The sequence below is a fragment of the Taurulus bubalis genome (genome assembly GCF_910589615.1).
Source record: "Taurulus bubalis genome assembly, chromosome: 18".
Classification (NCBI taxonomy): Eukaryota; Metazoa; Chordata; class Actinopteri; order Perciformes; family Cottidae; genus Taurulus; species Taurulus bubalis.
The window spans coordinates 11,335,547-11,407,635 of NC_136606.1; the positions used below are offsets into that span (position 1 = coordinate 11,335,547).

Below are 72,089 nucleotides of genomic sequence, written 5' to 3' on the forward strand. Positions count from 1 at the left end.
GTTGTTATTTATAGGCCCGGTCGCTGTAAACTCCTCTCTTTTTTTTTTCAAACTCTTCCTTTCCAAACTCTGGTGAGCAGAGGAGCTGCTCTCTCATCCATCACCCTGGCATCTCCTCTGCTCCTCCCATGCTTTCTCTGCATTGTCTGTCCGAGTCAGAGCAACCCGAACACCTTCTCCTACTCATACACATGCAGCGCTACCGTTATCTCCCCCTCCTTTCCCATGAATAAATTGAATGCATCAATGTGTTTGAGGACGCGGCGAAAGGTCTCGTCAGACAAGGGGGATGACAAGGTGATTCTGGGGAGCGACAGGAGTTTAACTCCTGTTGGGACACAGGATGTTTGGACTGTGAAAGGCATGTCGGGGGAAGCTTGCACACGTCGGGTGTTGGTGCTGCTTCGAACATGGCTGCGGGCCAGTCTCAGATGGGGAGAGCCGTATAGAGTAATTGCATTGATTCTTCATTGGCAGAAGGTCTCGACCTCCCCGCAGCTCTTTGACAGTTTGTGTGTGTTCTTCCTGTGCTGCTCCTTGTGTGTCTCCTTACACTCTCAGCAAAGCTTCACATGTTGCAACAGCAAAAAACACACACTGCGACTTTAGTAGGGATCTAACTAGTTGATAATACAGTATTTATATTGTTTTCTGAACTGATATGAGCAGCAGATTTTTTCAGTCATATTTTACCACTCACAATTGACACAGACACAATTTGCCACAAACATCACACTACTTTTTCTGACATAAGAAATCAAAACACACAGACATCAAACACATTCCCCAGATTTCAACTGATCGGGAAGAACAAGTTCCCAACCACATAATACATAAATATTTAAATCTCGAAAGTGCCTTCACAATAATAAATAGATGCATCCTCAATAATAATGAAAATATTCCTCTTTGCTAATAAGGAAGTTTATAAGAAGAGGGTTTCAATGAAAATAAACCAGATAAAGCCTGCAGGCACAATGTTATCATGCGGCAAGCACACACTTTTGGCAAATAGCAATAATGTCTGCCCTGATGCAGGTAACCTAGAGCAAAATAGGTGTTCTTTAATAACCTCGGTTGAAGACCAACATATCTGGCTGGTAAATGAGGTTTGCTTTAAGTCAAGGAAGGATCCGAATGCCCTGAAGAAAAAGGTGTCCCCACACCCTGATTGTCCAAGAGGGGAAATGCGCCAAACTGCTCTCAATTCTTAATTCTTAATTAGCAGCCGGTCCCCACACCCTGCACAACAGGTGATCTCAATAAACCTCCAATCAGCGCACCCCATATCAAGGAAAGAGGCGGTGGTTTGACAGTAGAAGGCTTTAAAAGAGACGCTGAAGAAGAGTGAGTTTTAAGAAAAAGGTTTACTGGAGCAAAGTGGAACCTGAGAAATTCAATAAACTTGCATTAAACTGAAGCAAAAAACGAATGAAAGCTGCAGCCTCACAGCAAGGCGCCAACCAGTGAAGGGCATTTTCTTAGCTACCCAGGTAAGAATAACGAGAGCAAAACAGAGTAAGCATCTAAAATCACACAACACAGTTTAAAAAATGTTTTCTCTATTTAACATTTGTTTTTCCTGGATAGTCCCAAGGGAGTCCTGGCCAAGCCGGCAGCATAAAAGTAACAAACATAAAAGTGCAAATAACAGACTTCCACGTGAAAGAACACGTAGCAGACGGCTAACGGAAAAAACAGCTAATTGTATCACCCAATGAATTCGCAGTGTCCTTCAGTAATAAGATCACATTCATATATATATAATCTCAATGAGCACACCATCAATAATAAAATGCTATTTACTGCAGCAGTACCGTACCTTTCTTCCTCCACATTAACAGGGCCCAGCCCTCCCTGCCAAGACAACATAATTAGACAAACCTGTTTGCACGATCACTGATTGAGCTGCTGAGCAGCTAATCTACCACGACATCCCAGGCAGCAACCACAAACGCATCACAGACCTAAACAATAGGGTGAACTCAACTTTATTAAATAAACTGAAACATTTGACTCAAATTGATAATCAAGCAGACACAACAACTCTGCTAAAGCTGCTTCAGGGCTGGCATAAATACACACAAAATACACAAAACTGATATTTTTGTACAGATAGTAACTTTGCTTCACACCCTTGGTCTGTAGACACATGTAGATATCTAGCATACAGGATATAGTTGCAAATCTCTTCGAGTAAATGCAACTTAAATAAACGCCTCAGGTGGAAATAAAATCTGTGATATAAGTAATGTGTATATGCTTCAACAGGAATCCAGATAATATATACATCAATCTATTTTTCTATAATAGTGAGGATACAAGCAATAATGATGTGGTTGCAAATAGAGGTAAGAAAGCAGGAATTTAGACCATAATGGCTGGCTGCCTTTGCTCCTTGGATGTATCACTGCGTGTGTGATGAATATCCAATCAGCACAGTCAATTTGCTGAGTCATGCTCGGGTTGCTTTCAAATACCCTGCGGGTCTGGGGGAATAATTAAGGAACACGTTTTTTTTGCCTTGATTAACGGGGGACCTGGCAGCAAAGAACAGTACTGTAACTTTATTTCGATATATTTCACATCTGCTTTTCATTTGTCTGGAAAAGTTTCCAAAACACATCCCGAAAGCCTTGTTTGCCATAATTGAAAGTAATAATTGTCAAGTGTGTTTTGTTTAAAAGAAGCTAAGGGATATGGAGTGGGGAAAAATAATACTGAGCCTTGCTCGTGTTGCTATATGGAACAAAATCACCCCACAGTATTCACCTTGTTCAGTAAAACCAAAGGTAGCTGTGTTAATTCCCAGAAACTACGCATAATACAATGTATACTTGCTACTGCGTCCCACCTCTACACTCCTAAAGTTATTCCCTCTTTTGCATTTCAGGGATACTGCTGTGCTCTGAGTTTGCTGATGCATAGAAATAAGTGCACTTTAAAGTTTTCGAGTCGAAAAAGCAGGGCGCAACGCCTGTCGGAAGTGGTTCAATTACCAATATTGGAATGGAACTGGAACAAGAACGCCTGTCTTTCTTCCTGGATTCATTTTTACAAAATCTATTGCCTTCACTCTCTCTCCGTATTTCCTTGTGCACCACAGTTTAGTGCTGTATCATTAGCAATTCTAATGGGATGGAGCGCTTTTCTGAGTTTGATCGGCCGGGAGTGATACGAGGGGATTTTACAGAGAGGGAGCAAGTATCAAAGGCACAGGGACAAGATGATAAGAGAACAGGAAGATAACACTATCTTATCTGCAACAGGCGACAAGGAATATAGTAGACGGAGATGCAAAAAGTGAATCCCATGAAAAATTCATTGCAGCCAGGTAAAACTGAGTTCAACTCTTTCTCGGCGGATGTTTGGAAAGTTTTAAATCTCCGTCATCAGCTTGCATTATTTTAAACTACAATCTTGTGGCTGATTTACCACACAAATGGCACATAGCTCGATGTCAGCGGCCTCGCATAATCCAGAGTTCGTGGTAATCACGCAGCCTCCTGTCTCTCTCTCTCTCTCTGGTTACAGCTGTTACTAGGATGCCATCTGGGTTATCGCACTGTGAGGAAGGAAGGTGCAGACAGGTGTGTGTGTGTGTGTGTGTGTGTGTGTGTGTGTGTGCGTGTATGTATGCGTGTGTTTGTGTGCACAAGCATTCATGAATGGCTGCTTGTGTGTCCGGGTCCACCATTGTATCAGCTAGTGTGTGTGTGTGTGTGTGAGAGAGAGTGCCCTCCTTGCGTGTCCTGTCTGCTCAGGCCCAGCAGCTGCCACCCCAGGCCAGATAGGATGACATGACCTTCCGTGATAATGAAAAGGCAATGACAAATCACTGTCTGCTTCTCATAGGGATGGAGAGGAGGAGGGATGTTGACACCATCCCCTCTCTGTGTTTTTATAACTTTTTTTTTTTGTGAGCGAGTGAGTCAACATTTGCGTCTCCAGTCCAAGAGCGTGGCTCTTGCCGGTGGTCTGGCATCACACAACAAACCCTGCTGTTTTCCACCGAGGAGATGATGAGATCTGCTTCGCCCTCTCTGTCTGCACTGGGCTCCCTGCCTTTTTTTTTTGCCAGCCCCAAATTGGCCTTGGTTGGGGAGAGGGATTGTCTTGGCAAAGATGTGAAAAGGATATGCCTGGTTGCGCACCAGACGTTTCAGCAATCTATTATAGTACAATGTGGAGAGGAGAGGAAGTGTCCTCCTTTTCTTAAACCTGCAGTGTTCTGTTTGTCTTTTCTTTTTTAGAACATGGACTGAGCTGCATTTAAAACCATAACCCATTTTCCTTAATGGAAGGGAAGACTAGTGGACAGAGGTGTGTGTGTGTGTGTGTGTGTGTGTGTGTGTGTGTGTGTGTGTGTGTGTGTGTGTGTGTGTGTGTGTGTGTTATGGCTGGTGCTGTTGTGGTCTCATCCTCACACCCACACCAGCACTTCTGTGCTTCCTTCGGCAAGCTGTTCCCTTAACACGCACAGGAAAAAGCCTTTTCTGTGTTTCTCGTTGTCTTTCGTGCATTGTTTCTATTCACGCACATTTCTGTTAAACTCTCTGTGGCGCTGACACACAGCCACTTGACATTGCTTGCCAGGATGACTGGGTCATGTTTTATATTCCACGCCGTGGTGAGCTGGCAGTGCGTTTCACTGTCTGAGCCTGATTCCCTGTGGTGGCAGCGAGACTGGTTGGTGATGCTGACTACACACATGCAGATAAAGATTGTTTGTGTGTGTGTAGATGTGTGTTTGCTGTATTATGAATGATTTGCACAGCTTAAAATCATATTTGTTAATAAGCACTTCAGCAACACAAGCAGAACAGGAAATGATCTCCTTGTCGATTTTGTTAATGCGGCCTTGAAAGAAGACGGCTTATAGAAGACAAAGTCACATTTTAATTTGTTAATCAAATTTCAATTAACCTCTGGAAGTAAATTGATTTGAAGTGTATTGACCTGCAGCAACTTGTCTAAGCCAGCCGTATGAGTACCATATATGCTATACGTTGATAACAGTGCTGTGTTAGGTTTTGTGCCTTTTTTTAAATATTAATCACTGGCCACTTCCTGCTTGTTCGGTGCATGATCAGCAGCCTGCCAGCCACTTTATCCTCAACCTACCTCGCCGTGCACGTCTCCAAACAGCATTCTAATATATTATTAATGGTCTCACAGTTGCACAGAACAGCCCTCCACCCACAAGTATCCATTACTCCCTCTCAGTGCAGTTAACCAATATGAACTGCAGAACAAATTGGTCCAATTAATTTAAATTAAGGTGGAGAGGGAGAGAGCGGGGAAAGAAGGGAAACAGCAGACGGTCTAAAAAGATGAGACGGCATTCGTCAGTCTGAAATTGAAGTTGTTTCTTTGAGGTGAAAGGTTCAAGGTCCATCAAACTATTGCAATTTTAGTTTCTTTTTGTATTTTTGTGATCTGAGAAGCAGCTCCATTTTAAAAGATTGTTTTACGTGCCTGAGTTATTCTTGTAATCAGCATGGACAGTAGCTAAGCAACAGTTGTACCAAGAAAACAGGCCATAGTGTCTCGAAGGAAGGTCCAGATAAGTGAGACAGATGAACTTGTTTTATTTGGCTCAAAAGAAGTGCTTCATTTCCACTCTCTCTTCACTTATTTTCCACAGGAAGCGGCCTGACAATGACTTTTATCCCTCGAGCGCAGACGTTCCCCAGCTTTCTGTCTGACGAACAGGAGGAGAGCCGGCACCAGGAACAGGCACCATCGCCCTCTAGTGGCCCTGAATCCAGTTGCAGCCTGAGACCCCTTCAATGACAAAGAGCGGATCCACCAAAACCGGACACTTTCCCCACTGTAGAGAGGATGTAGAAATATGTATAGTGACATGTGTAATATATTATTTCCTGGTGATACTTAAACAATAGTGTCAACTGTAGAGCGAGTGACACATGACATGGATCCTGAAAAGGATCTGTTGGGGTGTGGTGTGCGACAGCAGCAGTAGCTTCAAAGATTGCACCAAAAATGTGTAGTTTGAATGTGTTTTATGTTGTCATTATGCTGTTAAAGCCAGCATAACCTCCTTTTCTTTGAATCACTGCTTTACCTTAAGAGGTAAGAGGTACAAACACACTAGGGCCCATTGTAAGACAGTGTAAAAAAAATTGATGAAAATCACACAATTGATAATCACACAACTCATTCCAACAATGTGGAGCCTCAGCAACCATTTTAAGAGAAACTCCACCATTTTTGACACATAATCTTCCCAAGCTCACTGTACTCATTCCCTCTCTAGAATGTGAAAGTGATCAATGTCTGACATAGAAACAGCTCGACTTAGATGGCAGTGATGAATCAGCTAACGCCCTTAATCAGTTACAACCAGCAAAGGGAAAAAGTCATTCAGAAATGTAACGATATAGGAGCAGACTGTCATGCCAGGAATGGTAGAAAGCACCTTCACAGCTTCTACTTTAAACTGCCAACCAGACATTTATTCGAGCTCTTTTCCAGCCTCATATACCGATAACGCATTGGCAAAAGGAGAGAATGTTTGTGACCGTATGGGGAGTTAAACAAAGCTGTAGTACATCATGACACAGGACTCGCATGTGGATCGTGGCAACAAAAACCCAACTGGTATATTCATAGAATATTCAAATTTAGAAAAGATCTTTTCACTGAGAAAATCTGTGCGCATTAAAATACACAAAGTAGGGAAACGTCACGAAAGGATTTGTTTGACATTTTGGGAGATTTGCTTGTTGAGAATTAGATACCTTCTATCTTGTCATCTATAAAAGGTTTTCCCCAGATTGTCCAACATATATCATTTAGTTTTTTATCATTTCATAAGCAGCTGTATAGAAAGTAGAAATAAATGCTATTAGTGGTGGTTGTCACTGAAATAGCCAAAATCCACAGAAAACCTATCAAATATTTTGAGTAAATTCTTTCTGTTGCATTGAAGTGACATTTATCACAGTGTGTGTGACGATAACATTCTCTGCATTGTCCTCGAGTAAGAAGTGCCTTCCGACACAGACCGCAGTGTGAGAGCTAACCAAGGCAACGGCTTTGGGCTTTGAGTTTACAATTGTGGACAGAGTCGCCTACCTTCAACACATTTAAAAAAGTCTTAAGTTCCTCTTAAATACTGTCTAGCCAGCTGTGAAGTGCCATCTAACCCCGAAAACATTTAGCAAAACCGAACCAGAGCTCTTTTAGAAGGTTGAGAAGGACACTTGTTGCCTGTTGGTCGCCGTCAGCAGACACTTGTTCATCTTGTTTAATATTTGTGGTAAAAGTGGTCTTTCTTTTTGTTACGTTACGTCAAAGACGGGCAAGGATCCAGAAATTCCAGCAGCAACTGTTAAGTTAAAAATGATCCAATGACAATCAGTTTGAGGCAGCAAAGCAGTCATTTAATGTCAAATATATTTTAATGTGTTTTGTTGTTGCGAAAAGATTCCTGTAGAACTGGAGATACAAGTACAAGCACTTACTTTGGGTTGAAGTTAAGTTTTGCAGTCAGTCACTTTATTTTGTATATTGTAATTGAAATAACTCAACCTTCATATTAATTTGAGCCTCGAACAAAGTGCCCATATATACATGTGTCTGCGTCACAGAGCATCGTGACAGTATGCAGAAGGACAGCTGTTGACACATCTGGCTACATCTCTGCCCCAGTTGTCCTGAGTCTTTGTGGTACATACATGTATGTAGAATAGTTCCACTACATCCGGAACAGAGAAAAACTGAGAAGACTGGAGAAAGTTCTAGTTGACCGTTTATCATTTGTAAATTTTGTTCTTCATGTAGCATTCACTTGTTTGTAGGTATGATGTGTCCTGATTTCTGTTATTGTTGCTACAGTAAGGTTTATGATTTTGTTTGTGTCCATCAAGTTTTGTGTTCTGGTACCGTCAGATTATATGTTAATAGCACTTTGGAAACATTGAGTGTAGGACTACAGTTTTCACTAAATGTAAATATGTAATGTTTTTGATGACAAAAAGGTAATAAATTGAATGTTCTATCATGTATCGGAATAATTTATCTGCTAATAGTCATGTTGAATGCAAGGTAAGTAGCATGTGTGGAAATGTCCGACATCTTGGGAAATACACTTATTTGCTTTATTGCCAAGAGATAAATAAGAAGATTAAAACGTCTCTTATATAAATTTGAAGCTAGAGCTAAACTGGCAGCAAGGTATGACGATTAGTAGTGTTTCTTAGACCGAATGCGAAAGATTTGTCAATAACAAGAAACCGTCTATCTCTATGAGCCATATAGAGATCATATTTTACAGTGCAGGTTAAGTACAACTGGTTGGATTTCTGCAACTTTTGGATGGCGATAAAAAAAAAGCAACCATTAAAATGACTTTTGCGCCTTTAAATCAATATATTTAATAGATTAAAGGCCCGGTCACACGTGCGGATTAAAGCATCTGACCACTGCCCGTCGAGGTGATATTCAAGATGAAAGATCCCACTGAAAGCAAATGTTTTTGTCTTTCTTTAGCGCCACCCATAGAAAATGCAACCCCATCATAACTTTTACACACAGTAGTGCATACTGTGAATAATAGCCTCTTCTCCAGTGGGTGGAGTTGTGTATTTGTTTATTTTAGTAAAAAGAGCAATACATTGATGATCGTGTGAGCTGATGCACAGGACGCCAACATTCTTGACAGTCTTTGTGTGAAAGGTTTCAATGTGATACAAATTATTTTCCGTTTGGTCCCTTGTGTGTGAAGGCCTTTTAACATTTCTTGGCTGGCCACAGGAACTTCCTGTAGCATCGGCTGTTAGCACGTTAACCTCACTGTGATTACAGGAAGTTACTGCTCCCAGCCAAGACAGTCTGGCAGAAAACCCAAAGCACAAATTGTAATTTTTACACGTACAGATTAAACAAACAAAATATAACAGAACTAGTGAGCTTCTGCCGTGCCGTTAACCTTGTTTACCCTGTTAACCGTGCAGCTTTCCACCCATTTACTGAAGAATTCCAGCGCATAAACAAAAGAAAGATCATTTAGTTTCCTAGAAATATATATTTTTTTTTCTGATTTGTTTCGTCTTGTTCACAGGAAATCAACGAGCTAGTGGCTATGACGTTGTTTTATTTATACCACGAGTCATTTACAGTCACACACATCAGTTTCAGTATTGCTGGTAACACACAGCATTACAAGTATCACAGTCATGTAGAGTTGCAGCTTCTACTGGTTTGCCGGAAACACCAAGATGAGACATTGAAGGTAAAAACGTGAGATTCCAAACTATATTGTCCCTTTAAGTTCCACATTTCTAGTTTGTCCACATTTGTCTTGTTTCCTAGCAGGATAGCCTGCATATCCATTACTGCCTCTGCCACTGCCTCCATTTCTATGGAGATAAATGAATCCCATTACACATAAACAACAAACAGCTTAATAGCACTACAATAAACCTTAAATATTGATTTACAGAAGCCTATAGCTTAGAAATCAAACAAAATAAATACTACTTGGAAGACTTGTGACAGCTTATCATTAAAAAAAAAAGACTGGTTTTCAATTATATTTTCAAAACGCACAGTAAAAAAGGAACCAACATATTCATCAACAAACAGTTGATAGACAAAGTATAAGGAGCTGTAAACTAAAGCACAGGATTATCTAATTAGAGTTTAGCTTTCACAATAAGAGCATGCTGTAACAAGAATGCAGCCATCCTAGACGGAGAGCCCTTTGGGAAAGCGACAGTCTCAAGTGATGGTACAGTGCTGAGTGACTGCCTTTCTTTTCCGTTAGATGATTAGACACCATTGTCAAGCTTTGAATGGAAACCAGGAGGGATGAAAGTAAAAGGAGAGCAATTACACAGGCTTTTGTCAATCGTTTTACTCGGGGGTTGGGGAAGTGAAAAGAATGATTATACAGGCTTTTGTCTGCTTTTTTCTGTGTAACGGTTACTGTCATATTGTTTTGCACAAAACAAGCATTTCCTCAACAGTAATTATGAAGTACATACTGCATTTAATTAGTGGGAGCTGGGACGGACACAAACAAACCCCTCAGCTCTCTGAGACTCACATGAGCACCAGCTTGTTAACTCATGCCAAACCACAGTGTGAAGATTAATCAGTGTGCATCTTATCCCAAAAATATCTCAAATATAATTAGAATTGGCACTTGATAATATATGCTCATTCAGAAAGGCCTTCAGACTCCTTTGCACACTTTATTGTGTTGTAGAAGTGACATGCAGAGTGAGACCTTTCTAAACTATGTCCAATCAATGCAATTAGTCACAGGTGGACTCCAATCAAGCTCTAGACGCTCTCAGGGATAATTAGAGCAAACAGGATGCACCTGGTCACAACTTGGAGCCCAAAGAGTCTGAATACTTATGTAACGTTAAATGACAAATCTCTGTTTTAGATTTTTTTTTTAAACATGTTTTCATGTTTCGATTATGGATTGGTCAGTGTAGATTTATGGGGAAAATAGCACATTTGTACAAGTGTACATGAATCTGCTTTGTTTGTAGAAAGAAAGAAAGAACTACACGTTTACATTACACGATCCATCATATTTATTTATGCTCATCTATCACAAAGCTGACGTTTGGTGTTGTGTGATCGCACAGACTGTAGGTTGGCATAGACCGGGCAATTCTTTATTTGCCTGGACTTCTGTGCCATCCTGGGACACACAGAGATGTTCTCATAGAGGTTTGGCTGTGAATATTAGGTAGATTTTATTAGTATATGAAGTGTTAGACAAGGAAATGTCACAGATGATAGAGCTTCGCAAAAAGTAAAATGTCAGTCTGGGCAGAAATGTGCTTTTTATGATGATATAAAATTACCTTTTTTATTAAGACTTAAGAAATTGTATTAAATTAAGTTATATTAAGTCAAATTAAAAGTCCTATATGGATTACTTTAAAGAAGTTATCATCCGACATCTTGTTGAGCTGCTCTTATACATTATCCAAAAGCGTCACACTGTGAGTTGTTTTAAAGCAGCATTAGTTAAGTCAGCAAGCCTAAAAACAGTGCAGCTAGTTACATGATGACAGAATGTGCTTAATAAAGTGCAACGGTTTTATAATTGAGTGCATGTCTGCAGAGAAGGTAAGGGAGGGCCTTAAACGTGTCCAGCGTGAAGACAAGAGTAGATATGATGACTAATGTGAGGCTCACCTGTCTCTGGGATGGGTGCAGCTTGACTCTGTACTCCTCTCTCCTGTTCTTCTTCCTGTGATGATTATTGGACACAAATAAACAAGTTGCAAGAAAAGAACAAAAACAGGATTATTTTTCAGGAGTTGGACATTTCAAATGTAACCCTTTGATAATGTGTAAAGTTAATAAGTTTTCTTCTGAAAGCACCAATAATCAAAGGAAAGAGTCAAATTGTGTCTGTCAGTCTGTGCGCCGATTTGGTTCGGACTGAAATATCTCAACAACAATTGGATGAATTACAATGAAATGGTAAGGGTGACCTTAACCCTAACCCCCATTCTCCATTCATCAGCCCCAGAGGATGAGAGATCAATCCAAGGACTCATGAGATGAGAAACAGGACAGGAAAACAGAAATCTGCTCAATAATATATCTCTAAACCTCAAAGTTTTGGAACCAGTGCTCTCGCACCACCATAAAGATTACATTTGTTTATTTAGTGAAATGTCTCAACAACTACCGGATTGCTATTCAATTTGATACATATCCTGCACCATTAGAGGGTCAAAGTATCTACTATTTCAACACCTACTTGTTTGATTGGCACGACATTTAGTTCAGATATTCATATGTGCAAGATAATAAATCCTGAACAGATCCCATGACTTTCCCGCCTTGATGCTAGAAGTTGTGGATGAATTGCCATGTGACATATGACACATTACATCTATCAATGAATAGCCCCATATTTACACAATCAATGTTTTGCTTGCTGAAGATACATCTTACCTGTGCTTCAATACGAGTATGATGATGGCAATGAGCAGAAGAAGCCCTGCAGCCCCAACCCCGATGTAAATGTACATCATGTACACAGACAGGCTGAATCCACCTACAAATGAGAGAAAATAATAATGAATAAGATACGAAAGTATTTGTGGTGAGCAACTTTGCTCACAGATCACATCAAAGCATACATGTAGTGTGCAGACACCTCCCTCGTAACAGTATTCAGAGACGCGCCACAGGATGTTATGTTTCAGCAGGTGTGAGTCTGTTGGAGTTCGCTAAATTATAAATAAATCATTTAAACTATGAGAAACGATTCATCACCCAAGCCATGCGACCGTACAGTATATATATATATATATATATATATATATATATATATATATATATATATATATATGTACATGTGTGTGTGTATTTTAACTACTGCATGATGTGTGTCGTTGTACCTGGAGCGGGCACAGTGAGCAGCACAGTGGTGGTCTGCAACCCTGCATCTGTGTTGAAGCTACAGCGGTAGAAACCGCCATCTTCCTGCACCACACCTGTCAGGTGCAGACTGACATCCAGACTGTCTGCACAGCTGATTTTGCCCCTGTCGCTGTAGTCCTCGCTCACCAGGCCCCCCTCCACCTTCTTACACACTCCGATGATGCCCCAGGGCTGGCCGTGCGGCATCTTCTCCAAAATGACTTGGTAAATGGTGCCGTTGTGCTCGTGGTTACAGCTGATGGTCAGGTTGTTGTTTGGCTCTGCCACCAGCTCTGTGTCTGTCTGGATCACCTCTGGACTGGGGGTCTCTGTGCCGTTGACTTCCTCTGGGGGCTCATCTGTAACCACAGGAAGGGGGATGACACACAGGAAATAGCTCGTCAAAGAAAGACAGAAATCTAAATGCCTCAAGGAAATGAAATAATCAATGAAGTTTCATTTTCAACATCCTCCAGCGGGGCATTGTGATTAAAGATTTCCACCTTAATATTTTCTGCCATCTTTTACCTAAGTCTTCCACCTGAATGTTCTTTGTCCAGGGGCCTTGAGGGAAGGTCTGAACAGAGCAGTGGTAGACCCCGATATCCTGGTGCGTTACATTCCTCATGGAAATACTTCCATCCATCGGCGTGGTCCTCAGGAAGTCTATCCTCTCCCGGTATTGGTGAGAAAAGGACACTCCATACTCTGGATGGAAAACAGCTACCGGATCCTTGTCTGGTACTTTGTTCCAGGACACCATGCTGAGGTTTCCGTCCCAGGGGCACAAACAGTTGAGAACCATCCCTTCCTCCAGGCGGACCGTCATGGCCTCCATCTGCGAGACAGCGACTGGATAAAGTGCATTTTTCTGTTAAATCAGAATCTAGACAGAATCATGACTCTGATAAAGCTGCAGAACTATGTAAATTAAACCAGTAAATCACCTACAATAATAACAATTTGTAGGATTATATTATAGTGGATTTATTAAATTTGTATGTTCTAAAAGTAAAACTAAGACATCATGTTTACACCTATGTTACAGAGCAAAAAAAGGCCATGTCCCCCCCCTAAACACCCCTCTCCTTGAAGATTAACAGAGCCATTCATAGCTATGAGGCCACCTCTCGGTTAATGGTAATTAGCTAATTTGAGCCACCACACAGAAACACAACTGACAACAGTCGATGATTCAAGCTTCCCAGTTTTCAAAGCCTTTTATCCGAGCTGAATGACAATTGATTTCAAGTCCACTGATGCCCTTGGGAGAGTTCTGGCAGGTTTAGAATAATAATGTCTTGCAAAACTAACAACAAGCTTTCCCATCTTCGCTGCCAATTTAAAAAACAAAACAAACAATGGAATAAAGGAATGTTTAGTTGTAATTACTGATTTTGAATGAAAGATTAAAAAGGGATGAAACTACATAAAAAAAGCAGTTAGATAAATTACTCACTTTTCAGATTAGCCCACCGAGACAGTGAATGCCAATTTCAACTTTCAATAAAAATGTTTTGACACAGTACTACTCATGAATCTAGTATACACTTTAAAATGTATATATATCAACTCCATACCTTTAGGAAAAGGAAGAAAGATGAGTACCACAAAGTACCAGTAGTCCTTTTGTACAGCTTCCATCTTGCCCCACCGAGGGAGAATGAAAGCTGCATTGATGAGACGAGTAGAGCTGCACTTCCTGCTAGCTCTCTGGCTACAGGGGAACACTTGAGCAACTGGGGCGCTTCATGGGAGCCCACTGTTGGCTCATTCCACACAGAGGGGCACTTTACCACTAGAGCTGGGACTGGGAGGCAGGCTCATGGCATAATGTGGCACGGTGGGATCCATACGGACGTTTTCTCAGTTTTATCGATGTGCCCCCTCAGATAGACCTGGAAATCTACAACAAGATTTTCATCCTACATGAAATCATTTCTATCCTTCAATTTGCTCTTTTGACATTTCATTAAACATGTAATTAAAAAGGGGGGCAAATCTTTTAAGGGAATGATGAACTAAATTGATGCTTAGTTTGTAATGTTTTTAAGATTTCTAAGAAAGACAGTCAGTCACATCTTTTGAAAGCTATTGGATGAATTAAAGGAATGTTCCACTGATGTTCAAAATTTCTTGAAGATAAATTACTTTTTTGTTCACGTTTGTGTATTTTTATTGAAATACCTCCACTACATTGCCACAACATTTGGCAAAGACTGGCCTGGTCCCCAGATAACAATTGGCAATAACTTTCATCCGGCGCCTGTCATGAGGTCAGAATGTCTGCTTCCCCATTGTGGCCTGCAAAACTGATGACGTTCACATAAGCCTCATCTGCACTTTGTGTTAAGTGCTCATTTGCAAATGTTAGCACGCTAACTAGCTAAATTGAGATGGTGAACATGATAAACATTACACCTGCTGAACATCCATATGCTCGCATTTTCTTCAAATATGTTCACATGCTGATATTGGCAATGAGCCTCATGCATCCCGTGATTAAGTACAGCCTCACAGAGCGACCAAGCCTCCTGTCGTTTCCTGTGAACGCGATGTTTTAAGTGTCTGCGGACGCTTCTCTTGGTTATCGCCTGAGGTGGTCGTATGTGAACAGCAACATAACACCCCCCAACCACGACTGTTTTTGAAGCCACAACTTGTGTACTTCCTGAACAAAATCATTGCATTTAAAAAACACCAAAGTATGCTGTTAGTTTTTAGTTTGTCTCAGTGAAAACAGACCATACAAGACAGCAGCTAAAATCTGCCACATGGCACTTTAATATCAGAATCTATTCATATATGATCATTATAAAACATCATACAAAACAATAATATATAAACAACATAAATACAATTAGTTATTTAGCAGCTGGGAGAGGTTTTCAAGGCACTTCAGCAGGTAGGTACTCAAAGGATCCTGCTTGTTCTCTGCATCTGCGGTTCGTAGAAAAAAAACATTGTGAAACAATAGGAAATGCCAAACCTAATGTTCACATTCAGCACAAGGGCAGGTACCCATGTGTCTTCATCAAAGTGAATAAATGCATACCCTTCTTAGACATGGTACGCGCCTCCTCAATTCTCAATCGAACAGAGGGACACTTCAAAGTAGTCTTTGCCTTTGAGGGAAAATTACAAAGACAGATTAGGAAGCAGATGAGCGTTCTTTTTTTCAGTTTATAATCAGGAGATAAAAAACGTTGGTCATTTCCCCTGTATGTGAGAGGACAATGAATATTTCAAGCGGATATATTTTGAGGAGCAGACAGAATGAAGACACGCCACGATATCATTTGACATGCATCACCAACAAACTTCAATACCAGCCAGTGAAATGCACCGGCACTAAAATGGAACTGTGTGTGTGTGTGTGTGTGTGTGTGTGTGTGTGTGTGTGTGTGTGTGCGTGTGCGTGTGCGTGTGCGCGTGTACCCTCTGATTGTTTTGGAGCAACGCCCAAAGTGCAGATGCTCCCATAGAGCGAGTTTCCATCTCTTTGCTGCTCAGACAGCAGAGTAACACCTTCACGGCTTTGTCTGAAATAAATAAATGCAGATAAGCGGCATCCATCAACTGTCGGAAAAACATCAATGTGCTGAAAATATAATTCTTTTAATTCAATATGACAACAGTACTATTGAAAGGGTTCATAGTTATCAAAACAAATCAAATATTAGCATATAGAAAACTGTTGACCAATATAGCACAACATATTTATATCCTACGGTGCAAATAAATGATAAATGATATTCATGTGGATATGTTACAATGGCAATGTGGTCATATCGCGCATTTCCTGCAAAATGATTCATTGATTACAATCATACTACACAATATACACAGGAAATGTCATCACGGAAAACCAAAATACACCCACCTGGAACAACAGCTTGTATTGCACGAGGGGGACACACTCTATCTTTATACTTCCTCTCCTCTGTTCATCCAAGTGTCTGAGAATCATTAATCTTCTTACACCTTCTAGCATTCCTCCTACTAATTTAAATGAATGTGTTTACCGAAATGTTGAACTACTTATTTAATATCCAGTGTTTTGATTCTTTTTTTTTCTCCCTTCAATCTGAGCGATCGCAGAGCAGATTTAATTATCAAGATGATAACAATAACGTTTTGTATATGATAAGACTGCCAACCAGAAACCAACTGGCTTACAACAGAAATATGGCCACACACCTTGGTGCATCTTCGCTCCCACTGTGGTCTGTTCTCACAAAAGCAAAACATGTTCAAATCTCCTCTTTCCCTTTCATAACCCTGACTAAGATCAATACAACCAACCCCTCCTCCCCTTCCATACCATTGGCAATGACATGTGGCTTGTTGGCAGGGCAGAAGCAGACGTTGTGAAGGGTGAGAAGTGCGTTGCGCCGGTGCGGTGCCAGGTTTGCCAGCAGTTCCAGGGCTCCGGTCACCCTAAAGATACTCTGCTGGCCGTCCTCTGCGAATGAGAGGCTGACCAGCAGCCTCAGCCACAGGCCCAGTAATCCCCCACCACCACCACCACCACCACCCATGGATGTGGCCTTCACAGCACCCGCCTTGGGCATTGGCACTGACAGGAAGGCTTGCAGGAAATTATTCTGAGAATGACAAAAAGCAAGCAGGGATTTAGCATCATGTCGACAGATCATTAAAAGCTGCTTCCTGGTTTGGAAAATATTTCACCAGCCAGCAGAGTGTGAGGGAGAGATTTCTGAGAGGCTAAGTGCGAGAGAAGCACATGTTTATTTATAGCAAGTACCCTGCATTTATTTTTACTTTGCAACACGGCATATCACACTTATCTTGTAAATTTGTTACATGAACCTAAAAGCTGTTGAATTGGCTCATCTGAGCAGATATATTCTAAAACAAGTTATCCCTCATTTAGGGAAATAACTGATGCTCTTCATATCTCACTGATTTAAAAAAATATCACTAAGTCAAAGCTTCTGTCACTTTGCAATCAGACACTTACCTCTACATGTTTGTACAATAAATACTGTCCCCCATGTTGTGTGCACTGTGCACCAGGCTTGTACCTTTTGCAGGAGGCATCTACAGTCGCGGGACATGGCGAGGTTAGCCAAGAGGCAGAAGGATAGCTTCTGGACGGGGCTGTTATCTGGGGCGACCCCTGAGGCCAGCTTCATGATGGAGTGCATCAGAGAGTTACTAAGGGAGCCTTTAGATCCTGGGGCAACACTGGGGCCACCGCCACAAACACAACTGCACGCTGGGAGGACAAAAAGAACAAAACAACTTTATTGATTAATCTGATTATTTGTATTTGATCAAAGTTCAAGGTTGCAAAGATAACTCAGATTTTATACATACTGTTGATATATTTGAGTCATTTAACAATCTTCATCTCCCACACACCAACAGACACAACTGCATTCACATGCCATACTCCCGATCCCCGAGGAAGCCAATCAAGAGTACTGCTGATTGACATGTTTGTGCCGACATCCCAAACAGCAACTAAGGGCAATGGTCCCGCCCAGTGCAGTGGATTGTGGGTGCAGAAAATTTGCCTTCCAACCAATAGTCTTAATATTCCTCTGCTAACTCTGTATTATACTGTGCGATTAGCCTACCGTTAGCAGCTATGGTAGCTATTTTTTTTTAAAGTTTAACACTCAGCAAAATGTTGTTGGAACTGGTGGATTCTTACTGTTTATCTTAAAGCTAGCTAGCTGTCCAGCCGGCAGCACCGGCACCCGCAAAAATAAAGACTGACCCGCCGGGCTGCACGGCTGTCTGCTCACTATACCAAAACATCTCTGCATGACTGCATGCACAGCAGGTTTGCTGTAAGCCGTCTAGCCAAATGACAAAAATGATGAAGAGTGGAATTATTGTACGGAGACAGAATTAACTTCACCTTCGTGAGCGCAATGAAGACTAAGCTGCTGAGAGAGACACCAGATAACAGACACTGAATCGAGTTTGGAAGCAATAAAGCCTCACCTGGTCGCTTTGCCTGTGAACGTTTTTTATTTTCTAACTTTCATCTTCAATTATTATGAACGAACTGTGACTGGTGATGAAAGCACATTCCTTTGACTCTGGCAGGGAGGGAACTTAGCCTTATGGCTACAATTTATTTTCAACTTGGCCATTCAGAAATGTAAACACAAATAGGTAACATACCAATATCTCTTTCTGCATCAGTACAACTGACTTGACTAATTGCTGCAGCTGAATCCATACAAAATACAGAAAATAACAAACTCAAGATAAGCTTGACAAGACATAGTCTGACCCTGATTGATGTTGCTTATCGGAGAACATGACAGCTTGTTGGTTATGGTAATCCTGGAATAGTAAGATATAGCAACAGGCGTATGCTGATGTTCGCCCCAGGTTATTTCAATACCTGTCAAAAAAGCTTGTCTATCAATGAATTGACGAGGGAGGTCTGCTTTATAATGGATCTGCCTCACTGATGTGAGTCAAAGGTTTTCCCACTGCTGCTACAAATCTCCATTTTTTTTTAACGATCATTCTATAGAAGATGGGGTTTTTGTTTTGTTTGTGTGAGCTCATTCTGGGGCTGATACAAAAATATCTGTAAAGATATGTGTGGCACAGATGAAAACAACAATCTGACTTGAACTAGCAGTGCAAACAAAGCTTTGGATGAAGGAGGTAGACTGGAGATGAAACATTCCATAGAAATGTAGCAGTCTCAGGAGAAGAAATGGTAGCCTGAGGGTGGATGGTGTAATACTAAGGCTGGCTGCATGCAGCCTGAACACAACCTGCTGTTCAGTTAACCTTTAGGGAAATACTGTGCCCGACTTCACTGATTTCTGGTGCCTCACAGTTTGAGCTTGTGTGGGGTCTAAAGCGGGAGTGTGTAGATCAGAGCACATGCACCCACTGAGGAACTGGTGCCAATCAAACGGAGACAGAGACACACACACTCTCAGAAACGTTCATAAGCGTTGCACATGAAACTTCCTTTCCTTCAATGATGAAACTGATTTCCATTGCACAACTACATCATACACAAACAGATCAAAGGGACCACGAGCCGTTTAATCAAAGTAAAATTTCCCTACTGTTTCCTCCCCACGAATCTTGCCTTTTCTGCAAGTCTTTTGCTATTCTGATTTCCACATATACAGCTCGTACATTTGCATGATGGAATACCAATATCTCCGGCAACACAGAGATGCTTTGTGCTTCCCCTCATCATCTCCCACTGGTCTGAAACCCGTTGGCGTGCATATAGTGAGGCAGCCATGCAGCCTGGTCCCTGGATCCTGACACTGTGCTCATTGTGACTAGCAGGCAAGCAGGCGCTGGTCTTATACAGTGAGAAACAATGTTGTTCAGTGGTCATTGGAGAGGACAATGGGGCTCTTAGTGTAAAGTGTGTGTGACTCAAGTCAGATTGCTAACTGCAAACAGCGGCGATGGGCAGGCACGGGCCAGGCACAGTGCCTACACAAACAAATGAGACACACAGTTGCACACAGACAGACACACAGACCTGTGGTGCAGTTGGCCGTATAGACGCAGAGAAGCTCCAGCACCGCCTCCATGGTGGGGTCATCCAATAGTAGCCAAGGCCAAAGAGCATATAGTGCCAGTGTTAGGCGAGCATCTGTGGCCACCACCTACACACACAAATAGATTTCACACACACACACACACACACACACACACACACACACACACACACACACACACACACACACACACACACACACACACACACACACATATATTAAGACCCACATGCAGGCATGTACATGATTACGGATTTATACAACAGCACAAACACAGATGGCAGGAGCCGTTTCACTATTTTCCTAAATGTACAGGAAAAACACACAGGGAGGAGAGTAAATACTGCAGTAGAGCCTCCCTGGCTATTTAATCCCAGGTAACCACCAATGAAAGGCCACTTAGAAAATGAAAACCAGCTAATATGCTCCGTGAGTAATGCCATTACAGGGTTTAAGAAGCTAAACTTGCTAGGATGCTAGCAGGGCCATGCACATTTAGGTGGATCTCATTTCCAGGCACAGCATTTGTACTCTGAGGTCCCATTAAAAAACCATTAGCAGTGGAGAATATAACGGCAGATAGAGAGGCTCACTTTGCATTCATCGCTGCGGTAAAGAGCATTCCGCAGGATCTCCACAGTCAGCTTGACTTCCTTTAAATAGCCTTCTTCCTGATGATATAGAAAGACAAAACAAAGACCAATATGTTGAAAACACTGCCTCATAACAACAATTGGGCTAACTGCTGCGAAACTGACAGATATTCATAATATTTGTCCAAAAACAAAGATTGTTATTCTATGCAATGGGAAAAACACAGGCAGCACAGACACGATGAGACTAGAAATTTCCAGCCGGTCTCTGCTCACCTTTTTGCGGTGGGAAGCCTTGCCGGGTCGGACGGACTCCAGGTGGAGCTGGGAGTAAATTTGCTTCATTTGCTCAACACAGCTGTCAATTAGACCAGCTAAGAAAAAGAAAAACAAACAGTCAGAGTGGGATGTTGTAGTGTTCATTTCACATTAAATGAAGAGTTATAATTATAATTGATCACTTGAACACTTGATTGAACTTCTGATAATGGTCGTTTTACAAGATAGATTTAGTGTTTTGGAAACTTTTATTGTGTATGAGGAACCAGCAGGCAACAAGCTAATAACACATTTTTTAGTTTTCAGAGTAAATAAGATCCTGAGCATTGGGGAATTACCTTTGGCTGCGTGGTTTTGAGCTGTGGGACTGCAGGCCAACAGTGCCATCAGAGCTCTGGCTGTCAGCTTCTTCAAAGGGTCCTGAAGGGTCCTCTTATCAAAACTCTGGCACCAACAGTCAAGGAGGGAGATAGTGTTCATTCATAAAAACATAATCGCAAACGCTCAAAAAAGATGGCGTCAACATTTTCGAATTCTTGAAACTTTGCCATGAGCACATACATTGTTGTGTATGAAAAGTAATCAAGTTTAGACAATTCTAATTTCTACTGTGTATCAAGGTTTAGACGGACTACCACGAGCCCCACCACCTCCACGTACCTGCAGTAACAGTTCACACAGCTGGCTGGCTGAGGGACCATTTACGATGTCAGACAAAGCCGGAGCATGTTTAGAGTCCGAGGTCGTGACCTCTACTCCCAGACTATTTGTCTCCACTGTGAAAATTGTACTGAGAAACTGCAGAGCCACTGTGTGGAGAAGAGGGTCTGCGAACTTGTCATTCACACACACTGATAATGTTCCTACAGACACACAGGGAAAATAAAAAGGTCTTTCAATGAATGACACTGCAATACACACACACACGCACACAAAATGGCAAATCCATTCTCTAAATCCCCTGACAGATATTTGTCCATGACTGAGGCAGTATGCACCGATGGGGAACACACTGATCATTTGAATGTGTATGCAGACACCAAGCTGCCATAAACAAGTACACACGGACATAAATACAAGCACAAAGGCTCAGCATTCATCTTTTACTGGACTCATCACATTTCCCTGCTGCGCCATTAATCACAGAGGAAGACGAGAAGGAGGAGTAGAGGTAGTATAAGGACAGGATGCAATTATCTTATCCCAGCATCTGTTCAGGGAAGTTAATACACACAGTAATGATGCTTTTTTTTAATACCAGAATTAAAGCTGCACAATGCACAATTTAGTGATTTACTGCAATCAGCATAATTACCCTAATGATGATTATTATTCTTTGTAAATTGGGGAGAAAAATAATTTTACAGCCAGATTTCATGTAATTTATCAAGATCTTGATTCATAAAACTTAGTGGGCTCTCCAAATTAAATGAAACACCTAAATGTTGCCAAAAAGACAATAATCTATTATTATAAATAGTGAAAAATTATCCATACTAAATTATTATAAACTAATTCAGCAGCCTGAACCAGAATATTTAATTTAGTCTCTTTCATTCACTCTCTTTAACATATTTAAACACTCATGCACACACACATACACACACACACACACACACGAGACTCTGTACCTGCAAATGTCCGCCAGCGTCTCCCCAGCGCAGCAGAGACAGATGGGTACGCTGCCGAGCTGTCCCTCCTCACCAGAGTAGCCAGGAGCATAAACACGTCTGCCCAGCACACACAAACCACGTCCCGGGTACCTGCATCTAAAAAAGGGAAAGACTGAGTCAAATTTGATGACAGGAAACAGTCGCACACAAATCTCACTGTAGAACGTACTGCACGGAGAGCTGGATACATGTATGAATAGGAGTTGCATTTGAAGCAGTGTTGATAGTTTTTCGGAGCAATAACTGTGACATACAGAATACTAGATAGGGAACATATTGAAAAGCTTTTGAACTAATAATGAATCCATTTGGATTTAACACACGGCTCTGACCTAATTCTTTGGTATCCAGCATGAGTACTGCCACCAGAGTAGTCAACAGCTGTTTCAGGAAGTCCATCTGGCCAATCAGCTCCTTGCTCACCATGACACATGACCTCAGCAGTTTGGAGAAGCTGGACAGGAATTGAAGTAGGATGGCAAACTAGAAACGCGCAGTCACACAGGAAGACATTTTTACAAATTAACTGAGTATGCAAACAGATTGCACACATTTATTGAGCAGCAACGGTTAGAGGAAATATGAAAATGGATGTATAGTGAGAATAAGTTATTCTATGGTAATAGCAAATTTTCCAAGCTGCAAAAACAATGGTACACTTTGAGTATAAATGTATTCCACCCACACCAAAATCTGGAGGTGCTCTCAGACAACCTGCACTGAAGCCCTGTACGGTTCCAACCCACGCTCAAGTCAGAACAAAAAAAAGTTGAAAAACTCTTCAGAACTGTCTATCACAGTGTTCATCACCTGGATCTTGATGTCTTCTCTCTCCCCTGATAGGATGTTGGGTGTCTTCAGCTCAGCCAGACATTTCTCAATAGGCCCAATATCCACCAGACTGAAGAGGAAGGAAAAGATTATGTGTTTGTAAGAAACTAGCTAGAGGGGATTGGAGCCACAATTAACATTAATTCTCAGCTGATATACATATGTATTTAAATAATCTTTAATAATTATAAAAACTAGGGTTAGGGCTCAGTGTTGATTTCATGACTTATTTACACTGCAAAACCATTCTGCCACCACAAAACGTTTGATATTTTGATCAACAACTAAAACAATGAATTACTTTTCCATTAATAGACTATTCGTTTTAATCAAATAAACACAAAACATTACAGCAGCAGAACCAGGAAGGAATTCATACTGAGAATACAACAAAGCCAGTCTGAGTTTTATTCACAATTAACACATTGGAGAGTGCGTTCATGCGGTCTGAGCATGTGGCCTCTTACCTGGCCAGCGCTTGGAGGAGCTGGTTGTGTTGGATGGCAGTGAGGGTGAAGTCTGGCAGGATGGCCAGCAGGTTAGCCAGCAGGCCGCAGTGGGCTGTCAGGAGGTCGGGAGTTACCATGACAATGGGTTCCAGGGCCGAGGTCTCGCCCTGTCGGGAGTCGTGGGAGGTCACCGAGTCGCTGGCGTCTGTGTCACTCTGGCCTGTGAGGCACAACAAAAGACAGCTAATAGATAGTGGCTCTCACACTGTGTCTGGATGTAACCACAGAATCTAAGACACTACATTGAGATAAAATACAGAGCAATGTTAAACTTTTTTTTTTGTATGTATATGTAAGATATAAATGTGTGGCGAATGTTTGTTTTTAATAATAATTAAAAAACAATGAGGTTCTGTGCTTCTTCAGGATAATAATATGATGGTATATGGTATGAAGAAGGAAACCATCATGTGTTATTATTACTGTGAATGCATGTGTATCCATGGACACACTCCCTCTGCACTCGTACCTTGAGTCATCAGTCTGCTGGCAGGGGGATCTTCCGCGCCGCTCAATGGGGAGGGACCCTTTGGGGTGTGTGGCCCCGAACCTCTTATCTGGAATAGACAACATGAAGATAGTTGTCCAGAGGATCTACCTAACTTAATGCAGCCGTTTATTTCCCACAAGCTGACGTGTGTGTGAGTGTCTGAAGGTACAAGGGCTTTGCTAACCACGGTGCTGGATGTGGAGAGGGAGCTGGAGGGTCTGCTAGAGTCGGTAGTTGGTGCAGGGGCATCGCATCTCCAAAACCATAGAGAGTTCTCAGAATCTAGACAAGCACATACGCATATTGACACATCAATGTACACTGGGAAAGCAACTAATAATAATGAAACACAACAAATAAAACCTACTCAGCGAACTGCTCTCCTGAGGATGAGGTCCACTGGCACGAGGTTGCAGATGGAAAGTGTACCTTCCTAGGTAACATTTGGAAGCAGAGAGAGCCACATGCTGGAAGTACTGGCAGTGGTAAAGCAGAGCCTGGAGTGCTGGAAGACCCACCAAAGACACACCAGACACCTCATCGTGGACACATGGGTGCTGGAAGAGGAGATAGTTAATGTGGGGAAGATCCAGAGATGAGTCCACATCCACTGACATTTTAAAGATAAGAACAGGGCAAATTGAAGAGGAGATTTTTGGTTTATTTTTGTATATCTGTCTTGATACAAAAATGCAACTCGATAAGCCTTGTTTTTAAATAAATCATATTTAGTGATGGCCTCCCAAATTTATTTGTGTTCACAGGGATTTAAACTTAATTATTTTGGATTTGAACACGGGGAGGCCTACACCCCTGTAGAGCTTCAATTTTAGAAACACCTCTGGTCTGTAGTCTGCAGGGCTCAACAAGAGGAGAATGGAGGGAGGAACAGAGGAGGAGGTCGGGGATATAAACAGAGAGAAACTGAAAGAAGGGGAGAGAGAAAACATTTCATGGTCTATAAAAGCTTTTTAACTGGTTGGCAGAGCTGCTGACCTGCCAGTGGGAGTCCTTGGCCTCCTCTGTGTTGGCAGGCATGGGCATCACCATCAAGTTCTGCAGAATAAATGCAGCCTGGACAAACAAGAAAAGAGACATGCAAGAGACGGGCCAAGTAAGACTGCATCAGCAACAGTGCCATCTGCCTGTATTTGGCTGGTAATACATACAAGTCCAGCCACATTTCCTGACCATAAATAAAAGTGAAACTGGCTTTACTCTAAATCATTTTTATTGGTGTATGGTAATTCTGGGACACAACAACGACAGAAAGTGCCACGTTTTAACAATTTACAATACATGGGTTAGCTTTGGTCAATCATCTCTGTAAATACAAAAAATAACTCTTCAAAAAAGGAAGTTATTTATTTTCTGTGTAGAAGCAAATACAAATAACAACAGCAGAGCATGGTTGTAGTTCTAATATCGTACCTCCCTGCGCACCATGCTGCTTTCCTGCTGATCCAGGAGGATGTTGAGCAACGTGCCCCACAGACCTCCGCTGATGTTCTGACAGCTGGCACACAGAGCCTGGCATCCGCTGGGCACCGTGGACAGAGCTGCACCCAAACCCAAACTGGCAAACCTCACCTAGTGGGAGTTGGGAGACACAAATTTGAGTGGATGTGTGAGGGAAAAACCAGTGAAATAAGAAAATAAATGTGATGTAGGTGAATACACATCTACAGACCAAAAACTATATTGTGAATGTGCATTTGGCAATGCTGGTTATTCAAAACCCTAAACCCGCATTTAAACTGATGATGGCAACGACAGACTCTAGCTTGTCGAGGGAGCGTCTTAGAATGACTTGTGTGAGAACTTATTTTGGGAGACAGACAAGAGACTTTGCTATGACTAGCTGTCATGTGCTTCTTTTTGTCTGCGAGTTCTTGCGCAAATCTTATGAGTTTCATTTTGTCCCAAAAGTCAAGCATCTGGAAACTTCTTTTTATGACAGAAAGAGTTTATGAAGTTCGGCTGAATAATAAATAGTGAACAGCTAAACATTGAAGACTGGAGTGTCATATAAAAAAAGTTTATGTGTTTGACTTATTATGACTATAAGAGAATGAGAAGCTAGAGATAGTCCCCACCTCTTGATCGCGGTCGACCCATAGTGGGACGAGCCAGGCCAAACCAAGCTGAGAAGCAGCAGCATCCTCACCGGCTGCCTCGTTTCCCAAAGACCACTGGGATATGAAGTCCTGATGCAGAAAAAAAACATTGTTACATTCCAACATTTCTTAATACTGTGTAGACTGGTGCCGACTTTTAGTACTTGCATCTCACACTGATTTCTTTCAAACCAGCAGCATAAACATTGCTGACACTTGCCTTGTCCTTGTTCTCGACCATCATCTCATGGGACAGGTGAAGCAAGCAGATGACAGCATTCTTCGTCACACCTTTCCCCATGAAAGACATGGAGTTGCCTCCCCACTCGACATAAAATGATGAGATCACCTGTGTAAAGTAAACAGCGTCGAGGATGTTTAATTAAACAGCAATGCAGGGCAATCGCGTGTTCTTTTGTTTCCCTTCATCTTCACTTTGCAAACACAGCTGACAGAAGTGCACGTTATTTGGATTTGGCACACTAAGTGGCATTTTGACATGTTGCTTCCCGTTTCTGGCAAAGACGTACCGGTGTCTGAGTTAATGATTACTGTATGCTGGTCATGCATCCAAAGGAAAAAATAAATACAACTGAGACTAATTATTTTGCTTTGATGTGCCATCAGGATGTGGGACTGCACCGAAGAGCAGATGAAGAGAGAGGAGCCCAAGGCCTGCTGAGTTTTAGGGCCCTTCAGTGCCAGGAGTATCGGGTGAGAGGTCGGTCAGAGGCTGGAGAAGACGGGGGTGAAAGTGTTAGGTATCCGGTTGTTATCACCGAGATGAAAGCAGCCACCAGAGATCATGACTGTAAAGGAAATTAACCTTCAATCTTCATGCAATCTTAATTTATGTCCATGAGAGCAGCCCATTAGAACAATCTAAATGAAGCAGCATAGGTATTGTGTTATTCCAGTGGGGTCTTCATTCCAAATTAAAAATAAAAGTTTAGACACCTCTGTGCTGAGGACTGCTGTGCAAGCTGGTCTACACCATGTTGCGCTATTGTTTTATAGACCGTTGAGCAATCAAACAGATGGAATAGGCAAGGTTGATTGATCTCACCAGCATCTTCACAGTGTGGCATATCTAATCAATGAGAGTGTTACCTATTGCAATGCACGTTCTGTAACCACATTTGTGCTTAACTTTAATTAATTCCTCAGAAAGCACCATGCTTTTCCCTTTTTATTCATTTCTGCAGGCAGTCTCATCTCTGATAAGGCATATGCCCATGTAACAGATGAACATATGCACACATTCTATGAAGAGCTTCACACACACATACAAGCACACACTCATACACACACAGACCTCTAATAGCCCACTGAGATACTTGGAGCAGAGGACGATGGGCTCCAATTCAGAGTAGTGGGAGCTCCAGCCAGGCTGGGCGGTCAGGCTGACCATGCCCTGCAGTGTTCTCTCCAGGCTGGGAAGGCCATAGAAACGGGGGGCATCAGAGACCCTCAGGCTCTGAAGCAAACGGACTGCCAGCTGGCTCTTGAAAGGGCCGGCTAATGCCAGACATAGCCTGGGCAGACAGGAAAGGACAGAGTGAGAAAGAGCAAAGCACAAGCAAACCAGACAGACAGACAGGAGGGTCGACAAGAAGCAGGAGAGAGAAAAAGAAAAAAACACACAATGAGCATACCAATTCTTTTTCATAAGCCTCTGGCTTTTATGCGTTTGGCATTCATTTTTATGTTCCAAGTGACTAAGCTAGTCGGTTTTCCATCACTAAAATAATCCCTTCCCCTTCAGTGGAAGAACACTTTACTCTCTGAAATATACTGTATACCTGTTTTTAAAAAGGCAGAAATGAGTACTAGACTGTATGTTTGATAAGTAAATGAAACTAAATTATACTGATTATAGTATTATAATAAATACAATTACCTTTCAAAACGATAAACAACTTGTGAAATTATCAAATAGTTTAATTAAAAACTTTATGGCTTGATAATGATATTCAAATTGCAGTGAAAGACAAAGACTGATAATAACTGTGGCTGTCACCTGTCTTGTGACTTCAGAGTGAAGTGTGAGACGTCTTTGCGTGAAATCACCCTACCTGTCAGTGGTTTGCGTAAGACGGAGGAGTAAGACGTTAAAGAAGCTGGTGAGTTCTTTCTGCAGCCTCTGGCCGACGTGGCTCTTGAGTTCCTCCGGCCCCCCTGTGCTCTGAGTTGAGGCCTGGGTCTCCACACCAAGGAGCAAATTAAGAATGGACGCACTCTCCTGGAAAATTGATAGATGAAAGAACATCAACAATTTTCAACAGTATTTTATATTTACAGTATATATTGTATATATGCTTAAGGATTTCTCCCATCTTAATGTTATAATGCCCTTTTAATTAATTGACGCTCCTTTAAATGTTTGTTTTAGCAACTAATTTATTTCACATCTTAAAAGCGCCTCCTTCTTTATACCACCAACCCTTTCCGTGCTAATCTCTGATCTAGAAAAAACAAACATGCAGAATGTCTTGTTGAGCAGTGCACATATAGTTAATAAGAGTAGGGAGCGACAGATGTTCCTGAAACAGCTCAGTAATTACAGAAAAAGTCAGAGCTGCTCACCCCTACCAGGCATTCAATCTGAGTCTGCTTTAGCTGCCAGGGGAGGGCTTATTGTTTACACACACGTTAATGAGAAAACCAAGGTGAGAGTGATTAAATCCTAAAAGTAGCTCTCCCCACTAAAACAGTGTGGTGATTCTTCTCCTCGGGCAAAAATATGAATCCAACTTTGTTTTAACAGCTCAGGAAATAATCTCTTCCGCAGGTCTGAGGTGGTACGCTGTGATACTATTTTTCGGCCGTTATGAGAGAGTAATATGTTTGGCTTGTGATCTATTCAAGCTTTGATTACAGGTATATAACCCTCTGTGTTGGAGAGGAGAGAATCTAAACAGATTACAAGATAACAGAGATGCGCACACACAGATATTTTACAAACATACACACTCATCAAAGACAAGCTACAGTACGGTTGTACACATGACAGTAGGGCTGTGCAAAAATATTGATTTAGCTAAATATCGGGACCATTTCGTAAACAATAGTGTATGGATATGTCCGTGACTACTATCGATACAGTAAACAAAAATCCTGTTTTAAACAGAGTCAAATGTTCCGATTATGTCACACCATATTTACGACATCACAGGCAGTAACAGCGCAGAGTTTCTAAAAAATGGGAATAGGAATGGAATGTGAATGGGAAGGACCAGAATGACAGACAACTTTACCTAATGCACTTTATTTCATATGACGTTTATGGCATCTGCATGCAAGTAGAGTGTATGTATTTTATATTCAAATTAAGTTGTGGTAAGTGAATTAGTGAAAAAGTGTTCAGCGACACAATGAGAGTACAATATGCACTTTATTTTCTTAGACTTTTTATGGCAAGTGCATTGCAGTTCAGCGTGTTCTCTTCTGAGTGATTATGTGCAATACAAATACCTTTTGAAGTAGTTTTGATGCAATTTGTCTGCCGAGTTATCAATATATGATGTACGTATCAGATTATCGAGGTGGTATCTATTTTTGAATTTTCATTAAAAAAAAATTGGGTATTGCAATATGTAATATATATAATATACCGTACTATGACACGTGTATCGTGATGCGTATTGTATTGTGAGGTGCTTGCAAATACACAGCCCTAAATAGTACATCATCTATACCCCAACCAAACTAACTTATACCAATTTGTGTTAAAAATAATTCTCAACTATCCCTTTAGGTAAAACCTAAAAAAGGATTTCTTGAGTAAGGTATTACTTTCCTACTTGCAGACAGTGTAAAATATTTGCACCTGGTTGAGAAGCAGCTCCAGTATCCAGCGTAGGTCCTTGTCTTCTGGGTCAGATGCATACTCTGTGTGCATCTGTTTGAAGTAGGCATTCAGAAATGCAACAATGCCCACGAGCAACCTCTCATCCTCAACACTGGCTGGACGCACCTGGAGAAACCTGCTGGGAGGCAGAGACAGAGACAACAAGAGGAAGAGAGCATGGTTAAAAGAAAATTTGAAAAAAAAAGTAACTTAGAAATTCATTATTTGTCTCGTATATATTTAATACTTGTTTTTCCAATGAACAAATGAGTAAAACATCATTGTACAGTGGAAATATTAATTGCAGAAACCAGTGACAAGTATTAAGACATATGCTGCAACAGTAAATAAGAAAAACCTACATTTTGGCAGAGGGGTGGAGATAAACTGATCAACTGAAATAGTTTGCATACTTGAATGCACTTTGGTCGTGGCTCCTCTTGTTTTTGTCATTACTGATGTATGCGATTTTTATTATTTTCATTTAGCATCTTTTTAATATTTCAGGATTAGAGTAGTTAGAGAGAATATATATATATATATATTTATTTATTTTTTTAAGGACAATCCTTCAAAATAAGACAAAGCCATACTGAGCTCACTGAGCCATAGAGATCAATTGGTCCAGATCAAGAATTGTTTTGCTCAACAGCAGAATTAATAATAATAATAATAATAATAATAATAATAATAATAATAATAATAATGTCATAAAATCCTACCATAATTTTCTTAATTCAGAAACCTTAACAAGACATATTTTCTGGTTATTAGCATGTAAAGTACAAGAATCTTAAACTGAATTTGTATCCAGTGCACCTCGTCACTGCTGCCTGCCAGCTGAGGGAGTGAAGTGTGTTTCTGCAACTGTGGATGGGGATGTGAGGGATGGCCAGTTGGTCAATAAGTAAATAGAGGCTCAGCCTGGAGAGGGCAGAGGTCACCGAGCTGTGTCCTGCTGCCGTGGCGATGGCCTTGATGCAGCCCTGCAGCGCAGTGGGAAGATGCACTGCCTGCAGCGACAGAACCTGTGCTTCTGACAGCTTTAAGTCAGGATGAAATCTGTAGGGACAAAATGTAAATGGTTGGAAAAAAACATATATTCAAAAGCAGACTTATGTGACTATTGATGTGCTCACAAGTGTGCTGCCTCAGAAGCATACTAATGACTTCATTAACAAACATATTTGATCACCAATCTTGGGGGATGAGACATTTAAGAGAGAATTACTTGTCATTGAACCAAGCAGAGGCGGGCATCAAAACAGCTACAATTAACAAGCAATCCTCAAGAAAACTGTCAAATTATGTCAAACCAATATGAAAAACGTTATAAAAAAGGTAAAAAGATAAATAGGACACAACAAAATCATCAGAGACAAGGAATGTGCCCAGAGTTGTACTTTACAGAAAAAGGAACAAACTCATCTCAAACAAGTACACTTCTCCCAATCAGAGCAGTCAGTGGATTGATCAATCTGGGGTGTGCTTTAAACGTACTTGCTGTAATCAAGCCGGTGAGAACTGTGTGGGAGACAGTCTCATCTTTTTATATTATGTCACATTAGAAGCACGGAAGACGGATGAAACACAAGATGCCAAGCCTTTTGAAACAAATTATTTCCTACAATTCTCCACGAGAGAGAATAGTATCAGAGTGATGAGTAGCAGGTTTAATATTTATATGCACACGTTAAAACCCCGCGGCCTGCCTAAGAAAGCATTAGGGTTCTTACTCAGCAACATCGGCGGAGACGCCATGTCGCTCTTCAAGGAGGTTGTCTATCCCAGAATGCCATGCCATGTTCCAGGCTACCTGCAGGGCAAGGCGGGCGGGAGCCAGGGTCAGGAGGTCAGAGGACGAGGGCAGGACACAGCAGTACGGGCTGACAGCGTGATGCGTCGCTGCCTGGAATGGGATGTTGTACCTGGGAGAAGAGTAAAGGTTCATATTGCTTGTGCAGTGCTGTTGAATGTTAAATATCGATAGTCATAACTTTACAGATTTGTTTACCTGCGTATTACCGACAGTGGCAGGGAGAATGGTGTGAGGGTCACATCTGTGTTGGATGTGTTCGACCTGATAAGATACAAAAAGCAGGTAGCACAACACATTATTGAATGGGTGAAACATGCATTTTAGGAAAGATGGAAAAAATAAACTCACCATATTTCAATACTGGCAATTTCATCAAATAGCAGTAAAGTCATCAGGACAGCGATCTCATTTCCATTGCCTCGGTTCTCCTTTAATATCAATGATGCTATGATGAAGACATAACATAGACAATTTATATAACCACTCTCAACCTCATGAATACATGTATATGATATCATTCTTGAATTAAATTAGAGTGACAAACAAAGTTTAGAAAACCCCGATGAGACTTCCACCGCATGTCAGGCCTTTGCATACATTATAGCGTTAAAAACGTAAAAATAAATGTTACAATTGTGAAGCAGAACTTTTTGCATAAAACCTCTGTCTGTATGTGTGCATTTCTGTCTGAATCTTTAACTATACCGGGAGTGACAATCAAGATGTAACCATTTTAATTAAATTGTATTTATTATTCTAATTCAACATGAGTGACTGATAATTGAAGCACAAATTATGCAGAGATGAGCACCATGGCAACTAGTTGCATCATACTAATACGCCAATTAGTGCAGTGTGACTACATGAGTAAAAGCTATGCATCAATGGATGACTTGTCATCCTTTTTTTTAGAATGTGCCCCTGAGCTACACAACACAACGTGTATAGTTGTTACTTAATGAGTTGCCTTGTGAATGTACCCCTGAGCAGTGTGAGGAGCAGGAGGTTGCGATGTGCCAGACTGTGCCTCAGAGATGGATCAGCATACACCAGCTTCCTCAGGATACATACACAAGGCTCCAGCAGGCAATCTAAGCTCTAGGGAGAACAGCAACATATGCACCCAGTGTTTAATTGCAGGGAAACACAAACAAACACACATATTCTCTTTCTGGCTCCTCCTGCTGTGTCTCTCCCATACACATGCACAGGGTCTTTTCACTGTCTCTTCACATTAGCGAAACCCAAAACTGCTCAGGTTGCAGGCAATGGAGGGTTGGGACAAATATAACCTGCAGGCATCCCACTCGTACACACTTGTTAGTTGAGACAAATCATTATTTGTGGCCCTGTTCCTTCACCTCCATGTAGCCAGACATGCTGGACGATTACCCCTGTTAGCGGATTCTGATTCAAGGCCTGGGAATGATCAGCAGACTGTAGTTACTAGAGGGCAAAAATCACTGCTGACCAAGGCCTGTCTCACACTATTAATACAGGCCATTTCACCCTTCTATCATGCACGCCTCAGTGGGTTTCCTCCACATCCGCTGCAACTCATGTACTCACATGAGCAGATATAATCGAGGACATGTACACAAACGGGAGTGCATGGAACTGTATTTATGAGGTGCAGGGGTTGTTTCACTTGGCTTCGACAGCAATTCATTCAGCACACATTCATTTATCACTTTGCCAACACAGGTGTGTTTTTACCTTGTCGCGGTTTACGCTCCCTGTGATGAAAGAAACTACTTTGTCTGTTATTCCAAGACTCTTCAGCACTGGGTGCATTGCTGTGTCTGCAGGGAAGTAAGAGAGCAATTTAATATACAGACAACATCTGCATAATTATAAACAATTTGCTTCTTTTGCCTGTCTAAAACATATGGTGGTGGGAGGGAAGGAAACAGCTCTCACTTGTCACACAATTTATAAAACACAACTTCATTTTATTACTAGAACCTGGTTAGGCCTTTAAAACCTATTATAATGTGGTGTTATTATAGAATATCAAATTCAATATAATTCTCAAATCAACTATTAAGGGGATGTGAATTGTTAGCAACTACATTCTGTTGTAACACTTTGCAGTCATATTATCCCCTTTACAGAGTTGCAAGTACTTGTGGTGTACAGAGTTGGTCCAAAGTATAACCAGCCAGTGTGTTTCCTCTTAAAATATGCCTCCACACGAGCACTCTCATAAGACTCAAGCATTAGAGAGGAATACACAGACAAAGACTTAAAAGGTGGTTTTAACGTATTAGCCTGACAGAGCCTAGATTCAGCATGGAATGTATTAATGTATGTTGTTTAATATATGTATTAAAAAAACATAGATGATAAATACATTTTTAGATAGATAAATACATTTTTAGATAGATAAATACAATATGTGGATTTATAACAAATGCTGTATATTAAAAAGGCAGTATATTTTACAAACCGCTGACCTTGTAGCACCACAGATAGCTGCTCTGCAGCTGATCTTTTCAGGGAGATGTCAACAGTGTTAGAGGACAGGATACAAAACAGCTTCTCCACCGACTCCACCTAGCCACCATTAAACACATCAAGTAATACTTTATATTTGCCTGTGCAGAAGCGTATCCAAGTGTGTTGTTCTTTATGTGCATGTGGATTGATACCTTAAGGACAGACTTGTTGCTGGTGTCCAGCGTGATGTCTAAAGGGTTTCTGAGGCAGAAGAGATTGGGGAGCGAAGAGATCACCGTTTGATCCAGGTCTGGTCTGGCTGTGTTAGCATCGTCATTGCTGGTTAAGTGGAGCAGGATTTGTTGCACTGCTGCTAATCTCACACTGTTAGTAATGAGCACAGTTTATGCAATAGATAGAGTTAAATATTTCATTGAAAATCATACTGTTTAAAATAGCTTGAAAACCACACAAAAGAGCTCTATTCAGGTGGCAAAGCGAGCCTTTTGCCTGCATTAGACTACTAATACATCGTTAAAATTGTTACCTGCCTTTTTTGTGTTTGTTTTTTCCACAGAACATCCAAATGGTGATTGGTTGTCAATAATCGGCTGGCAGGGTAGATACATCTATTAGTTTTTGCCTAAATGTAGCAGGGCTTGTCTCCTGGCCAGTGTCTGGTATTAATTTCCATCTCTATCAATATTCATGGCCTGGGACTGGATAGCGGTTTTACAAAAGCCTCAAAGAGCACTTAGATGACTTGATAGACTTGATATGAACATCAGCTGACAGCACCAGACAGAGGCAATATGTCCATCATTATGTGTTTTAAAGATTATTTAGACTCTCAGGAGTTTGTCTGAGCCCTGAGACCCAATGTCAAACTAATCAAACAACTTTGCAACGCAAAGACACAAAAGAAACATTCCATCAGAGACGTATACAAACACACATCTCTGATGTGTGCAATCATCTGGGCAGGCAAATAACACCCAAACAAAAACAGAGAGAGACAACATTGACAAAAGAAAGAACCAGACTCACGTGGGTTGTTTGGTAAAAAGAAGTCTGAGCGCTGCTTTTAGCTTTGCTGTGCTTGGAAACACGTCGTCTCTTGCCACGTCCGACATGTCACTTATCAGCAGGACGCAGTTTCCCAGTGATTCTTCAGTGCCGGCATAACCCTGCCACACACACACACACACACACACACACACACACACACACACACACACACACACACACACACACACACACACACACACACATCTCAGACTGCCTTGGTAGACAATGGAACGAACTTTGGGGAATTCCAGCTAAGCTGCACAACAGTAAATAAAATATGCATTGCTTTGATTATGGGTGGTTTCATTTCGTCTCTCGTTGACACGGTGGGCCCATCTCTGAATGGCCTCCTTGAATTAAATCACACTTGACAGCCTAGTCAAAATCTCATGTATATTCATGAAGAATTTCCAGGCTTTCTGTTGCCTGAAACTGAACAATTAATAAAAGCTTGTTTTTTTTCACGCAAAAAGGAAACAATATAACACAGAATATGTAAATGAGAGAATAACTACATTTTTCTCACTGGCAGCTCAATATAAAGTCTTTTTAGTCCAAGAGCGCTAACATTTAACTTTTGATCATAGTTGTTTTGATTGTGTAGAACATACACCACATCCCCCGTGCAATAAATGTAAATGTAATAAGTTCCAATCATGACGCTGCTATATGAGCTCTGAAGTACAAATACAACATAGTCTCTACAGGGAGTACCACACCTGTAATATGGGCATGACCGGGTAAAGTGCCTCATTGAATCTGTCCCAGGTTGATGCTGTCATCATCAATCGTCCTTTGAGCAGGAATAGCAGGATATCCTTGGCAGCAACGTTCACCTATAGATCACAGGTAAACTGCTGAATTCACAAAGGCGCTGCTGGCAAAACATTTACTAGCAAGTACTGTCAGTGACGGACTTCTAAATGCCTAAATCACATGACACCAGTGAACCCTGACAGCTTAGCATGACCTTAAAGCAATGTACAATAACTTAGAAAACACACAGAAACCCTGTACCTATATGAGTACTTGCGTTTGATCATATTTATTCCTTTCAACTTTGAACTAGCATATTAAGGATGTACGGTCTAAAAGTCAAGTTTGTTCTATACAAATAGTAAACATGTGCTTTGGTCTACCTTCTCTGCAGAATCCTGAAGTCCAAAAGCACTTATTTCATAGAGTACCCTGTGGTGGATAAGGAAGTTGATTCCACCACAGGCTGCTGATTCCGGTCGTGACACATTCTGGATGCCAAGGCAGTCCTAGGGGTGCATGTAATCACACCAAAGTACATAATAAAGTATCACTATCATCTTACTTGTGCTCCTATACAAGAGTTCCAATTCACTTTAATTGTAGCCATATACTCTAGACGGTAGTTAGTAAAAATGAAAAGCAATTCTGATTTTTAAATGTCAAGTGAGTTGTTTTTTTTTTTTTTTGTGCACGCTGTTGGAAATGTGTCATTCATCCATCGTTATCTTACTTATTTACATATGGGTGCCACACCAACAACAGACCCACATTATGGATTTATTCGCCATCATTTTAGCCATGAACCTGCACACTCTCATTTAAACACTGATAATAGATGGCTTGCTCTGACCTTGACCAGGTTTAAAGTGTGTTCGTATGTTTCCATCTTGACAGGCAGTGACGGATGAGACAGCAGCTTGAGGAGAAGTTTCTGGCTCTCTGTTTGGAGGAATGGACTGGGCTGATCAAACTTCCACCTAGTGATGGACGACCAAAATAATTCAAACTCGCATAAAAATAATAAAATATAGAAACGCCCCAGAACGAATGACTGACTTTACATTGCAAGATGTTTAACGTACAGGTAAGAGCAGATGTGAACGCATTCCTTGATGATGGGTAAGTGCTGGTGAAACGGGAGGCCATCTATGGCTTGGTCTGCCAGCTCCAGTAACTCCAACCAGTTCTTTTCTCCCTTGATGCAGAAATAAAATCAATGAGTGATGGAAAAAAAGACATTATGGGTGACAGGCTAAACAGGCCTGAGGGCCACAGCAAGTGACCGTTACAGCTGTGTCAGAGTGTTTCTTAATTTAAGAACTGTAGGTTGTATATCGATAATAGAGGACTGCTCTATCTTTGCAGACTGCAGAGCTACTTTTGCTATTCGCTTACTGTAATTATGTGGCATGCAGCTCATACCTCGGCTTCTGCTTCCTTGAGAAAGTTACAAGTGGATTCCATCCAAAGGGCAGCGCGGTTCACCCTCCTGTAGAGGTCATGGCTGTCTGAGTTCACCTGCTCCAAGTAGGCCACCGCTGTGTCTTTGATGCTGGGTAATAAACTTCCCAATGAAGTGTCCAAGCACAGGTAGAAAATAGCTGTTGCTGTGTTTTCTGGGAGATTGTCACTTGCCTGTGTGAGGTTAAGACATCGAGTTTAAGTAATCACAGAAAAATAGAAAAGAAAGTATTGTGATTTGATTATGCAAGTGCACAGAAACACATCTACACAGACATACCTTCTCAGGAGGGAGGATGGTCTGAAGGAGTTTAATGGTGAATACAGCAATGCCTGTGTAGGCTATTCTGTGATGAATCTGAGAGCTGTGGGAAATATCTGTTGAATAGCTCTGATGGTAGCTGAGGATATCCCCCAATAGTTCCATGCAGGCTTGCAGCTTCTCCTTCTAAATACAAACACAGACAGAAATGTAGACAAAAACATGCATGCCACACAAACACAGGCACACAAACACAGCCACACACCTGCATTCACATCGTGTGCATGTTCACATACACAGGCACACGCCGACACAAAGCAACTGGCTGGGGGCCATGAGAAAAATTGCTCGTTTCAGGCATAAGGAATTGAATGTAATCAGATTTCAGGGTTATTTTGGGACTAGATACAGATCCACCCTATCTCCGTTTGAATAAATTGGAACAATCTATTCTCATCCACTTTGTTCTCGGGAGGAGAGATTTAACAATTGAAGAATTGAACCAGCAGGGGGCAGTAAATGCCCTGTGCATTGCTGTGGCTGGCATGAACAGTTCGGCTCATTCCCATAGGAAAAACCTAGAGGTCTGGCACACTAAAGCTGCTCTCCACATAAAGATGACAAAACAGTTCTCAGGCTGCAAGACTCGGGCATGTATTAAACAGCAGAGGGCCAGAGGGACCTTGGCTTGACAAGTGCATAAGTCCCCCTGCATAGGAACATACTCTTTAAACAGTCAGGGAGGATGACAAATAACTCTGCATGGTTGTTGTTTTTTAAAACACACTATATATTTTATACACAAAGTAAATGGAGATATTTACCAAACCAAAAATTCTGTATTCAAACCCAGGGGTACAGACGAGAGGTGTGCATATATGTGTGAGAAGCTCTTTGTAAACAGCAGAACGCCTTTGTAACCTTATATAATTAATTCAGCTCTATCACATGCCTACAGTTCTCCTTGACAGTTGAGTACCGTATGCCTGTTTGTATGTTGCAAACTGTCAAGTGGCCAACCCAGTTCCCCCTTCCAGTGAAGTGTATCCATTCATCTACATAAGAGGCTGTCACGAGTTGTGTTTTGACTTGCCAGCTCCATCCCCACCAGGCTGCGATCGTCCCAGACCAGCTCACGAACACTGTCCCCGAGCAGGAGGACGGCGTCACACAGCAGCTCCAGAACACGATGGAGCGCATGAGAACCCTCTGAGAGAGAAGAGAGGAGGAGTGACACTGAGTAAGAGCGATTTTAAAGGGAGATTTTTTTTATTCGTTGACAAGATCAAGAATTGACAGCATGTAGTCAATATGGTGAAACAGGTGAGGGGATATGGGTAATATCTGATCGTTACTCAAGCTAAAAACAGACAGTGGTAACTCATTTATATCATTTACAAAATCTTTCCCTTTTTACATATAAAGACCACAATAACTCCTACCTGTTTTAAGCAGTGGGATGGCATGTTCCATGGTGGCAACAGTGAACTGAGCCAAAGTGAGCTGCTGTAACTGCAACTCCAGGACATCTTCTGCACCCAGGTCAGAAAGCTCCAAGTGGGCCACGTCTGCAGGTGACTGGAGCGTCTGCCCCGGGGCCTGGACTGATGCGCCCCCTCTGTGCGAGCTGGCACCGGATGGATCACAGACAAAAGAGAAGGGTGACTGTAAATTCATGATCTGTAAACTGAAATACAAGGAATGACGTAAGAGCTTTATGGATCATAAAAGCTGCCTTCATAGGAATCAGAACTGATTTTTAAAACACTGTAGGCCGGCCGCTAGAGGGCTCCTGGTCTTATTCATCTCTAAAAAGAATAAAAACATCCTCCACAGTCTTTCTCTTGTTGTTTCATCTCAGTATGCGGGTTGCTGGTGTCACCAGCAATTTTGTCATTATCAAAGACACCAAAAAATCCTGCAAGTTTCTAAAAAGTATACGACTTTTTGAGTGCAAGGTCTGGTGAACAGAGTTGACAACAATTCTGAATCATATCAAAAAGTAATTTCTTCAAACAAGAGAGAGACTAACATGATACCATGTGTGCCTCAGAAGTACAACTGAGTGAATCTCTGCGCTCACTGCCAAAATGATTGCTAGAGACATGCAAAGAAACAACACTGAGCACGAACTGATGTACCAAAAGGGATGCCGTTTACTTTCTGTTTATACACATGTTTATACACAGTTACACATTAATGCGGAGTTGCCTACATGCACACACCTGGTGGAAGCTGCATCTCCATCTTGGCCATCTCCACTGGCTCTCTGGCCCGTGCGTCCCACCACAGAGGGCCGAGGAGAGCACTCTGCCGCCGGAGATGAGGCCTGGGAACGCTGCGTCCCACGCAGCTCCTGGGAGTAGGAAAACGACGAGTTCTGGGACACAGGATCTACACAACCACAAAAACGGGTATAGTTGTACATTAGTTGCACATAGATCCTGAATGATAAAGCAAAGAGAAGATTATGTTAAGAAGTGATACAAATGACTTATTGTGAGAAATTAATCATTTGGATCAGAAAGCGGCTACATTTATTTTAAATAAACTGATAATTTGAAAAAAATAAAACTACACTTCAAAGCTAAAACCATAAATAGTTGAGAATGTTTAAAGTTACTCTTGAAACATGTAGAACAACCAAATAATACATATATTTGTTTAAAAACTAACTTTATAATGAAGGGAGACATGTAAACTAACAGCATAAGCATCCTACATATACAAATCACCAGGTGCAACTCATATGGCATGCTACCTTGCTTTGTAGAGAAAAAGCTTGGATCTTGATGAAAGCGTAGTCTTCTCTTCAGGCCCACACAAAGCTGCCGCAGGCAGGAAAGCGCCTGCAAGTGGAGGTAGCCTGCCTCACCTTTACCCGACCCCAGCCTCAACAGGGAAAGAAGGTTCTGAAAACAGAAGGTGATAGTAGAGCAGTATTATAACTGTAAATCTGGGTTATGGAAAGGTTTTCGAAGGACTCAATTACCAACAAGTAACATCCAAATAGGACATTATCGTAATTGGGCAAATATATTTCTTTACGCTCTGTCAAAAAACAGAAACAGAGCCCGAGCTGAAACAATGTACAAAGACTGCGTAAAAACAGGACCTAAACTCCGACAGTGACAGAAAAGTTGTAAAAAAGTTCGCTTTAAAAAGGGCAAGGAGAATTGAATTATTGAATATGTTCCAAGTTTAGATGTCATGCTCTCTTCAGCTAATGATGTCATGTCTCTAAATCCAAGTCTTTTCATTTTCCTGAATAGCTTTAGTAACTCAAAGGAGGTCAAAGTAAAGCCACAATTGGAAAAGTGCTTTCCGATAATGATTTTTGATGATGAGACTGCAGGGTGACAGTATGCTAATACTGCCAGGAGACCGATCTAACGTAATGCACCACTTTATTACAAAACAATAATGCTCACAGTGTGACTCATCAGGGCATGTCTCCTCCAACACTCTGTCTCTGCCAGTTCAAAGAACAGCTCAGTGAAGAGATGAACGATGTTGCCGACATGATACTGGTGGATACCTCAAAAAGTAAAGGGCACTATTTTTTCCAGAAATGGAGAGAGGGCATATCTTGGCCCCATGTCAATTCAGTTACAATATACACTCACTTGACAGAAGCACATTGGCCTTTATATATTGGCAACAAAGGACCATTTTGATTCCTCCAAAGCCAACAAGGCCAGAATGAGGACACCTGCACACAATTTGAACCAGTTTTACAGAATCCCTGATATTCAATATTCAAGGAGGCCTTGAGAGGAAAGAAGCCAAACATTCCCTCAAGGTCTTTTGAACCCGGCAAGAAGTACATCATGACCAAACTACTGTATATCCTCGCAGCAATCTAGTGCCTGCTCAAGCAAAGTAAGCCTCCAGAGGCCTCCACAGCCTCCTACAAGATCAGGGACACAGAATTATAAATTGGTGTTTTGTTCAAGGACACCATTTGACAGGTTATTATTTTGACAGTGGCTTGAGCGACCATCCCATAAATTCCATTGTGGGATGGTCATGCTAGCCACTCAAAGCAATACACGTCATCTAACTGATGTGAATAAACAATAGTGCTCAACATTATGAACAGTTGTCTGAGAACTATCAGAAAATAAACATGCCCTTTTGAATTATTTAATCACATCTTTAATTGTGTATATTTGGACAGCCATAATGAGTAAAGTACTGAGAGATTTTAGGGGAAGCAACAAGCCACCATGTTTAAGTCAAGACACTGCAAATCAAAAACAAGCTTTGTTTTGAAGAATAAGCACTGGGACTGCCAAAAATCAAACGTCTTTTAAAGTATAAATGCCCTTTACAAGGTGCTGAAAAGAATACAAATTCTACTTGTATTTCTTTTTAATGACATACTTGATCTCAGTATGCAGACAGGAGCACTGACTCCAGAGAAAGTCACTGTACCTAAAGATGCTTAGATTCTAGCATTACTTGTTGAAGAATGGGATCAAACCTGTGACGGCAAATAATGGCAGTGGCAAACACACTTTCTGTCTACAACAACTTTCTGTATGCAACAACCTTGCAGAGTAGAACAGCCTACTGCTTAACGTCAGTAAAACCAAGGACATTTTATCGAAAAAGGAGGCGAAGACACACACCCGTCTACATCAATGGAGCTGAGGTGGAGCAAGTTAGCAGCTTTAAGTTCTTGGGAATCAGCATCACACACAATCTGACATGGTAAGCGTTTACAGAGGAGCAATAAGAAAGCATCCCGACTGCAAACATTAACAACATAGCATGGGATGTGCACGGCACAGGACAAGAATGCTCTACACCAGGTAAGTAAAACCATCCAAAACATAATAATTGGCACAGATCTACTGAGCATCAGTGATATTGGTGAGAAGAGGTGCCTCCGTAAAGCTAAGGGGATATTAAAAGACAAAACCTGTTCACCCTGCTGCTGTCTGGAAAAAGATACAGAAGAATCAGCTGGCGAACGACCAAACTTCAAAACCGCTTCTTTCCTCTGGCTGTGAGACTCCTTAATTCATCCTCTACCCTCCATATACAATATAGCTGTATTGGGTTTTCTTTCTTTTACTAAAATCTAAATGTCGTTGTAAAACTTTGTAGAATTTTAGTTTTAGATCTTTCCACTCATTTTTCAAAAAAGTACATATAGCTAAGCATACTCGTATGCACATTAGCAATACGTCAGTATTGTGCAAGAACATGGTTATGTAATGATACCTGTACAATACTCGGTCTTTGCAGGAAGATTTCAGCAGGAAAGTCTTGCATAATGACGTCACACAGCAGTTCACATGTGGTCCGCACCAAGTTGTGGTTGCTGCTCCTTAGAGAACTGTTTCAAAAGAATTAAATCCGGTATATTCAATACTCAGTAATTTAACATCACAGCACATGCATCTTTTGGGAAATCAAACTCAAGTACCAAAATTTGGCACAGAATGTGTCTTAGTCTGGTCAACTTGTTCTTCAATTATTTCTTTGCCAAATTAAATCATATTTTTGTTCATTTAACATTACATTAATTGCATTGCATTTTGTTAGATTCATGTATTGCCTCTCACCTCTCATTGGATGAAAGTATGTGTCTGTCTGTGTTTGTCAAAGTCAGCCATGGAAACACAGAAAACTTGAGACATCTCACAGACTCACGCACTGTACAACCCAGAAGGATAAAACGTGTAAAACAAGTAATTCATTGAATAAACATAAAGTGCTGTCTTGAGATAAAACTGCAAGCAAAATTCAAGATCAGACCCAGCAAACTAAGGAATCTAAGCATGAGTATTCAAAACACTGGTACCTGCTATCTTCTGAGCTGATACATCCATATGGCTCGGCATGGTCTTGTGGAAATAACCCATTTTAGGAAAATGGTCTTCAGGTGGAACAACTATAGGTGCTACTGCAAAAAGGCACCAGATCTGTTAAAATATCCGTTTACATACTGCAAGTATTTGATAAAACTGTTTTAAGATCTGTGTAACGCAAACTGACAACCCACAACATGCTCATCAGCCTCTCCACTTCATACGATGACGACCATTTAGAGGTTTCTCGAAGACAGAAACAAAACAAACAACCATTTGGCTTTAACTTGCAACACCTGTTGGAGTTGTAGAACGCTGTCCATGCGAGTAGACCATTATGTGACGAGGGAGTAGCTCAGGTAGGTGGAACAGCTGGTCCAGGGTTCCATCAATGACAGCTCGCAGTCTGGGTTCCACATTAGGAGACAGTTGAGTGAGGAAGTCCACCGCCCCGACGTCTCTTAGCATCTGGGCTGCACTAGGATGCTTGGAAGAATAAAAATGACAAAACAAATAGACGTGGCAATGGAAGAAAAAACACTATAGTTAAATGTAATACAGCAATGTTCTTAGCATGGGTGTTGCTATTAAAATGGCACTGGGCCCGACATGACATCATATATTGGAAATGGGCAAATAATGATCCAACTGCAATTAACTGGTTAAAGTCTGGTTGGCCTTGTTAATTAAAGAAAGGCTGAAGCTAGACTGCTCCTCTCTCGCCACTGTCCGCCAGAGGACTAACATGATAACGAAGGTCATCTATAATGTAGCTAGAAATACATCTACCTGTGACAAAGTTGAGAGCAACTCAAGGACCTCCTCCTGCATTGGCACCTCAGGGAAATTGAACCACTCAAGGAGATGCACAAAAAGCATCTTCTCTTGGACAACGTCAGAGACGGAAATCAGGGAGTGGTCCAGCTTACAAATGATGTTCTTTAATGCTCGAACTCTTATCTCCACCAAAGAATGACCTGGGGTTTGTCGAAAAAAGAAAGCATTAAGTTGAGCAGAAACATTAGAGCAGAGTTTTAGCTGGTCGGCAGCTAGCTAGCTGTTAGCTAACTTTGGTTTGAAGTTCAGAAGTTTTCCTGACGTGGGTTAATCAACGTGACGAAGCTAACGTGGATGTTGACAATAATTACACCTGTGCTCACTAAAGTTAGTGTGACGTGAACCATCTGGAGAGAGTTTCTATCGCTAGCTAACGTTAGCAATCGGCTAATAATATGCAAGTGACAGCGTTTTGTTTAAACAATTCAGGTAAAATCAGCGTCCTTAGCTGGAGAGTTAGCCCACCTATTTTCTTTATAAGCGGAGATAACTCCATGTTCAATGTATTGCGTCACCCTGTGTACAAAAAAGAAAAACTGTTTTAAAAAGCTTCATCAACGACCGAGGCTTGTCAGTGACATGTCAACACAAACGTCTGCCCGGGTTTGTTTTCAACAAGCGCGCCAGCGTCGGTCCACTTCCGGTAGAGGACCAAGGTGCGTTCAAGAGTATCGGACAAACTTTTTTTTGTTTGTCTTTTTGTGACACTGCATAGTTCAAGATGAACACCCACAAAAACATTCACATCGTGATTGTCGACACAATAGTGTTAGCACCAAATGGGAATGATGTCTCAATCATGTGTACAAAAAGTGCAGCATTTTTCGGAGAGATCTGCTAATCAGCATTGTAGAACCAGCAATGCAAGTGCAACGAGAACACAACTTGTTTGTGCCCAAATTGCATCTGCAGACAAAGCTGAACAGCAGTTACAAAACCAACCAAAAGGGCTCTGATCGTTGTAAATTAATTGATGTATGTTAAATTGTACTGCTTTATTACTTACTCTCCCACCTTTCCCACCAACAATGACACTTGCAGCCCTCAAACCTGTTTTACTTAATATCTCTTTGTCAAGGACCATCTAACATGTGCAGTAGATCTGATCCCAATATGTACGAAGACATCCTGTCTGTGTTTCGGCCTTTCTTTAAACAGTGTTTGTGACATATCTGATGTGCCAATTTGTGGCATATCTCTCTCATCGGATCTTTTGAAATGTTAAACATGCTGAAGCAATTTTCCTTGCGAGGATCATCAGTGTTTCAAGGCATATTTCCAAATCATTGAAGGCTTTTCCATTGCTTGAATATTGAAAGAAAAGTATTTACAGCAGCCAAGTTATCCTGCCATTAAATGAATCTTCTCAAACATTGATGTACTCAAAAATCAAAGTTAATGTGCATTGCCTCCAAAGTGTAAGCATTACATTCTTTTGAAACTATGTGTTAAAGTTAACCCAATTGCACAAGATCTCACAGTGGTGAAATGGATATGATCAGCCGACAGGGCGATAATTAACAACCTTAGTAAATGGTAATTTGATATGCTAAAAATATAATGGCACAGCTTTTGAGAATTCCAGAAGGATTTAAGCCCAGAATTATTTTTTGGCTGCATGCTGTCAAGTCTACTGTCACCTAGAAGAGTTTGAGGGACAATAATAATATATGCTTTCATAATCCATTACTTCACGTGTAATTACTTCACATTTTACCAATATCATAATATTTTTCTTAAGCAACTTCAATTTTAGATACATCACATCCTTGTTCTAGAGCTTCTATCACAATGAGCCAAATATTAAAATACAAGATGAATAAAAAAAGTATTGTTTGCACACATCCCTGTATCTTTGTGTCACACATGTGTTATGTTTGGAAACCTTTGCACCTTAAACAGAATTTAAAACAAAGTTGGAACCGAGTTTGTCTGCACAGCATGCGTCATATTGATGAAATTGCCAAAGGGTTTGACTTGAGGAGGTAAAGAAATGTATTTCAATTTGCCCAAACTCTGATACAGTATATAGGACTGAGTTTCTTATGAATGTTGTTGACATTCAGCAGTTGTACAATGAGAATACAGAGTGAGAGTTCTGACATCCAAACAGCTGAGGAGGTCTTCTTTGCCTGGTGGAGAAATACATCGCCCTAGGTCAGAATAGGCGTTCTCAATAGCTCCTGCGTCTGCTTCAAACAGTGCATCATATCATTTCTGTCTGACAACCACCGCATGTCTTGGATCATTTGTTAGTAGTCTGCAGACAGGAAGCACAACTTCACTTTAAATAAATATAAAACATGGGGTATGGTTTATGTCTTTCAGCCCTGCATTTTGACCATCAGACATAAGGTATGCAATTCTCCCAGATGTCTTTACAGATGTTTTCCCTTGTGTTCTAAAAACTGCAGTTCTCCCTCCAAGCTATATAAGTGAATATTAATGTTGAAGATATATTTGTGTTTTTCACTTTTAATCTTTAATTGCCTTTGTTTTCAAATGCAATTTAGGGTTTTTTACCATTTAAAATCTTCTGCAAAATCTGTCATTTATTTTAAATCAGGCTCAATTACTCATGTGCCAGAAACCACCTTGGGCGGTTAATAAATACAAGCCTGATCTCTGAGTGGAAATCCTGCCAATTTAAATACTTTGAAGACAGATTTACTCTCGAAGCTTCTCTGTCTCTGGACTCACAATGGTTAGAGCTGATCATGAGTCATCATGTGCCTGTCCATATTGGCCAACAGACGTGACTCATGGAGAACTATACTGCTGATGCACTTTTTATTTTGGAGATAGCTGGTAGTGAAAACACACTGTATATAGCTGGAAAAGCAGTATACATGTGCATTTTTTTTTCCACTGACAAAGTCAAAACACTGCGCAAAATCACAACAAACTGTAGGGAACTGTATACAAAATTCAAGAAAAATGCCCTCTGACCCTGTACTATAATTGGCAACCAGTCCATGCATGCTTGCATATTTAAGGACTTTAAACGTGCCTGTAAATGTAAATTAAGGAAGCAGCAGTGCTACTTCCTTAATTTAATGAAACATTTGGTGATAGACTTACTATAGTAAGTCTATCACCAAATGTTTCACAAGGACTGCTGGGCAAAAGGATTTCTTGTTGCCCTTGCAGCAGTTCATGCATAAATCAAGGTAAAATCAGTTCATTAATATAATCATTATTGTAGTTGTCCAGCAACAAAATACAAGCATTTACTTCCAGACTTAATAATGTGAAATCAAGGGTGATGTTACACTATATCAGACCCTAAGAACATAGACGAGCATGGGAAATTGATTCATTGTTTTAACCAGCCAATTGGACTGAGCTCAAGTCTCTTTAGCTGAGTCATTACATTGCATGTGGAGGCATCTGGTGTAATAGCAACTAATGCGCTATATTAGAAGACATCTAATATGAAAAAAAAGGTGATATTATGGACTGACTCAAGCATGGGACTAGATTTTTAAATATTGCAATGACAAAAACAGAGAAAATTTACAAATTAATCTACTGAAATAAAGTAAACCACACCAAAAAAAGGCAGAAGTGTAGAAAACATCCTTACCATACAGTAAATGTTCAAACTGCATTTTTTTAGGCAATCCCTTTCTATGTTATTCCACAGTCATCCCTGAAACATATCCCAAGTAGTCCCACTGGCCCTGTCACTGTTTGACATGCCTGCTGTACCCGTCTTCTGCTCCGCTGCAAGTGTTGAGGACATGAGCGTGGGCTCAGAGGGGCCACCGACAGTCCCCCATCGGTAAAGGAGTCAAGTCAAATGACTGAGTTAAACTGAAGCAGGCGCAGACATATTTTGCAAATAATGTATCGCTGATACAGCGTTCATTTGAAATTAGATGAAGTGCGAGGAGCTTCCCCATGTGGAGCTATATCTCATTAAACAGTGTAGCGTTATTATACTCCGTGTGCGCAAAGTTCCACCTCGACTTGAGAATTTATGAATACATTCAAATCCTTTTGGAAATATTGATCTTGAGAGAGAGAGAGAGGTGCACCGGAGGCCCTCATGTTGTTCTCTGAGGACAACATCATGCAGATACTCAATCCCTATTAAACTCCAAGATTTCATTCATGTGAAACAGCCTGCTTTGTAACTATTTGATCTGTTTATCCTGTCATGATGCAATCTGGGTTATGCCCCCAGCTGAATACTTACTTGTTTTTCCTATATATAAACTATAACTATAAACCAGACTAAACTTTGTTTGTCAGGTCTAATTTAGCATAGACACATTGCATCCTTGCTTCCCAGTGTCCTTGGTGCTATATCTAAGAGCTGCCCCCCTCCTTTCTCTCCCTACGCCAGCCCTCCCCTCCTGTGCCAACACATCAAGTGAAGGCAGCCTGATCAACCCTAATAGGGCCTGGTAATTAGAGTCTTTGCATAGAGCCTGTCTGCACACAGCTGCCCTAAGCAGGTTGGGGAAGGACTGCCATACACTTGACAGTGTGGAAAAACAATGTAATGTTCAGTATATGGATCAAATTAGCCTGGCTGTGGTAAACACAATTTACTTTAGAACAATACTGACACTAATTAGGCAACCAATGTATCATTTCAGAGTTCAAGTTTTAGTTGCTGTATCAAATACTTAAAATACTTGGAGAGCCAACTTGATGTTTCTGGAATACAAAGTAGAAAGACCTTACAGCATAAAGGCTAAACACAGCACGCTTTAGGGAAAAACAAGTAGTGGTTGATATTTCTACAGTTATTTGATATAGCGGAAAATAGATCCCTGATTATTGCACTGGAGGAAAGTTATACTGCATAAAAACTGTAAGGTGTGACTAGCAAGCAAACAAGCAAACCATACATTCTTTGCTCTAAAATAAACTAACACATACAATGTGTTTCAGCCATGCTTCCTCACTCAAGAAACACTATCAATACTGCACTAGTGTCAGCCATTGATTTAAGCCATATATCTTTATGTTCAATTTATATCCTAACTCAATAACCCTTTTTCACAGATGTTCACAGAGCATGCACGGTTTTTGCAACACATTGCTCCATGCCTGACTGCCCTGCACAACCATTTCCTTCTACTTTTGGCAACTGAGCAGTGAAACACTTTGCTCAATAGCATCCAGTGGGGTGGGGTCATTTGGGGACGGGTGAGTTTCACGCCACCACCCTAAAAAGTTGAGTTTCATGGGTTGATTTATAATTTTTATTTGTTTAAAAAAAATTGGAATTGTGCTTAAAATGTAGAGGTCTGGAGTATTTTATTTCACATACTTTAATCACTTTAATCTGGTGCAATATAAATACATTTTAAATACTTTTTATTCCATATGTATATATATATATATATATATATATATATATATATATATATATATATATATATATATATATATATATATATATAAATGATATTGCTATTGTAGAATTACTGTTTTACTGTTTATTTATATTGCTTGTTTTTTATTTTACTATGTGTCTTTTGTGTGCACTGCTGCTGTAATCCTGCGAGACTAAGGATTATTTTATTTTATTTTATCTTATTTTATATATTTTTCAGAATTGTGTGCATAGTTCAAATTTTTTTTTGTGGAGAATAATGGAGAAAACGGTAATACAGCATTTTTGACACCCAGTTCACTGCACATATATAAATAATGCAATAGGTTCAATCAACATTGTGTTACCTCCTTCAGAGATAGATAGCGATTTAACATACATTTATTTCAGTGAAAATCTTCGACATTATCACTCTAAATACAAAACAACATCCCAACCACAGACTTCGAAACATTATGTGAAATGAAAAAAGCATGACACAGATTAGGTATGTTAATTGTTTGGTTATAAATCAAATCATTTGCAGATTAAGTACAACTATTTGTGTATGCTTTGGTAAGATAATGTTGTATTCCCCTCCTCCCCCATATATTCAGTAAAAAAAATATATACGCAATTTCTAAGTGTTTGGGTTGCTCTGCCTCTGGGACGTAAACACTTGCTGTAGCTGCTGATTCGCTGCATCCCCTCCTGCTCCCACAATTCAACAGGCAACAAAGGAAGAAAGGAAGAGGCCGTCAGCTACAAAGTGTTAGCCAACCTAGACAGAAAGATGTCACCTTATTGTGTCATTCCAGGCGGACATGTACACCGGCACGTTTAGAGAAGAACCAAACTCGGCCACAATAACGCGATACACTCGCTTTGGGCGCAGTAGTTGACTAAAGGAAGGCTGACGGTAATGTTTTCGACAGCAAACGCTCACAAAGCTAGCTTATTGACTTATGTAGCTAATATTAGCCGAAGCTAACGTTAGCCAACAGTTGTGAAGAAGCGAACCTTTCATGAACGTGTTGTGCAAGAGAGATGCCATCCCTTCTGGGTTGTTTTGCCTACTGAGACACGCAGAAGTGACCGGGTATGAGAAACTATAATGTGCATATATAATATATATTTACATGTGTACAGATTTGCCTGGAAAGTAGCCATGCTAACAAACTAGTGAACTGCATGTTAGCTATTTTACGTTAGCATACAAGCAAACCAATATATGTTAAAATGGCAATTTGTATCGATGAACCATATTGTTTCTCGTGGTCTTAGTGTTTAAAGTGTAACGTTACTTGTTATATCGTAGTGGTGCAGATGGTGTCAGAATATTGTCATTAAAGTAAAGTCACAACCCGACATGCGTAGCTAAGCTAAAGACATGCTGTTGTGACGGTAGGCCTTGCCAGGTCAGGACATACCTAGCTAACGTTGACTTTCCTTTCACATACTGTTTGTGTTGTTGTGTATATTGTATTGCATAATGTGTTATTAACATATATAATCAAGTGTAAATCAGACGTGTCGAACTTCTCAAATGAACTGGCTTTGTTTTTCATAGCTTCAAATGAAAGGTGGTGGAAGTGGAACTTGACCCATCCAACTGAGTCACCATTTTCCTGCACATAATGGTGAGTAATCAGATTGCAGCTGTCTTGATATCGAGCAGCTTTATTTAGCTTGCGTCTAAGTAGCACATGTCTCCAGATACTGTTTTTTTGATAAATTATTTTTGTTAATTTAATATAGTAATGAATTACATTACAGTATGGACATTGACTATTGGAACTGGGATATCTTTTCTGTTTGGCTGTACCGCCTAGCAAATTAGATTATACATGTCAGATTGACTGTGTGGTATAAGTCCTGGCTTTTAGTTATAAGGCTGTTAGTATGTTCCATAGTAAACAATGTTGCAGGCCAGTGATCCTAAACACACAGCCAACACAACCAAGGAGTTTAAAGGACAGTGGCAGCCGCACAAGCCTAGCAGAATATGACCTGGGAAAGTAACACGCGTCTTTTAATATCTGTTCATCATAGACTTCAAACAGTCAATGAAACAAAGGATTTTCTACCAGACATGAAGTATGGCACTTATATTCATTGTTTTATTACAAATCCATTATGCTGGGATTACAGAGTTTAGAGCTGAAACAATAAGACAATTAATAATTGAGTAATCTCTTCATTTTCAAGCTAAAATGCAAAACATTTTCAGGCCCCTGCTTGTCAACGTTGAGGATTTGCTGCGTTATTCTGTTTTATGTGGCAAAATTAATGTCTTTATGTTTTTAACTGTTCGTCTGAGAAATTGCACTAATAGACTGTAATGTGCAGTACAGTTGTTAAATTACAGTGGACCTGAATTCAGAATTTTGTTGAAAATTCAATACTAAAGAAGTATTTTTTAAACAAATATTATAATTTAATATCTATAATATTTTGTGTTTGTTCTTTCTACAGGGTTTAATGGCTCCACTGTATGCATGACTTGTTTCGTGCGGCCTGATGGGGGGACACTGTGGATAGTACGTTCATCAGGATACCAGGAGAGTCAACCCATGCCCCCACTTTGGAGGGCCTGTCAGAATGAAGAAGATAAGCCTTAAGACCATCCGCAAGTCCCTCAGCATAAAGGGCAAAGAGGACGGTGACTTTGTCATGCTCCAGCAGCCCTCGGTGACGACGGATTTTTCGAAGGAAGAGTCACTTTTTGGGGGCTGCTACACCAAAGAGCTATCTGGGTGTGACCTTGGTAGTGAAGAGGACAAAGGAGGCCAGAATAAGAGCCGCTCAAAGAGTGAGAGCCTGATGGGATCACTAAAAAGGAGACTGTCTGCTAAGCAGAAGGCAAAAGTAAAAGGCAGCTCCTCTGCCATAGGCTCAGCGGATGATGATGACACCTTCTCATCCTCTTCTGTGCCCATCAGCTACAATGAGGTGAAAGCCCAGAGACCCCTTAGATCTGCGTCCCTACGTAGTCACCATTATAGCCCTTCACCATGGCCTCTGCGCTCTGTAAACTCTGATGAAGCGTGTATCAAGATGGAGGTAAAAGTTAAAGCCATGGTTCACTCTCCCAGCCCAAGTCCCAACTTAAATGGTGTCCGGAAAGAATTTCATGATTTTCAAATGGAAGGGCTCTTTCAGGACCAAGCAGAATCCTTAAAGCATCTCCAACAGCCACAAAACGGGGAGCTGCATCTAAATATCGATGAAAATGATGTGCCTGTGGTGCTGGGGTTGACTCCCCAGGACTACATCCAGTACACAATGCCTTTAGATGAGGGAATGTACCCAGAAGGGTCCCACTCTTTCTGCCTGGATAGCTCCTCTCCTATGGAGGTGGTGACTGAAGCAGACAATGCGTCCCTCCACACAGACCAGGGACAGGAGGAACATGAACTGGTTTGTGGGATGCCTCCGGATCTCTTCTTGGAAACCTCAGTTAATAGTCTTCTCATTGGTTCCGCTGGCTTAATGCTCCAAAGTTCTCGAGTAGAGGTCCCAACTCCCCTCTCTCCACTCCTGCCACTCATGAGTAATGGACGTTTTCCAAGGACTTTTTCAGGGTTCAGCTCTTTGGACAGCCAGGTAGCTGATAGGGTAAGACTCCACCTCAACTTTGACCCAAATTCAGCTCCTGGGGTCAGTCGGGTGTACGAGTCAGTGCAGAGCAGCGGGCCCATGATCGTCACCAGTCTGACAGAGGAGCTGAAGAAGCTGGCGAGGCAAGGCTGGTACTGGGGCCCCATCACACGCTGGGAGGCCGAGGAAAAGCTGGTCAACTTGGCTGATGGCTCGTTCCTGGTCAGAGACAGCTCAGATGACAGGTACCTGCTCAGCCTGAGTTTCAGGTCACAGGGCAAAACCCTCCACACACGCATTGAACACTCCAATGGACGCTTCAGCTTCTATGAGCAGCCTGACGTGGAGGGACACACATCCATCGTTGACTTGATCGAACACTCTATCAGAGACTCCGAGAATGGAGCTTTTTGCTATTCCAGGTCTCGCTTACCAGGGTCTGCAACCTACCCTGTCAGACTAACCAACCCAGTATCTCGTTTTATGCAAGTGCGCTCCCTGCAGTATCTCTGTCGCTTTGTCATTAGACAATACACAAGGATAGATCTGATCCAGAAACTGCCCTTACCTAACAAGATGAAAGATTATCTGCAAGAGAAGCACTACTGAGAACACAGAGATAGGACAGTGGTAGCAATTTGCACTTTTGTGTTCAGTCAAGAGATTTAAACAAGGTTTACTACAGACAACCACAGTTTTGAGATGATTGGTTCTGGTAGTTCTTGAATTGTGTCCAGGTGACTGTGTCACTGTTAAGTCCTCCATTCCATTGTAATGGGTGTTTCTGCTGGTTTTAGGAGGCTCTACTTCCAGAAACATAGGCCAGCACATAATCTATTGCAGAAGTATAGAATAGGGATACAGCCAAGTTGTCTTAGCTACATTTATTAGGTGCAGACATTAGTGTAGTGTAACACCCAGCTGTCCAAGTAGAGCAGATTTTCAAAGAATTGCCATCTCCTTTTAAAATTTAGCCTGTAGGAAAAAAATGAATCTGAATTTCAAAATAAATTGAATTTTTATCAACCACATTTAAAAGATGAAAATGTATTGCTACGATGAAGATTTTAAAATCAAATGTCAAATTTTCTGCAGACTGACCTATTTTGATCATCTTTTGCTTTGTATTTCTTGTCAAATTGTGCAACATTAACCATGCTTTTCAGCATGACCAAACTACAATTTAGAACATAATTTTGCATAATATGCAATTTGTCAAATAGCAAGGTGAGGCTTCATTGTACAACAAGTGATGATGGCCAACCTATGAATTTCATGTTAACCATATTTTTTCGATATCTACTTGTCCAGTGGATGCAGTTTCTTCCTCAGGTATTGACTGAAGTTATAACTGACTGTCTACAAATACAGTTGTGCTTCAGTGTGCTTAGCCTGGTGCAGCCTTTATATTTGAGTCATGTTTCCTGCTTTCATTTGTATAAACATGGACATTAATAGACATGGATGCATATTGGTCAAACAAAAGATGAAACCCTAAACACAGCACCATATCAATAAAAATACTAGGCCCACAAAATGAACATGTTGCAAAAGATGCCCAAAATGTGCTGGTCTGTAAGGGCTTTAACAGTTTGGTAAGATAAGTAACTTTAAATAATATGGCTGCATGTAGCCATTATATAACGTGCAAACCTAAAGGTACTGACTATGCTGGATTTTAATGTGCTGTTTATGGAAACAGCATCACGATGATCTATAAACCTTTTTGAAGTATTACCATTAACCGTTAACTCTTTCTGCATTAGGAATGTTACAAAAACTGCACCGCAGCTCAGGCCTAACAACTTTGTCACTATCTGTAATGCTTGTATCTGCATGTAGTAACGACGGCAACGTAGAGTTACTCTAAATAAGAGGGGATGTCACGGTTAAAGTGTGTTCAAGCGCAACTCTGAGCAAAAAGCTGTTTAATGCACAATTCCATTTACCTTTGGCTGCTTATAAGTAAAGATAGTTGCCCTCAGTTCACCTACAACGGACAAACAGACCTCTAGTCAGTTGTAATGAGCCGGACCCACATCAAAAGAAGTCCAGACAATGTGCGAGCTTAGGTAAAAGGATTTGGGAAAGCCAGGGTTAAGTCCCCCTCGCCATATGGGAGTGATGCCAGGATCTCGGCACACAACAAAACAGCTGCATGGCACCATTAGTGTCATATAGGATTCAAGGACATTTGCAAAAAACCCACAAACATTTCGCCATTACTTATTCACATTGTCCCCACAGAGCTGCACTAGCCCACAGATTGTCTCTACTTGGCTGTTTGTGCCGGAGTAAAGGGAAGAGCACACAGTAAGCTACGCAAGTGCTTTATATGGATACTTTGACAGGGAATTGTGTTTTCATATTATGAATGAGCATCTTTTTTGACATCAGTGTCCTTTAAAAAGTATTTGGAAAATGGTCTCTCAGACAGCTTTGGTAGGTCGTTAGCGCATAGTTCTAGTTTTAGTTATCTGGAAATGTCGGTGTCTGAGGAAGTTACCATGAATCTAGCACAGCAGAAATTAGATAGGAACTTTGAATGGTGTTGCATGTTTAAAGACTTTGCATCTTAAAGCTTAAACCTTTGAGTTGTATAGGAATGAAGGATCTAGGTTGTGCGTTTGGCTGTAGAGGGACACTTTTCTGTCACAAACATTGGCTGGACATTCTGTGTACAAGAAATGTTTTTTTCTTTTTAGAATCCTTATGTGAGTTTATTTTGTGACATTTGCCATCTGGGGGATGGGGCTGTGCAAAAGGAATGTACGCTTGTTTGAGGTATTCATTTTATCTGCCTGCAGACCAGTTTCAGAAAGCATGAGAATCATAAGAACAACGTTGTCACATTTTTGCACTTGAATATTCTCCGTTGACAGGATCCTCTCCTGCCTAGAGTTCTCCTTCAGATGGCAGTTTAAAAAAAGAAAAGAATTAAAGTCACACATTTGTCCTCATGTGTTTATATGACTGTTTAGATTGAAACAAGATTGTTTTGTTTTTGTCATCTGTGGGATATAAAGGGTAAGGCACCAGCATCATATCAACGCCTCTGCTAATGCTCATGGGCTGTCAAGGAGTTGGATCATGGCAAGAACGTGGATGTAAATTTGAAACTTTTTTTTTTTGGGGGGTGTGTGTATTTGTTTCAGTTGAAATGTGAAAGTAAAATGTTAGTCTTTTTTAATACAATGTTCTTTTAATTGCATTTCCATTTTTAATTTACAATTTGTCACCAGATTTTGCCGAGCAGGAACCCGTTTCATGTGGTGTTGCTGCTGTGACATTTCAACCTATTAGTTAATTATTAAGCGTTATTGCCTTCAATGTTTGATTCCAGAAGTTGATGCTTGTTCAGACTGCTGAAGCATTTTGAATTAATAACAGCTGTTTAGCACTTAACAAGCTCTGTTTTCTTTTTGTGCATCTCCGTGAGTGAAGGTGATTGTTTACAACACTATGTTTCAAAATGCCCCCCCTTACTTTGTTTGTTTACCCTCTCTCACATGAACATCTTGGTACAATTTGTAAACTCGTATTTCATTTTAATGTGTTTTTACACATTTGTGCTGCTTACGGATATGATTGCCTTTCTTGTATTTAACAACGGGGGAATAGAATGTCGCCAATGTAGATGTATTTAAACATATTGACTTTGGTTTTCATCTTGGGAGAGCAAAGCAGATTTAACAATTGTAGTCAGTTAAAAGAGCATTAGTAGCGATTCGTAAACCCTTTGTAGAATTACCAGTTCACTCCAGTTTACATTGGTTGTCAACTTTCCAAAGTAGATGGTCTTTTTGTATTTTTCTTTTGGAAAAAAATCAACAGTGATTTATTGCACACTTTGGATACAGTTCAAGAGTTTTTTGTATCTGCCAATTATAAATTATAAATAAAAACAAAAAAACTATATTCTAAAAAAAAAGAAGATCTTTGTACACTTTGTGTGTTCTCACATGAAATTATTTTGTGAAAGCATCACTGTCATTGGACCTGATTGAGCACCTTACATGCAGAGTTCAGATCATACCAAAGCTCGGACACACTGATGCTCTTCACACCAGCCTGATCATGCTTGCAGTTAATGGATAAAATCATTTAAGTCTCAATGATTCTCTCTCCACAGTGGGTACAAATTGGCCACTCGTCCCAGAGCGCTGGTTGCCTAATTTACAGAGACCGTCCGGGCAGTCTTTAAATACAACCCAGTGAAGGGGAGACTCTGGGGGAAGATTAGCAGCATTGCCACCACCCTCGCTTTAACTTCTCTTTAAGTCGTCTTTGGAGGAACACGGGTGAGTTCCTGCGTTGTAGAGGGAGGAGAAGATGGGGTGTGGATTGGTAATGGGTGTCGGATTTGGACCTGGATCTGCTGAAATACGGTCTGCATCATGATGAGGAGGCAGGCTTTGTTAACTACTGCGTCTGACAGGCATCTCCAGGCATCTGAGGTGAAGATACACAACTGTTTACTCTGCCCGGTTCAGGATGATTTATTCATGGCACAGACTGGTGGTCGCATGTCATATGGAAATGCCGCCGTCATAAAAGGACTTGTCTCCGCATCCCACTGTTCCTTTTCCCCCCCCTTTTTCTTTATAAATTTCCAGCTTTTCAAACTGTTTATACTCTGAATTCAGTGGGAGAGATTTTATTTTGCTCGGATAGTGCAACTTGTCAAGACGTGGCACGCCATCTCAGCAGGTTTGAATTTGCAAACATTGTGATATTCAGCCGGCTCACTCTGCCACTTCGTACCCAGGGTGCTGCCTGCTTAGGAGTGTTTCTCTTGTCTTTGAAGGGAAGTTGTCACGTGACAAAAATGTCAAATCTGCTGCGGTTTCCGCAAACTGAAAATGATAAAAGTAAACAAAAAAATCTTGATAAAATCAACAGAAATTCCAGTATATCTTTCCTCCTCAGCTTAAGTCTCATTAAAAGCATGTGCTTGAATGTGACATGCACGGTTTGGCCTGGCAAACTAATTAATTTTTTTAATAATAGCCCCTTCCTAATTGTCATGTACATATGTTTACAGTTTATTTTGCAGTTGCCAGTTCTAATTTTAATATCCCAACACACTTTCTTGCTAGTTTAGTACTGATACCACTGTCCCTTAAATATGAAGCTGCCACCAGTTAGCATAGCTTATCATAAAGACTGGAAACGGGTTGAAACAGCTCGCCTGGCTCTGTCCAAACGTTACATCTAATTATTCCGTAGAATGAACAAAGTGGAAAAACAACAAGTTGTGGTTTTGCAGGGAGACAACAATGTCAGAGCATAGAACCATGAGGTTAGAGCAGATCATGTTTTGTCACCTTGATCAGTTATGATAAGGAAGTTCCCACACGGGCAAAGCTATATTTATTGTGTACCGCCCCCAATTTGCAGCTGGGATGGAATATGATTATCATGATATCATTCCCGCAAGACAGAGGATGAAATGTGCGGGAAAGTGCGAGCAGACAGGTGTCGGTGCTTGAATTTTTCAACAATGTTGAAATGAATGTCATTTTTCTTTTGCAAAAAAATTAAAATGGGTCCCACAGACCCGAACACTACACACGAGTAAGGTGCTGATATGCATATTTTGTGACCTTTGGAGAGAGTCATGCTCTCTGGTTCCACCTGTTTTCAGTCTCCATGCTAAGCTAAGCTAAGCTGCTACCAGCTTCAGCTCCATATTGATCATTTCAGGCATGGGAGGGTAAGATCTTCTCATCTAACTGTAATTATGTAACTACAAGTGGCACTTTAGCTGCTAAATAAAGAAAAGGAAGCTGACCAGACATTTTAATCAGTAGTATCAGTTTCACTTATTAATGCAAGTACATCATTTTATTTCAACCTGTTTTAGCTTTTTAATGTTATTGCTTTCTTGTTTCTTATATTACATTGGGGTATTTTATTTCCATTTGAATCTGTGATTTCATTTCATTGCGCTCTCATTTCAACCATGTAAAGCAAAAGTGCTTTACTTCGTTTTGAAAAGTGTTGTATAAATGAGGTTTATTAATATAAATTGCTCCTCTGTGTTCACCATCCGTCCGGGCAGGTTTGGTGCTGTGCACAAAGTGTGCAATGATTTTTAAAAGATTTAGTTCTTCTTTGCTGAAAACCGCCAGCTTCTGCAGCAGAACAAGACTTAAGGAGAGTCCTGACAGTAAACCTAAACAGGGAAGTTGCGGGTCAGACAGCTTAACAATCAGATGAATGTATTATGAAGCTCAATAAGCCAAAAGGAGCTGCAGATTTAGGGATTAACTCTGTAGATTTATCACTTCAAGCTACCCCTGTTTGCATTGTCATTTGATACATTGTTATTGTGAAAATATTGATTGTAGCATTGAATCCGAGAGACATCTGACCTTCTTGAATAGTGTTCGTCCTTCTATTAAAAACAATCAATTTTGGAGTGCTAGCCGATTCCAATCCTTGGTGGTGGGACTGCTGCTTTTTCCCATTTGGATTCTGTATTGTGCCTGTAAACCGTAAGTCAAAGACAGCATCTTTTTAGTGCGTAATGTCGACACAAAAGTGCTCATTTGTGAGCAAATTTCTTCTCAGTGTGGTTCTAAGTTTGAAACTGTTTACTCTGGAGAATCCATCCATCAAATGTCTGCTGTCCCAGATTGATGGTCCATTCCTGCCATCTGGTGCGCTGCATGGTGCACCCATTTTTCACGTGCAAACAGGGATGATGTTGACAGCTTGAATTAGCCAGCAAACATATATATCGCTTTAAATTGTCATGTCAGGAAAACATCGGTGGGTCTAGCTGGTAATGATAAAGCCGTGGTCACCTGCTGGCAACAGATGTCTTTCGACCCAGAGTGAAAGGTGCAGCTCTATTAATGCTTGTGATCTCGTGCCAGCGGTGCCATACACCACTGAGACCTTCTCCTTCTCCATCTATGATGCATTAGATGCCTCTGAACTCCAATTAGCCCTGTTAGAGAAGGGACTGCCTTCATCATTATCAGGTCTCCACTGAAACAACAGCTCATCGTGGTATTCATTGTGATCGTTCTTCACAGTTTCCCATGTATTCGTGGAGTGCATGTTTGTTGAATTTCAGCTAGGTAGCAACCATTTTGTGCGTCTCACACTGTTGGGCTGTATGCCTCCGGATCAAAACGCCTTTCATCACGCTCCTCTTCCAAAAGCAACGTCTCTCCGACACCAAGCAAAGATAGAATTTAGCAAACCAAGTGGTTCAAACTGTGAACATGGAGTTACCAGTCTGAGTCTTTCTTTCAGAAAAAAAGCAAGTACTTTAGGATTCTTAAGAAGTGAGCATGGTTAATGACCAGAAAATGGCCGATCCAGATGGCCTCAGCTCCAGGGTGTCAGCAAAGAAGAAGCTGGCCAGTTTGATATGTGATTGATAAGCTGTCATGAAGATAAATCCTTTTGTGAGGCTCTTTCGTGCTTCACCTTTTATCCGATTGATATATGATTTTATTTCAACTATCAAGCTGTTCTTTGTGATAGTATTTGACAGCAGGAAAAAATATAAATTAACTTCCTGAGCTACCTACAGACTATGTCTCAGAAAGACAGCATTATAATATGAATGGCAAAGGCACACAGACTTTGAATGATAACAATATGCAGGAACAATGCGTGTTTAAGTGTGTGTGTGTGTGTGTGTGTGTGTGTGCAATGTGCAGTTTACAGTACAGACTGAAGGCCAAGGGGAGTCGTAAGACGGTCATAATTATATCATTAAAAGAGTGACATCTGGAACTTGGGGGCCATCCAGTAACACAGAGTACCCACCTTCTTTCCTCCTTTGCCCTCTGTGACAGTGACAATCCACTCTCATCCCTCAACAATCTGCTCATCCCTCACACGGGAGCGAGGTGTGTGTGGATGTGGTTGTGATGGTGGGAAGAGGGGTAGGGGGAGTGAACAGGTGGCGGCCATCAGGAAATGGATGGGAAATGTTTTGAATGGGAAACTTGCCTCCATTCCTCAAGGAGTACCTGGGTGTCTGCCCTTCACCGGTGGTCCAAGAGGCACAGCGAGGACGAGAGAGATGAAATGAGAACAGGTGGTGGTTTGTCGTTTAACGAGGAATGGAGTTCCCCTGTAGATCTGAGAGAGCACAGCCAACAGAGCAGTATGGGCTACCCTACCTTGCTGCTCGCAGCTCGCAGTAGGCTTCACACTGTATCCAAAGCAAAAGAGCTTCACACATAAAGCTCACACAGTACAATGCTTGTTTAAATTCACTTGGCAGCTGGAAGTTGAAAATAACCAATATTTTGAAGAAAATGAACAATGTGTAATTAATGACAAACCTGCCTCCGTTATGGGTCAAGGGCCAAACTGCCATCATTTCGTGCTTAATTGAACTACAGTCATACTCCCAACTCTTTGAACTGCCACTAACCCACAAGTGCTCCCTGAACTGAGATGTTTCAAGGCAATTAACCGCCTCTGAGTGTGTGTAACTCAGCAGGGCCCCACCCTCCTCTGCAGCTATATCATGCTAATATTCTTCCCTCATCCTTTCTCCTGCAGCACCAAATGTGTTGGTTACAGAAGCTCAGGGCCTTCTGAACCCCTGGTTCAATAATGAGCTCAATCTCTCAGTCCACACCTCTAGGTCTGCCTGCCACACAACAAGCGTGGTGACACACTTTTTGTTTTTTAAATTGAGCCTCAGTCCATTGTAGCTCTCTACATATGTCGTCACCGTTCTCTATTTCATTCCATTTATCACACATTTAAGCCAGAGTTGTAATGTCTCTTCCTGGATATGATATGTTCTCAAGTAAAACGGGTATCCATCATTTTTACTCTCTGTGACATCGAGGTTCATAGGTTTCACCTCCTTAGTCACAGCTTCAGGACAGCTGCATTTAGTCTAATCACTGAGATGCATGCTAATTCTGCTGCTTTACATCGCAATATCAGATTAGAGTAGCAACTTCTAGGGAAGAGCTACGAGCTTTTTATATATAGTATATAATAGTACATTATTGATGATACTGATGTCCCGGTGGGTTTTAAACATGCTGAGCCACGACATGGCTTTGCATTGGGCTGTTGGTCATAAAATTGACTACTTTGGTCCAGACTGAATATTTGTAGCAAATTTCCTTGCAAGCCATCCAATAGTAGAGATATTTCAAAGTACTTGTAATTTTTAATGACTTTGATGGTCCTCAGACTATTCCTAGAGCCACCAGCAGGTCAACGTTTTTCACTTATTCAGTAAAATATCTCAACATCTGCAGGATTGATTGGAGACTTTTTTTCTTTTAGTGCCACCATGGGGTTAACATTCTTGTTTTTATTTAAATAACTTGTCCAGATACTGGATGGATAACAATGCATTTTGATAAAGACATGCATGGTCCCCAGGTGATGAATTGTAATTACTTGCAAAAGTAATTCCCTCAAAATTAAAATACTTTGGTTTATGAGCACATATCTTCAAAATTAAGGACATTCCCATCAGCCTCAGCTGTGTTTAGTAAATATTAGCAAATATTAGCATGCTAACACTCTAAACTAAGGTGGTACACATGGCAAACATTATACCTGCTGGACATCAGCATGTTCGCGTTGTCATTTTGATAATGTTAACATGCTGAAGTTAAAATTGAGCTAACTTTGCTAAGTACATGTAGGTTACAGCCTTACAGATATGCAAGCATGTCTGTAGACTTGCAGTCTTGTTAGCAACTATTTAAATGTACCAATGGCCACAGTGAGGTCTATTGATCATCAACAGTAACTTGGACAATTCTTTGACAAAAAAAAAATCCATTCTCTTCCGTGGCATAACAGTGGTGTCAGAAAACAGAAAATCTCCACAGTGCCACAAGAGGTAAGAGGAATAAACATGTTTCTTTTTCTATTTGGTTGTGCCTTCCCTTTAAAATATATATATATATATATATATATATATATATATATATATATATATATATATATATATATATATATATATCCTCTGTGTACACACTTTTCTTCCCTCTGATGGAGGAGATCAGAGGAGCGGGCTTTATCTCTAACATTGATGTAAATCTGAACAAGCACACACGGGTAGCTGGCTTGAAAGTGGGCCTGCAGGGAAGTTTTTTAAAATCAGATGCAAACTGAAGGAATTGTGAGTATTGGCTACAGCCTACCACTTGTAGATATACTGCACGAGAGCCTCTCTCTTCCCTAGCAGATTTCTTGTTATTTCCAACTCATGTTTGGTTGTTAATCAGCACTTTAATGTCAGATACCAGCATGACGCAGACAAACAAAAGCTGTCATAGGTATGTGATCAGTATCAATTTGTGGAGGAAGACCCATTTTATTATCTGAACCATGACTTGGGTCATTTGAGTTACGTTAACGTGATCTCCTCTCTGTTTCCATCAGCTAATCTGACTGACGTTGTCTCTATCCAGCCATTTATTGAGTCTGTCTGTCTGTCAGCCTGTCCCTGCTTTTTTGGGCTCCCTGCAGCTCCGTAGACCCCGGTGGAAATCCTTCAATCCCATTAGGTTTTGCAAGTATTTGCCCAATGTCTGCCCAGAACAAGTCAAAAAGAAAAGTCTTGTCCTGAATCTGTCCTCTTCTCGTCTTCCAAAAACAAACAGCAGCCTGAGAGAAGGGCAAGTCCCTTAAATATAACATCACTATAGGTGCTTTATGTAGCATGGCATGGTAAATGAAATACCCATTCATAATTTAGGATTTTAATGGCTGACTCCCAGTCCTGTAATTCAGCGCTCCTTCAATTGTTTCCAGTTTGTAAATAATGCAATGCAGTGTTGATGAGTAAAAAGGGCCAAAGGACATGCAATAGTAATGAAGATTGGAGCGGGTTCAAGCAGAACTAAGACAATGCTGTTTAAGGAAGACAGTTAAATATCCACAGCTGTCATTAGACAGATCTACGGGGATGTCCTCAGAAAAAAGAACACGCTCCTTTATTTATTCATCTCACAAATTGTCTGGTACTCTCAAGACGTGTAAATGTGTTTAACGTCATAGTGCAAATGAAGAGAAAATGGTTTGAGTGAAGTCTGATAGGAAACATAATTTGCTGACGGAAAGCTTACTGATGTGAGTGTATGTACATAATCGTGCATAAAGGGAAAACCGAGGTGTTTTTGTTTTGTTTTTGGCATTTATGACTCAGCACTTACACACCTATTGTATTAAGATACAAAGAAAGCTAGATTCAAAAATAATGTATTTGGCCCAATAGCAACTAGTTGAACCTTTTTATACAACATTTAACATTGGTATTGTTCGCAGCTCTTCATCTTTCCTTGCTCAGGTCTCAAAAGGTCAACGCCGCCTCTTGAATCAACTAAACGTTGCACTGATTGAGCATGATGAGGAAAATGAGTGCTCCTGAAAAGGGTGCCTCAGTGTTTCCTGTTTGAGTGAGAGCCTTAAGAGACGTGAAGTGGCCTTTGTGCTGTGCGATGTAATTTCTGAGTAGAAAAGGAAAAAATAAAAATAAACACAGAGACAAAGAAAAGCTTATTCATAACCGTTTGGCTTTTTGTACTTCAACAACATCCCCAAACATTTTCCAGTTTAGTGTATCAGTTTGACTAAGTAGCTTTGGCCCATGCATGTCTGCTCCTCCTACTGAAGAGCGCCTTTCAATCTTGAGTAAAAAAATCCTTCTAAATCCCCTCGAGAAAAACAGCAGCTTAAGTAAGGTTAATGTTCACTATCCCTGCTTCCTCCACTCTGTGTAAGATTGTATTGGAGGATGTGAATCATTTCTATCATACAAGATGTGAGCCGTAAGGACATGAGTAGAAGGGACAGCAGGACGTGACCTATATGCATCTAATGGAAAATGGCCTTATTTTTTTTCTTCATGGATCTTAAATTCTAACAGGTACAATTTGTTATACAAATCATGAGCATTTGCAGATATGACATGTACATATTTTGCAAATGGGAAATGTTGTGTTTGTTATTGGGAACAAATTGTATTGTTAAATTGGTAAAATTGCCTCCCTATTTTTCTGTAATTTATAAAGCACAAAACGTACAAATCAGGGATTTTGCATTATACTATATGACCCATAGATGTCCTTGTTCAGCAAGTCATACTGCTCTGAGTCTGTTCGAAAAATACATTTTCTTTGTTTGCGAGAATAAAATGAAAATAATGCATACATTTTCTTCGGTAAGAGACTTTACTGACATAATATCACGTGTTTATGAAATAATTACTTAAAGGTAGTTATTTGTTTCCCTTTTTTCCGTCGATGTCTTCCTTTTTTCCATCTCTAAAAGATTTTTCATAAACATGTATTTGATTTGAATTGAATAGCCCCTCTCCTGTGTTACGTGTATTTATTGCAGTTCTAAATTAGTATGTGTTGCAGAGGGAAGCCTTTTGAAAGCTGCAGTCCAGACTGCATCTCCTGGCCTCTACAGAGGTTTTTGTGGTTCAGCACTGAGACCAAAGTAGATAAAATAAAAAATAAAAAAGTTGAATCATAATCCCCCCGTTTCTGTGTTTTAGATGAATTAACTCAGACTGCCTTGCAGCTATGATTAGCTATCACAAATACTCATTATTTTGACTGCGGCTCAGAGTGCTATTATTTATTTTTAATAGAACTAGAATAGAATTTTTAATAGAACTTTCTCAACTGTTTCAAACTTTGCGTAAGTATTACTGCCTGTCACACGATCCTAAATGTCTCAAATGTTAAAGCCTCAGACATTTATTTTTTCATTCCAATAGTCATAGGTGTAAAGACTAAGAACTGCTTCATAATGTAAGTTATAAAGTCCCCATGTGGAACTGATCACGTTATCCCAACCGGTGGCATCGATTGCAGGTGATTTTGTTCATGTCAGAGATTGAGAAATTATTTTTCACCCTCAGATATACACATAGTACATATGAAGCCTCTGCCAGGCCTAAACCGTCTATTCCCATGTTTAGAGGCGTAAATATGCAGTATGTAAGTCTTTTGGATCTATGAATCACAAAGGTAAAAAGACTGTCAGCTGCGATGCTGCAGCGCCTAGATCTTAACTAGAGTGAGGAGACAAGAGAAATGTGGAGCAGACGTGGGTGGTATTTAAAACTACATATAAATAAATAAAAGGTGTAAGTAAATAAATACATCCTACATACGTCACTGAGCTGATAGCTATCTCTTGCTGAATGAATCCAAACAGAGCAAATGAAAGACAATCTGCTTCATTTCTGTAGAATTGGTTCTACTGAACACGGATATTTTTATTCCACATATGTTTACATGTTTTTAACCTGGTACACTTATAACTGTGCTGCACTGAATGTGATTGCACCTGTGACTCATATAGGAGCATGTTGACATATACAGTGTGTCTCATTCAAGCAAAGAGGAATGGTTTTAAGCGAAATCACTCATAGACCTTTAAGTTTCCTTTCCTTCATCACTTTAAAAATTGGATACTATGAATGGCAGACATAAAAGAGCACTTTTCAGCTTATTATTTAAATTGAGCTTTCAGAAAAATATAAAAGCGCATGGAAGTCTGGATTTGCAAGGCTGCTATATCCTGCCACTCTGACAAGAACAGGAAATAGACTTTTCATTGTTCATTTTGCAGCATTTACAGGAGGCGTTCTTCCCCAGAAGTGGCTGATAAGGTACTCACCTGTACTCAGACTTACATATTGTACAGGTGAATGGGCAGTCCTGAAAGGCGGTAGTTAACAGGCGTTTACAAAATAATAATATCCCCCTCATGACAGAGCGAAGAGAGAGGGTTCATAAGTTCGGCGCAACAACAATAAGAATAATTTAATAACTGAGTGAGAAAAATCCGGGTTCTATCACAGTCGTGGCTGTGCTCCTGCTTATTTCCTGTGTTCCCCTCTCCCCTGTGTTTCCAACACCTCCCTGTCATGTCTCTCCTTGTCTGTTTGGATGTGGGCGTGGTCGTCCTGCCTCTCCTTGCTCCTCTGCTCATCGTCCACACCTGTCTGCATTCTCACCTGATTCTGATCATTTCTTCAGTTTGCAGTATGTCTTTCACGGTTTGTCAACCACTCTTCGCCAGATCATCATCTCAACTACTGTGGTAGTCATACTCAGGCCAAGTTTAGGAAGTTGTGTTTTCCTTGTATTCTTGGACCTGCACTAATTATTGTCTGTTTCCTGTGCTCCAGGATTCCTGTCTGCCTGCCTGTTTGCTCCCCTGTCTGCTCCCCTGAGCTTGGTGTAGCGGACATCTACAGAGAGATTATAAATTGGAAATGTCTATGACACAATCTGAACTAATAAACTGCTTTCAGGAACTGGTCTCACGACCCATAGAGCACTAAGTGGTGAGACTCACAATTTAGCGCGTGCCTGGACCAACTCGAGATGGGCCTTTGGCTCAATGGCACTCGAACTGCTACGGCTGACCCAACAATGTTTTATGACCTGTGCTTTTACGGTCATTCATATTCCTGAGAGAGAGAGAGAGAGAGAGAGAGAGAGAGGTTTCTACAATTCCACAAATATGATAGATTACTTTGAATCCTGCAGGCCAGATCTCTCCTGTATGGCTCTGCCGGTTCCGCCTCGTCTCTGGTATTGTGTTCCTGACATTGACATCGACATTGGCAATCCCGTGCTGTCTAATATGCCATGTAGCTCCGACCTGCGATGCACCAATGTGCTGAAGAGAAAATATTGAGAGCAAGAGTCTCCAAAAGAAAATACTCTGAGATTAAAGACAAAGGTGCCGTGAGGACCCCTGCTGCTACGAAATGGGGTTGATAAGATGATTCAGCATCCTGCTGAGAAAGATGGAGACGAGGAAGAATGGTTCAAGATGAACTTCCACAAAGAAGACGTCCAGGTTTCGAAAATAAGCCGAATCCAGAGAGAGATGGAAGAGTGCGATTCAACAAACTCTAAAAAAGAAACAGGGGCTGCTACAGCGTGCAGCTCAAACTCCAATCTGCCCATCAGAGCCATCAGGTGAAACTATACCAATATATACCAATTAATATGATTAATATCACATTTTTAAGTTTTCCGTATTTTGTCCAAAATTGTATGTTAAATTCTGTTAGATAAACTACTGGTGTCTTACGGCATAAGCTGAGTACCATCATTCTTTTATACTAATTGATGGGTTTATAAATCATAATTTAATTATTTATAATCGTTTTATATCTTGATATTAATTATCTATTATTTATCAAATCTGCTCCCAGAAACAATGCAACACTGGTCTCACAATAAAACTAAAACTTCACCACCCTTTGTGCCAGAACGGTGCATTTGGGTCCATCCTTGTGATGGGTCCATAACAACAGTGCTCCAATGAGGCTGCTTTATGACGGTGACTGCACTGGTAAACTCCAGGTTGGATCATCGGTAAAGTGAATAAGGAAGGGCTGATAGATAAGTAAACAAAACAAAAAAAGAAACTCCCTCCGTCATCCCCATGAAGCCGTGATGGACAGGGAGGAGCAGCAAAGATCACATCCATCTGAAGTCTTGTCCAGCCCTGGTTTCTTAGTTCTCCTGTCATCCATCATCACCCTCGCTCCTTCCTTCTGTTTCCAATAATCCACTCAGTGCCTCTCAATTTCACCGACATCCTTCACTAATAAATCATTTACCCTATTGGACAAGGTGTACTCTTATAGAGTAAAATATAAAGGAGAAAACACAGAAGGTTGTATCAAGTTTGCTTTCCATGATTCAGCTTTGGTTCTGTGAAGATTCAAGTTATTCGTGTTTGTCTTTTAATAAAGGAGCTGTCATCAATATATCTTTATTAAGAATAGAACACATGACTACATGTCTGTGAAAGGTGTCACTCATAGTGATGAACCAACAGAGAATTATTAAAATATTCAGCAGTTTGTAATCATTCTACTGATTGTTTTGGCATCTTTCATCTCATCGTGGCCAGGAACACAACTTCAAATGACTGATAAATAGTGACGTTAAATAGGTAAATTAAAGTTAAAACTTTATCAAATTACCTGTCAGAAAGAAGCACAGAGCGAAAGTAGGGCCAGTTCAACTAGCACAGTTATTGATTGATATAAGATGAATAATTGAACTCAAATGTTATTTTCTTACCCCAAAATGTGTACTTATTTATCTTTTTTCCTCTATACTTCTTGAATCTTTGCGGCACACAGAGATATTGAACTTTGTTTGCGAGCTTCAGAGGAAAGCAGCCGTGTAAAATATTGATCAGACCACCATCGTTCATTCCTGACTGGTCAAACAGACAATGCTACAGAGATCCTCTGTCTCCTCCATGTCTCCCAGAGGGAACTTCTCTTTTTGGTTGCCCGCTTCCTCACAGCGGGGTCAGCAACACAGCCGAGCTCACGGAGCTGGAAGAGATTCAAAGTCTGGCTCAGGGACACTTCAGCCTTCAGCAGCACTGAGGCTGTGGCCGGAGGACCAATGTTAGTCCTCCATCCCGAGGACTTTTCTGTTCACCACGTCTTCCTGAAGCGCAGGCACACAAGCTGTTCGGGATGGCTTTTTATTGAATGCAAACGAGAGCATACGAGAACAATGAATGTTTTCTCATCAGAGACATTGTCAATGACGGTGTTGCTAATGACAACTAAATTAAAGGCCATTTAAAAAACATCGTGTGTAGTTTGTGAAACGTTGCTAACAGCAATGAGAAAAAAAAGGAGAGAATGCGTCAGCAGACAATTTTCAAATTATTTGTATTTTTTAATAAAACATTGCTAATTGTATTGTGAAACTCTTTGAGTTTAATTTCTAAATAAACGTTTTGCCCAAATATCTTAATACATCATTGAATTAATTGATTTTGTGTCTCAAAACAAAGTAAGACTCAACTTTCTATTTTCAATACATGGCTTTTTGTTCTTAAAAGTACCTGTTCCAAAACCCACGTGTGTGATAGGATTTTGAGATTATATATTGAAAGGATTGACTGTGGTGCCTGTTATTTTGACCCATAAAAGAGATCTTAAAGATTCAATGTGTAAGATATGGTCAGAATTGTTGTCGGAGAGAAACGGATGTTAATGCGTCTTTATCTTCTGTTTTGTGATCATTCCCCAGTGAAACGAAATATCTGAGTAGTGTACAGTTACAACAAGGATTTTCATTTAATCCTCCACATTTAATTGGTATGCTAAACAAAGTGTGTGACTATAAATTCAGATTGCAGGGACCTAGATGTAAAGGCAAAATGCTCGTTAGTTTGGAGCATGTCACTATATGTTACATCTTGGACCTGTCACTGCTTGTCAGTTTAGCTGCTTGCTTTTGGAACCAGGATGTGAAAACCTTGAACAACAATGTCTCAAAACCCCACAGATCGCAGATGGAACCAATTCCAAGGTTATGACGTAAAAACACATATAGTGACAAACCTCTATTAAGCATGCCATGAATTCCAGTTTGGACCTGCCACAATATGAATTTAGAACCTAAAGAGATTTTTCAAAGTCGATACCATTTTAAACTGGGCCTTAAGGACAATCCCGGCCAACTGACTGTCTGTGTGCCAGTATAAGTTTCCCGACAGGAGTGATAGGCTCAGAGCTATGCGCTTATTTGTTCAGGTGTGGTGATAGACATCCAGAGAAAGGAGAGCAGAAAAGTGAAATAATAAGCCGTATTCTACCAACTGACACTGGGCTCCTTGGGGACAGGAAATAGTAACCTAATTATAAGAGGAGATGTAGCATGTCATGCTGTTGTTATAGGCAAGCTTATGGAATCATGATGCACCCATGGGAAAGCTCATTTATTTTTGGCTCTAGAAAAGCATATTCAGGACAGAGCTCATCCGAGCATGTACACAAATATGCTTTGACATTTATTTGATGTTTTTTTTACTGCTGGTTTACTCTTAATTTTGGCAGGAAATTAAGTTAATTTATTTAAGCCCGATCAGACATTTCAGTTGTTTCCAAAAAGCAATGGCGCACAGTAAGAAAGCAGCTCAAAGTACCTCAAACAAAAGCAACCGCTTTCTACCTTCCTCTTCCTTCCTGTTACTCATCTTTGTCACTATCAAACCTGCTAATCCTTTGACCTGTGCGTTGCTACGTCAGTCGCTATGCTGTAGGAATCCAAGGTATTCTCCATAGTACCAGCTGGTGCACCACTTGTGCCTGTTTGATCCTTTGGCAGACTCCCCATCCTGTTTAAAGTGTATTTTTAGGATATTAGAAAAAAAACGTGATGTTGCCCACAGTAATGTTTGTGTAGATGTGTCATCTCGCTTCTGCTAGTTGTCGTGTCACTTCTCATTAGTTTCCCCCAAAAGGTTTGCAGAGTGTAACACTTCAAGGACACAATCAAGGAAAGGACTGGCCTGGTCAAGCTGTGTTGTTTATTTATGTGTGCCATGTTCCTCACTACACCTTTGTGGGTG

At 40.7% G+C, this 72,089-nt stretch overlaps 4 protein-coding genes across 5 annotated transcripts in view; 2 read left to right on the forward strand and 2 right to left on the reverse strand.

Annotated features, from left to right (window-relative positions):
- dok6 (docking protein 6) overlaps nt 1-5,796 on the forward strand; it is a gene marked incomplete at both ends in the record, with an annotated part of 40,038 nt that extends 34,242 nt beyond the window's left edge. Inside the window, one exon of one of the 2 annotated variants that reach the window (XM_079234522.1) lies at nt 5,610-5,796. In XM_079234522.1, the coding sequence (XP_079090648.1) occupies nt 5,610-5,796 (187 nt within the window). The remainder of the gene's footprint in view (nt 1-5,609) is intronic. The other variant, XM_079234523.1, reaches the window with a different exon arrangement.
- A 4,791-nt stretch (nt 5,797-10,587) lies between these two features.
- Nucleotides 10,588-14,101, reverse strand: cd226 (CD226 molecule; the record flags this gene model as incomplete). Its single annotated transcript, XM_079234267.1, has 6 exons — nt 14,013-14,101; nt 12,961-13,284; nt 12,411-12,791; nt 11,962-12,064; nt 11,191-11,245; nt 10,588-10,722 (listed from the first exon to the last, which is right to left on the reverse strand). The coding sequence occupies exons 1-6, from the start codon at nt 14,074-14,076 to the stop codon at nt 10,588-10,590; spliced, it is 1,062 nt and encodes a 353-aa protein (XP_079090393.1). The 5' UTR covers nt 14,077-14,101.
- A 1,155-nt stretch (nt 14,102-15,256) lies between these two features.
- rttn (rotatin) lies at nt 15,257-45,266 on the reverse strand (the record flags this gene model as incomplete). The annotated part of the gene is made up of 49 exons (XM_079234634.1): nt 15,257-15,372; nt 15,488-15,557; nt 15,871-15,974; nt 16,757-17,039; nt 17,481-17,674; nt 19,943-20,069; nt 20,555-20,632; nt 20,831-20,928; nt 21,172-21,277; nt 21,494-21,696; nt 22,465-22,602; nt 22,839-22,989; nt 23,317-23,407; nt 23,805-24,006; nt 24,316-24,403; nt 24,521-24,618; nt 24,704-24,893; nt 25,333-25,410; nt 25,768-25,926; nt 26,433-26,543; nt 26,674-26,802; nt 27,769-27,988; nt 28,529-28,695; nt 30,283-30,439; nt 31,123-31,365; nt 32,040-32,231; nt 32,318-32,383; nt 32,471-32,567; nt 33,103-33,220; nt 33,839-33,924; nt 34,579-34,678; nt 34,774-34,945; nt 35,609-35,748; nt 36,349-36,465; nt 36,769-36,894; nt 37,239-37,365; nt 37,471-37,583; nt 37,811-38,023; nt 38,130-38,297; nt 39,205-39,320; nt 39,554-39,738; nt 40,337-40,505; nt 40,873-41,023; nt 43,344-43,458; nt 43,688-43,778; nt 43,927-44,016; nt 44,230-44,419; nt 44,723-44,910; nt 45,236-45,266. The coding sequence occupies 49 exons, from the start codon at nt 45,264-45,266 to the stop codon at nt 15,293-15,295; spliced, it is 6,726 nt and encodes a 2,241-aa protein (XP_079090760.1). The 3' UTR covers nt 15,257-15,292.
- Nucleotides 45,267-52,688: 7,422 nt separating this feature from the next.
- socs6a (suppressor of cytokine signaling 6a) lies at nt 52,689-54,311 on the forward strand (the record flags this gene model as incomplete). The annotated part of the gene is made up of 1 exon (XM_079234209.1): nt 52,689-54,311. Exon 1 carries the CDS (start codon nt 52,704-52,706, stop codon nt 54,309-54,311), a length of 1,608 nt encoding a protein of 535 aa, XP_079090335.1. The 5' UTR covers nt 52,689-52,703.
- Nucleotides 54,312-72,089: the final 17,778 nt, after the last annotated feature.